We start from the raw sequence: 59,301 nt of genomic DNA, 5'->3' as shown, positions 1-59,301 counted from the left end.
CCTAGTGTGAAACTCAATGTGTGATTTTTGCAATCTGAAGGAGTCAAAACCATTGTTACTGAGGAGGACGCGGATAAAGGAGGAATTACTCCAGCACTTGTTTAACCTGATTAACCTCTCTGTTTATTTGAGACCTTTCAGCACAGAGTGGATCAGATTATTATCATTTATTGTTACATTTGTTATATCCATCCATTCAAGTTTCTAAAGCGGTAAAGTTCTTAATGACTGAATTAATTTATTTTATTTCACCAGGATAATCCAATCATTCGCAATACTGCTTTCCAGAGAGTCCACAATACGATATATAAAAACAAAAAATAAAACAATGAAACTGATGATATTTGCAGTTGAGCAAGGTGATTGGTTTACTGGTGTCCAGATAGGTCAGTTGAAAAGGCCAATAATCATTGGCTACAATAAGAAATATTTGGCTGTTTCAGGAGGTTAGAAATAAAAACATCACTGGGAACGTATTGTGATACTGTCGGTATCTATGTGTGGCTCTTCCAAAAAGTTGGCATGGTTTGTTAACTTGTGTTTGTTAAAGGTTCATCTATCCTGACTAAATTAATTCCCCTCTAGTTAAGTTAAATCAAGTCCGAGTCCTAATGTGATAACAGCAGTTTTTCATGAAACCTTTGAGGTCTGACTTACTAGGCTTTTGATCCTTTCCACTGAGAGATTATCTACAAGAAAACCCCTCAGAAACTATATTTTGCTGGCAGGAGGGGTGATGCAGTCCTTGACTGAAGAAATTTATTTTGCCTAGTACATCTTATTCACAGGTGTGTGTAAATAATTCATTCTTGGACAGCTTCATGCCAAATAGTGTGTGCAAAGTAGTGCATAGCTATAGGCACATTTTCCATACTGTAGGTTTAACAGAATGTCAGCACAAACCAAAACAATTATGCTCCTTATCTTAGTATGTGAACAGTCTTGGTCATACTAAACGGTATATTTAGAGGTTCCAGACCAGTCTGCTTACTTTCACCTTATTTTCACCTCATGAAACCAATGCTCAATTTACTGTTTTACTGTAAACATCATTACTGTAAAGGTACTGTAAACAGGTAATTGCGTTACTTAAAAAATACAATAAAACAGTATGGTTGCTGATTTGTCAAATGCCAGCAAAGTGTGTATTTGTCTAACCTCGATGAGCAACATTAGAATTGAATTGAACAGTGTTGTCCTTCTCTTAATTTTAGGTAAATAAGCTGCCTCTAGTTGTTTTAGGGTAGTATGACTGTCTCCTTTGCCGACAGTGAATACCAAATGCTGCCTTATTTAAAATAACCAACTTGCCTTTCTGGAACTTTATAACAAGGGAAAGCCAGCAGTGTGCCATGAGTATAGCTCACCCAGATTTTATCCTGTCACCCAAAAATACCAGGGGCTGAAACATTGTACAGAAACAACCAAACTGAATGGATGAAGAGAAAGTACAGCTATTACTGCCAACACAGATCAAATCATTCATCAGGACAGTTAAACTGCAAACGAACCTTTATGTAATCTAAAATATTATGCCTAAAAACTAAAGAGACTCCATATGAAGTCATTTGTTCACTAGTGTTGTCTTTTCTACATGTAATAAAACAGAAATGCTAAAGTACCAGTATTTCCAAGTGTTTTTACTACTTTTAAGTGGTAAAACTATCAACATGAAATATAGATATAGAGGTATGATAGCCGAATCTCATTTATCTCAATTGGTTAGGTGCAGTAATTGCACACAAAATGTTCTATCTATCAATATGAAAGCAAGTTATAAACAATAAGCAACATTGTGTCTGCTGTGGAATCCTTCAGGTTTCTGTGCTCCACCATCTCCCAAAGTGGACTTCCAACAAAGACACAATCCAGTCTTTTCTCTGCTCGTCCATCATCAGGAAACGGGCAGGTATCACTGCACACCCATCACATCCTGGACACAACGTGTTTGAACCGGTAGGTGCTGCATAACACTCTACACCAAAACAACGAGGCACAAAAACAGTTTCTCCCTGCTGACCGTCACTCTGATAAAGCGTTCACATCGGTCTATATTAGTGCCAGGAAAATCCCAGTGCAGTAACCTAACAACTTCAAGCATCCACTTCACCAGTTAATTACATATATCATAGTTTAAATAGTCACTGTGATATCATCACAATCAATACAAATATAAGCATCTCCGTATACACTGTATATACCACCTACCTCATGTGTGTAGAGCAACCTGTTACATTAATCATTCCATGTTTAATCCATCACCACGAAATCTGTTTCATTATTAATGCAGAAGTAACTCTACAAGTCAACAGCAATGATTACTTACAGTGTATAGTCTTAACATATTTGCAACACCTTTTTTGCATTTGTGTATTCACCTTGATAACATATTTAATATGTAGAACCTATTCAGCATATTGTGTGTATAACATGAATCTTTGCAGCAACAAAGTGTGCATTTGTAAACTGCAAAATACCCCTGGCATACTGATAACAAGATGGATGATGAAAAACTCTTAACAAATACAGTTAGCTATGTGCCTTATGTGGCCTTGTACCTCTAAAGCACTTTCATTGCTCTGCAAATTTCTGTTTGCCTTTCAATATAATCCCATCTGTGGAGACATTCACTGAGAGAGCAGAGACGGGAACAAACATAACACTTCTCTCTATCTGTGACCTCCCAGCTCTTCATCCTCCCTCTGAATGCAATGCAACAATGGAGAAGAGCAAGGGAGAGGGAGGAAGATTGCCTCAGTATTCAGGTATCTACTGATGGTACACAGGCTCAAGGATAGCAGATTCAATTCAGAGAACAAAAGTGTGAGAAAGGCTACAAACCCACTTACAAGATATTTCTCACAGGAAGTAAGGCTTTTAAGAAATAAAGGATTCAGCCCATTTATTAAGAAAATAGTGATTAGAAAATATAATTTTATGAAAATGCAAAATGACGGTTTTACTTTCACTTATTACACAATCAGCAAACTTAATGTTAACATTTACTCTTAATATAAAGTATTTTTGAAGATGTGTTATACATGCATATTTTATTAGAACTTGTTATTGAAATAATAACAAGTTATTGAAATGTATTGAATTTAGACTTGTTTGGTTAATGTTTTTCCATTTGTTTTGCAAAATTACAAATTGATACATTGGTACATTTGTTGACGATTGATCAAATATGCATTCTTGTGTTTTTTTTCTGTCTTCCTCTGCAGACTATTTCACACCAAACAGAGAGACCTCGAGCAATGTTGAAAATCTTCAGCCTGTGAATGCATATAGTTCAAAACACCTGCCAGGAGAGGCTCTACATCAGTGAATCAGACCTGTTTTTTATTTTGTTTTATTACTCCTCAAGCCAAGTGGTGCAGAGAATCTGATGCCTGGTACTACCACATACATTTGAAGCTTCAAGATGCACATCCAGATTGCTAAAGCTCACTGAGCTCATCATTAGTTAATCAAAATCGACAGTCATGTTTGGAACTTTAAAAGCAGTTATCCATTTACAATATTGGCTCCTTATTTATCACTGTAGAAAAAAAAAAAATTACACATTTGCACTGAAGTTGATTTGAACTCCATTCCACTTTTCTAAGGTCCCTACACCAATGATTTACAGTTAAGAATTATATTTTGGCAGCTCCACTAAGAGTGCAAATTCCCTGTCCCAATCTTGTGTTCTTCCGTTCAGTCTGAATAGGAAGAATTTGCATAAGTCTTGCCAGTAAACAGCTAGCCACAGTTTATTTTCCTTTGCCTTGTCCAGTTTATCATTGATCACACAACAGCTGCTGTATGGTATTTGCAGTTTCGCAGATCTCAACCGAACTCTGCTTCAAAACCAGGGCAGTGTGAAATAAAAGTGTAAAATATTTATAAATATATACACTTGAAGACAACAAAAGGAATTTTAGACCAGACACTTTAGGGATCTTCTCTCGGCTTGTTTCATTGCAGCTATTCCCCCTCACTGTGCTACTGGGTTTGGATGGGGCTGTGTGTGTGTGTGTGTGTGTGTGTGTGTGTGTGTGTGTGTGTGTGTGTGTGTGTGTGTGTGTGTGTGTTTAAGTGGGGGAGAAACACATGTAGTTCTTCTGAATAAATAGAGCATCTGAGACTTGGTTTCAGTTCTCAGGGACTCTTTAGGATTAGGATCAGGCTTTTCAATCATGCATTGAAGGATGGTTCAATCATTCGTCAGTTAAAGATGCTTTCAAGTTGCATCATGGGAAGGATCCTATGTTTTTTAAACTTGACGCATTCAAAGGATATAACTCAGGATATCATTTGCCTCTACTGCTTCAATTTTGACCATTCTTTTTTAAGGTGTCCCTTGCTAGTCCCCCATGTTTATGACGATGTGTGTAATGCTATATACATTGACTAACCCTTCAAGCTGGCTAGAGCCAAGAGGCCAGGAACTACCATGGGGATTTTCTACTACCTTCCAACACACTTGTTTATACATAGTTGACTGAGGGTGTTTACTTATTCCCATACCATCCTAAACACATTAACAGTTTCCCCAAACACCATTTGTTTTCTGCATTGAAATCAAATCCTGAACATAAGCAGGTAAGATTGTCACAAAAAATAAATCTATCTAAAAAATAAAGAAAAACAAATCAAAAATAATTAAAATCATAAAAAAGGCAGATTCATGGTAATAACAGAGGAAAATATTGCTTGGTTGCTACTGTGCAGTTTTTCACTATAACCTTTTTCACCCAAAGCCGATGCCAATCTTTCTTTTTTCTTTTCAATTTTTGATTTCAATGCCAGTGTACTTGTTTATTGCCAAATTTTATTTTAAATGTCAACAGATTAATTCAATCCCAGAGGCTGCATTTATAAGTTAATTATGAAATCCCGATGACGAGTTACAGGAAAGACCTGTTAAAAGACTTACTTTAAAGACTTTATTTCATTGCAGAAGCCTCAACTGTTTCGGTTGCCTTTAGGCTGAGGTATAAAATGTGTCTTTAACATTTGTGGGTTCATGTGCAGCTCATAATTTCTATGTATTGACTAACCTTTTCTTTTCCACTGCTCGCCTCTCTACAAATACTACAATACTAAATGATCTGAAATAAGGGATTTATTTTATTTCTTTGAAGTCCTGATGGTATTGAAAGAGCAGGTAGTTTAAATTTAAACACATAACATCCTGTGTTTGCTTTTGCATTACTTAAAAAAAAGCAAATCTCAAATGCAATGGTGGTTAAAGCAAAACATATCCATAGTTTTGGGCTTTCTGTTCGGTATCTAGCTACAGATATCACCTCATTTTCAAATCCACAACCTCAACCTGAATAAAACTAGAGCTTGTCATCATAACTGCCACCTTTTTAGTTCCTGAAGGCAAGGGATCTTTTTTATTTTATTTTTTAGATCCGTAAATTATTCATAGAGAGTATAACAAATGCTAGATACACAGATTAAACAGAAGCATGTAGTTTTCACTCCGGTTGAGCTGACATAATTTAGACCATTAACAGTGTGTTTTTCCTCTCATCCACCTGACTGAAAACAGGGGCTTTACTGCCTGCGTCATTTGCTTTGATTATACGCTTTCATAAAGGACTTCTCTTGCTGAAGTGATCTGCACTTTCTTTTTCAGGAAATAAAATCAGTTACGAATATATTTTAGGTGACTTTCTTTTAGGTCGAACTGTCTTGTTTGGTTTTATACTTTCAGGACAAGGCTTGGAAAAACAAGTCTAGGGAGACTTTCATTTTTTTGACACCTTTACTTGACAAGTACTGCATGAATAATCGACCATTTGTCTGCGCAAAAACACTATTTACAGTGAAACCTGGAGCAAAGAAACATCAGTTCAAGCTTGGCAGGAAGGAGAGAAAATGCAGCAATGACAAAAATCAAGTAAACCAGAACCAAAGTTAATCCCCCCTGGTGGAAAGCTTATTGGTCAACATAAATTATTTTTTGTTAAAAAGCAATGCATTGTCAGTCTGAAAGCTCAAAATCAGTGCATACATTCTAAAATTCCATGGATTATTTAATTTGCTGTGAAGATTATTGTAATTACATGCAAGAAAACAAGAGAACACGCACAGTGTGGACAGCATGTTAAGTTGATTGAGTTGAAATGAATGAATGAGTTTGTTCATGTTAATATATTGTAGATGTACTGTTGTTGTAACATATTTGTGTTGGGCTGTCTGCCATAGTGCAGCAGACATCACTGCAGCAGCCTTGGAAGCAGGCATAAAAAGGAGGCATTGGTTGCCCTCTAGTGATAATGACAGGTACTGGATGTGTTTCTCCTCATTGATATCCGAACAGCACGGACAGCTTGCTTGTCAGAGAATGGATGGCTCTAAATCTGAGAACATTGAGTTATTGTGCATCCCGTACAATGATTTCACATGGACACGTCTTTTTGTATTAAATCTACATTATATAGCCTATATGAAGAGATATAATCTATATCATATCCCCATATAGCTGGAAAATTGTGTAAAAAATAAATAAATGTTGACCGTTGAGCGCATGTCAGCATTTATAGACCCTGTGTTAAACAGTCTAATGCAATGAGACATATATTTCCATAACAGCACATATTCTCACATCCTATTCTACAAGTCTGAGAACAAATGCACATTTTACATTCATTTTGTCACACTTGTACTTCAGATGTTTAAAACAAAAGCATTTAGTTCCATCTTTATGCTGTCTCCATTTTGCTATAAATAAAACGTGGTAACAAGGATGGGAAACTTCCAACTCGGTTTTGTCTCAGCTCCAGTAAGAGTTTATAGTACCTACAGTGTCTTTTAAATCAGTAGCCAAACCTTCCACGTGCTCAGGTTTGTAGAAAAGATAAACAATTTATGTGACGCATGATTGGATCCAGGTTACCTTGACACTTTTCTTGTATGCTGTCCAACTTTATTACGGATGCGTTCCTATCAGAGTCTTAGGACTTTGCACCCTCAGCTGCCAGCAGGACTGTCTGTGTCAAAGTCTGAGGCCTCAGCCTCATCTGCAGATCCAGTCATGGAGGGGTAGGGCCGTGGCTGGTCTAAGTTGACATAGTTAACCTTCAGATTTATGTAGTGCTCTCCTTCCAGACAGGACAGGATGTGTTGCACTTCAGTAACCACGCTGTTGAAAGTAGGTCTGCACTCAGGCTCCGGGGCCCAACATGTCAGCATGATAGAGAAGCTGTGGAATGAATAAATGTGTCCATTAGTGAATGAGCAAGTACGTCAGTAAATATGTAAGCATGTAGGTGAACTATTGAATGCCATTTTGAGCTTAAACATACATTTAACTGAGATAATGATACGATACTGCAAACATTGTGTTTTGTCATTATTGCATATGATGTTTATATGAGTGCAGGTATTTTTCTTACAGAGTATCAGGGCAAAACTGTGGCTGAGGAAGCCGACGTCCCTTCAGCAAGTAGTGTGTGATGTCATAGGGGTCCACATTTGGGTATGGGCTGGCACCTCTGGTCAACAGCTCCCACAATAAGATGCCATATGACCACTGGGAAACAGAAATACAATATATTGTAGCTACGTGATAGTTGTAACAAGCATATTTCAGTAGACTGGATAAAGAACACTCACCACATCAGACTTGGTGGTGAACTTTTGTGTTTGCAAGCTTTCGATGGCCATCCACTTCACTGGCAGCTTTACCCGTTTGTGATCTTGAATGCTGTAGTACTCCTTGTCATAGATGTCCCTAGCCATGCCGAAGTCAGCCACCTTTACTGTGAAGGTTTCATCGAGCCTGAAGAAAGAAGGCACCTTAAGAAAACATCTTCTCTCTAACACTCCCTGTTAAGATGAAACATCTCTAGACTTGAGGTGTGCTCACAAGGAGCCAGGTGAACTTTAATTTAAACCCTTTTTGACAATCAGTGTTGATGAGCAGGCATGTCTCCTCGGAGATTTGCTAAGCACAGGCAGGATGCAGAAATAGTGGACCGCGAGAGGGTTCTCTCCATGAAAGCAAAAATGTGTTTTTCCTAAAATGTTGTACTATTCCTTTAATATGTATGGACAAATAAGAAGGTTGACAAAAACAGAAACGCTACACTACCAGTTTCCTAAATACGTATCATCCCTAGATGCATTCAGATGGACAGGGCAGTCTATTTTTTATATATATCAAATGTAAAATATACTGTCATACTTTTCATTTGGTGGGATCATCAGAGCAATTTCTTTCTTTATCCATTTGATTCAAAGTACTTTGAAAATAAATATTTAATGTTAAAGAAAAATACAAGAAAATACAAGATGCAAGAGTAATCTGATATATTTATACGTTTTTTTTTATAACTTTGTGAAGTAATTTTTTTCAAGATAAACAAATGTCTCTGTGCTGTAGTCGACCATAGATCAGTACAAACCGACACTAGTATTTCCTGCATACATTTTATCCATTAGGATATTTCAAAACCTAAATACACCTTCATAATACATCAGCTACTGGTGTGACAAAGCTTCTCCACTGACATGTCACCGGCCTGTAATCAGTGTATGATTCACACTCACATGCAGTTACGTGCAGCCAGGTCTCTGTGGACAAATTTTTTCTGGGCTAAATACTCCATCCCCTTGGCAACCTGAAGCCCAAAACCTATCAGGTCTTTCACTGTTGGGTTCTGTGGAGGACAAGGAAAATTCAAATAGACAAATGCCCATTTTCTGAAGTATTGAAAATATATAAGAACCTATCGGTTCAGAAAGCATCATTGCGTTAGTTACCCTTTTCTCAGAGCGGATGAAATGACGCACATCTCCATGCTTCATAAACGGTAGAACCACCAGAGGGAGCCCTTCTTTAGGCAGCATGATGCCCAGCAGAGACAGTATGTTGGGGTGGTGGAAACCTTTCATGATGATGCCCTCTCTGAGGAACTGGTCCACCTCCCCCAAATCTGTGATCCCTGTTCATACAACACAGACGGTTATACAGATTAATCCAACAGCCAGGAGCTCATACAAAGCTCATTTAATATATATATATATATATATATATATATATATATATATAAAAAAAAAAAAAGGTATTCTCATACTGTTCAGTGATTTGACGGCACAGTGGGTCTCTTGCTTATTGCTGTCTATCAGGTAACCATGATAAACTGTACCAAAGTGGCCTGCATAAGAAGAAAAAATACAGTTATTATGATTCATTTTTTTCCACAAATATTAGTAGGAAATAACAAAACAAACAAATAATATAAAAGACAAGATGCTTACCTTTGCCAATAATCTGGCTGTCCTCAATTCGGAGCATCTCAGCCGGGATCAGGACATCTTTGACCTCTTCAAGAAGTTCAGAGCTCAGACTGACCATTGAGATATTGTCCCGGGCTATTAAAGGAATGGCCAGATGATCATGGCTGGCAGCATACAACATACCTTGGAAGGCCATTCCTCCTGAACCTGATGTTTGACTGGACAGATCCACTGCAGCACAAAAGGGAAACACAGAAGGGAACCATGTCATGAAGATGTTGAACCCAACAGGCCATTGCATCTTTGGTTACTTTTCTTTCAGACAGTTTACATACTGTAGTCTGTCTGGAAAGTTAGAAGAGACCATGCAATACTCAGATGGAAACTGATGATGTTTAAAATGAAGCTTAGCGAAAGTTCATTCAGGAAGACTAGCTTTATACTCCTGTTCATTCATATATTCATTCACTCTGTCCACGTGAATACTCTATCAGGTGATTGAGGGGCGTTCACGTAAAAGATTAACCAACCAGTTTCGGCCACGGTTTCCTTTAGCCAATTACATCGTTGATGTCAAACTTTAAAAATACGCTCTCTGCTGCGGTCAGTTGTCATTTCAGCATATTGCAGACGTGACCCTCCTCCACCCCAGTCACCGCCAGTCGTCAGCACAGGCAGCATTAGGATTGCAGGAAGTGCCTTCATCATCATCATCACCACCACCAGTGTCTGGACAGGGGGGATTGTGCTTCGCTGATCTCAGCATTGGGCCCCTCTGTTATACGGCTTGGCCATGGAGTCCAATAGCCAAAGACTTTGTACTATTCATACTTATGCATATGTAATAAATTATTGTTAAGTTTTATTGAAGTCTCTCCTGATTGGAATATATTTAGCAGCTGCTGCTGCTGCTGATTAAAAGTTTCAGTAATATGGATTATGAATAAATTAATTTGGATGTCTAACCTCGTCTGTAGTCACCTGTTGGGGAGATATCACCACCGCCCATCCGGTTCCTTGAAAGCATTGTTGACAAACGATTCTCTATGTTGGCTAAAAGGATAAACATGATGAATTAAATTACTGCGCAATAAACTATGAGAACATACAGCAAAGTAAAACAAAAAGCAAAAGTCACAGCATGGTTAATAGTAAACAGACCATTAGCGCAGGATTAAAGTCTCATCAAGTGTTGTAGATTTCAGGATTTTCTAACCTCTCTTTTTCTTCCTCAAATGGATCATCACAAGTAATGCAAGGCCAGCACCTACTACCAATGCAGCAATAATGCCCAGCACAATGCCCGCAATCACAGTGCTGTTGTTCCTGTCATCGTTGACTACTCTACCCACACCGTGAACGTCCCCATTCACAGACACCTAGAGCAGTGGAACAAATGATAACTCTTGTTAAAAACATTAAAATGAGTATAAAGTTATTCAGGTTAACGTTGATGATTTAAAAGCAGACCCTCTCACCTCGACAGGCAATCCCTCACTAGGAATAACCAGGCCTTTAGGTATCCTGCAGGTCAGCTCATTTAACAGAACCTTGGCTTTGCAGTTTGCACCCCCAATGGTCATTGTGATCTTCATACATGAACTCACTGTATTCAGTTTGCTATGCTGTTACATTTGTGAAAAAAGAGAAAAATGCACGGATATTAACAATTAGGTTGTGAAAGTATTTGTTTGAATTGAATAAGACTAAACTTTTTCTATAAATAGATGTGGGAAAAAAGGAATTGTAGGGTGTGTACATAACATACATGCAGTGAAACTTCTGTTTCCCCTGGTTTTAGAGGTAATTCATTGTCATCATTTTCAAATGGAATGATTTTGGCATCAGGGTGGTAGTCAAAACGTCTCGTCCAGAGGTCACTTATCCCATCCATGTCAATCGAAATATTTCCCGTATCCGTCTTTTCTTCTGGCATTTCCTCTGGAAAAGCAGGGGCCCAGCATTCCAAATATGTGGAATTACTTGTGCCGTTGCAGACCTTAGGTGAAATAAGCACATGATGTATTGTCATTGTTTGAAATCACAACTCCTTTGTAACAGTTTGTATATATATATATATATATATATATATACAGTTTCCTTTAAAACTGAAAGAATGTGTATGACTGGCCACTCATTGCTGAAATAATTGAATGACCTGGGTTGAACGCAACTGAAATGAAAGTAGTTAAATTGAATAATGTACTGTGTCTATACAGACTTACAGAAGGATAAAATCAAAGTGTTCACTTACTCGTTCAAGAGATTGCACGCTGGGATTTGATTTTTTAGACTTGTACTTAACAACAGTTCTGTGGGCAGAGTCAAGATTCTGACCTTCTATCACCAGCTTGGAGCCGCTGCATAACAGTACAAATTAGTAATATGTTATTATGTGCAAACACTGTCTTATTGAGTTTAGGCAATGAACAGCATTCTTTTAGAGTGAAATCACTTGATTTAATAAGAGATGAGCAGACTGGGATCATCGTCCTAACCTTTGGAAACTGCAATAAGGATGTACAGCGGTTATAGCTGGATTTTTCTTGTAGGAGAATATCTTGATGGTCGTCACGTGAAAGTTGTCAATGACGATTTTCACAGTAACCTCGCCAACACCTGCTGCAGCTGCTGTGAGGCAAACAATGGAAGAATTCCCACTTCCTTCATCAACACTGAAAAGAAAATATATATCAGGAACCAAATGTGTACAATACCGTTCATTTAAAAGGTTTATCTGACACAGTACAATGAACGTGTTGTAGACCATTAGTAATGTGTTAGCAAAAGATGAATTATTCTGTGTTGCTCACCTTGTGATGACGCACTGTTTGTCACCAATGTAGACAGCTCTCTGTGTCCCAGAATTGAGATACCTGCCTGTCAGTGTTACCGTCGTTCCTCCAAACACGGGTCCATAGTCAGGCCTGATTTCTGTTATGCTAGGCTCCTGGTTTGACAGAGGTGAAATATTTTATCACTTAACAATGTAACATTATACAGATAATTTACACAAATAAAGAACTCATTTTAAAACTGTTTCAATTGCATAAACGTTAACATTCTCACCACAAAAGAAAAGCCAGTTATCTGTGCTGTGCCTTCAATGGAGTAGCGGCTCGCCACTACCCCCTCCTTTACTTCCAGAGTGATGTTGAGGTCCTGGTTTGGTGTGTTTTCCTGAATCTTGCATACTAGACTGTATTAAAGGAAACAAGGAATGACTTGTCTATGAATTCAACAAATGAAATTATTCCAGCTGCTTTTCAGACAGAAATAAACAGCGGCAAATGTGAACCTTAGACACAAACATTTCCACAGTATTCCAAACAATTTTGTTAGATTTCGTTTTGCAAAAATGTCATCTTTCTGTAAGGAATAGCCAGCCACATCACACACTTGGAAAACATTTAGAATACAATTTTCTTTTTATTATTATTTTGAAAATAGATCCACAACGCCTCTCGTTTTGGATGCATTTTTATAATTTTAACTAATAAATATCACTCTTCCCTAGTTTACTTGTTGGCTTGTGGCTAGCAGTACTCAATAATTCCTGATAAATGAACTGTGTCCGGCATTGTGTGCATGTATGCTGCTCACCGGTCACTACTGCTGTTTTCAGGCAGCACGCTACACAAGGTCCCAGAGCCCACTGTGATGATGTGGGTTTTGCTGCTGATGGTGGGACCCCGAGGAGACTGAAACGCCCAGCCACACAGTGTCACTTCTGCCTCAGCACCAGCAGGGGCCATTTTAGGGAAAAACTGCAGAGAAAAGGGTTTTCATCCGGAGCAATCAGCATCTCAGTAAAATCAATACTATCAGTGTGATCAGTGTAACTTTATGACACACAGGGCCTCATGCAGGAAACAATATAAAAAATAAAAAAAATCCTCTTATTTTCATTTATATCCATCATTTATTCTTTTTTCGTTAGTACCCTTACATATCTGGGATTTAATAACTTTTCCTTATTTTTTTACTCTCTTATGTTGGAAAACGTTTTACGAGTGGTCAGCCCGCTTAACAAGATAAGATAATAAACATCTTGTTTTCACATTCCACAAATTGTTTGTCCAGTGCAAGGAAACATAAGTTTTACATTTGAGGAACATAATAAAACATGTCATATTAAATTTAGATTATTATATGTTTCAGAGTAATTGTTGTCATTATTATAAATATTGGATTACTAAAATTATTGGCTGAATAAATACTAATGATCCAATTAAAACCATAAAAGCCTCTTTTCAGCCTTTAAATGGTTTGCATAATGCTCTTTCCTTTTTGGTGGCATCTCTCCCATTCTTGGGCATACGAGTATCTGCACACGGCACAACATCTGCCCTTATATAGTGTTAACGGGGAGTTACCGAGGCTAATAATGAACAATCGGCTACACACCTCCAATCTATGATCAGGTGTGAGTCAAGAGTTGACGTGTCATATTTTTCTTTTAACAGAAAATTTCATAAGAGAAAATTTCATAAGAGAAAATTAACAGGATGTTCCTGCATGAGGTCCATGGTGTTTTAAACGTCATGCAGTAGTTAATCAGATACACCTAGCGGCAGATCTACCTCTGTTATGACAGGTGCACATGAGTTTTTGTTCCAATGAGAGGCACACTCATGCTGCCTCAAGCAGATTCCTGAACACCAGCCACAGTTCATGAAACTTGGAGCCGTCAAACACATGGAGCACGTCATAAAATGTGCACACCCCGGTCCTGCAGAGGGCACCCTGAACATCTTGATGAAGGAGAGAAGAAGATGAGGGAAGATTAAGCCAGATGTAACAGAGAAAAACATTCAAAAGGTAGGTGGGAAAACATGGATCTTCTCCTGCAAGTCAACCCACTATTCTGCAGAGAATAATATCGGATTTATACTCTTAATAACAGTTGAGCTTTTCGAACTGAATGTGTTGGGTGTACTTTATCTACGTAACTTTAAGATATATCTGTGATCTATTGTATGGGGTGTGTCACTATTGTAACAAATTGGTTATGGCAGCTCTCACCCCTGAACCCACTATCCAATAGATTTGCAATCCTGTTCATCCACTGACAAATGGACATATTCTAGGTTGATTATAAGATAAGATAAGGTAAAATAAGATAATCCTTTATTAGTCCCACAGCAGGGAAATTTGCAGGATTACAGCAGCATTATGTGTGTTTGCCTTGTGTCTTTGACCTTTTTGACTTTGATAAAGACACAGTAGGGTCGAAATGTTGGTCTGTTTTCACTATTAAAGGTTGCGACAAGCAGTACATGCAGTAAATATTACAAAATGTACCTTATTTCCCACTACGAAGAGAAGTGAATCGTCTGAGTACACATCTGCTGTCCTGGACACTTGGCTTTCTCCAAGAGAATAGTTGGCAAAAACAATACGGCTGTACACAGAAAGAATCACCTAAACCACACAAAACATAGATGTAGTGTCACATACACATGGTTCTGGTTGACAGACAGTAAAAAATACAAAAGTTTAGTTAAGAAATTTTATGAGATATATATATATATCTCATAAAATTTGTGACTACTGAAGACAACACTTGATATAAAACATTCAAACTGCAGAGGCACACCACACAACAACTATTTTATGCTGCTACCTGCAGTATTCGACCATCTGAGGTACCAAAGTGGCCCAGCGTGTGATTCCCAATAGTGGTGACCAACACAGCAGTGAAAAGGACGTTTTCCATCTTCCTGTTGAAAAGGTCTAGTCTGTGGTACGGCTTTGACACCAGAGTGGCTTTGGCACTGCATTGGTCGTTACCTTCAGAGCTCTGTGCAAGCAGGAGAAGCACATACAGGGTAAGGGTGTTACTTTTTATTCAGCAATAAGAAATCACATACATAGACACATCTAAAGTATCTGCCTCTGTTAGCATCAGTCATCCTCTAAACAGGAACATGCACCTTCTTGTGAAAGAAAGACAGACAATCTCAATTTATCCTTTTGGGAAGGAAGTGCTGTATAGCCTCATCTCCAGTCATAAAGTTACAAGCTGTAAGAGGAACAAGGTCGTAAAACAGCAGTGACTCCAGCTCCATATGTTGACTTGGTGACTGATCCTCAGCGCAGATTGTTACTTACTGAAACTGGACTTTTGATACTTTAACACACATAAAACAGTTGTTGACTGATGTGTGTGTTTATGGTTGGCAGACAGTGAGTTACTTTGGTTAATAAAGAGTCATACTCCAAAAAAGAGAGGAAATGTTAAACTAATGATAAACATTCCACTACAAGGCAAATTATCTAACCTGCCCCAGCATGCCCATGTTTGCTTCCCACTAGTTGAATGCTCTATATTCACGTCATTTGATCTTTTCAGTCACTTAGTATTTCAGCATTTGAAGCTTGAATACATATGGTATCCAAGTCATTTTTCCAAGTATCCAAGTTATTTTTTTTGTACATGCAGCTTTAAGAACGCTTTATGAGAGTTTTATTAATCGACTAAGTGAAAGATTCTCTCCCCCCTACCCCTCACTTCATCAATATTACAACCATTTCCTACTCAAATAACATCTGTAAAAGCCAGGCACAGTCTAACACTGTCCCTCCCCTTGAAATTCCACCTTTTTATCAGCAGGATTTATAACGTGTGTTTCTTGGCACACATTCCTGTAGGTGTACGAATGGCTGCCAGAGCTCAAAGGACACAGTTTGAACTCCACAAAAGGGAAAAGACCACGCCTTTATCATTTTGTCGAGCAACACAGCCAAATGCTCTATTTCATAGAGGGTGTTTGGAGAGTGAACCCTGCATTTTATTTTAGGTCTATATTTAAACCACCAAGTCGTCTTTATCTCCCAACAATTTTTTTTCCTCTAGTAGCTCATCAATGAATTGATCTGGGCAGTAAAATTGTAGCAATAGGAAGAATCCACCTGAGTTTATCATTGAGCCTCTAATCTTAAATAAAACGGTTTTCATACCAAAGCTCTTTACTGTATACAGTTGACACCCATTTACAGAGAAATACTGAAACTTAACAGAGCAGAGAAACGGTGTTGCAAAGTGCAGGTCACACTTCTGACTCATCTACCCCTCCCAGTTCTCTCATGAGGCCTGCTCTATCACACACCTTCATCAGAGTTGCCACAGCCCACAGGCATACACTACTCCGGTAGTCAAGATTTACTTTACAATATCCCTTATCGCTCAAGAGGACGATATAAAACCGCTTGATGATAAACTACATTGTTCCGATCACAGGTGACTTAATTACACTGTGTTTGTCTGGATGGAGGACCTTTGCACTGTTTCTCTGCTCTGACAACAGTCTGGCATTAAAAAAAAAAAAAAAAAAAAAAAAAAAAAAAAGAGTTACTCACTTCATGTGGGCAGCTCTCGCACGGCTGGAAGTGACAGAGACCTCTGGACAGCTGCTCTGTACCTGACTTGCAGCAGACCTCCACACCTTCATCTATCGCATTGTTTACTTTAGTCAAAGGGAAGGCACACAGGGCTGAGTTTCTTTGAGGTTCACCTTGCGCATTCACCTCTGCAAACACCCCATACAGAATGTCTTCTGCCTCATTCACACTCAGCTGTCCTGCTAAGTCCTTCCCCGCTCGCCCAAAGTGGGCCGCCTGTAGCCCGTTATACACAATGTAATTGTTATCCTCTATCCGTCTCCTCCTGCGCTTTGGGTTGAAGTGGCACTCCAGGACCACCTCTCTGTACATCCACACCTCTGGAATTAGTATCGGCAGTCGTCCCAGACGAGTCTGAAAAGCTGAGTTGCTCTTGGATGGGTCTTCTCTCTGCAGGGACAGGAAGTAAACATAGTCCTTGGTGGAGAAGCTGTAGATGTAATCGATGCTGTAAGAGTCCCGTAGACTGGGGAGCACTGTCAGGCCATTCGTGATCATATGAAAGCCATCTTCAGTTGAAAGTGGCCTCACCACTGATATTGACTTCCTTGGATACCTCTGTGCCACTTCGCCATTGACAGAGGCGGTGACAAAGAATAACGTTGTGGCTGCCTGTTCAACGAGGGTGACTTTGGTGCCGAGGGGGCTGGCCAGACAGTCTGGACAGCTGGTTGGAGAGTTTCTCTCCTTTTTGTATAAACACATCGGGTTAGGCTTTTGAGAGCCAGTGTCAATGAAGTGACAGATCCCATGTTGTGTACTCCCACAAATGTACAAGTAGGGAGTGGGAATTACAGAGAGATCCAAAAGCATAACCTCATTGTCTGTATCCACGGCATCCTCAGGATCTATTTCTATGTCACACACCAAACATGTTTCACAGGCAGGACTGCCAACAGGTCCAGTTTTCACCTGCCAGATTTTTTCCATATCATAGTTGATTGCCTCTATTGCATTCTGAGATGCAACATACACATTTGACCGACTCTCCTCCCTGTTCAAAGCTATGTTCTGTATAGGTTTGTCTGTCTGGAAGTGGGGGAGGGAGTATTTTACAGTGAAATCCACCATCTTGGGTGTAGTAGAAGCACATGTGTGCTGCCCTGAGGCCGTTTGTATCCATATGCATACTGTCAGCAAGGCAACCCAAGTGACCATCTCCACGTCACAGCCCACCGTGGTTGAGTATCACCTATAAGATACTTTCCTCAAAGAGAACATTCTGGAGAACCAGCAGGAGCTCTGTTAGGGAAAGCACAGAAGGAATGTTGAGATTTAACAGACAGAGAGCAGTAACATTTGAATCTCACATTCAACAGAAATGCACTGCTTTAGAAGTGGAGGTGGCTACTGTAAACATTTTAGCTTGTTTAAACTGAGAAATGCAGCATGGGGAACTTAGGAAAGAGGAAAAAGTATCAGCTGCTGAGCCCCGTGATTCAGTAGTTGCTGCTTTGATCTGACAAATAAGACTTGTGATGAACAGATATGTTTTACTTATTGGCTACTTTTTGGGTTATAAAACTGATACAGTAATAAATAACAAGTTGCTAAAGTCAAGACACAATCTACTGTGGGCAAGACATGACTTGCTGCAACATGTGGAGCAACTATGGAAATGTCCCGGCCTCCTGAGCCATTTACAGAATAAACAAAGTAAAAGCTTATCCTAAATTAGTCAAAAAAAGAAATAAATGCCTGAATTCATGGGTACTGATTTATGCAAAGACTAACGTCAGCTGAGCATTAAAGTCAAGATGACTAAATAGGATAATTTGAATTAATAATAACTGCTAAAATCACATCTCTACTATCACAAATGGCTACTCTAGACATATTCCATAACAAAAGTAGGTTATTTAAAAAAAAGAAATCATCTTACCTCGCTTTTACAGGGTAGTGAATGTCTTGATTTGTCCAACAGTCTCAAAATGTGAATTCTTTGAGAAATAAATATCCTGTGTTAGTGAAGGTCCATTCACTGACCTGCAACAGCTTCTCACCTGACAGTACCGGAGTCCCACTGGCACCGAGTTTACTCTGAAAATGAACTACATCTAGGCTTTGGAAAAAAACTACAATCTACAGATTAAAAAAAAGGATCTTAAACTTCAAAATAATAGCGCACCAGGACGAAGTCCTCCTGGTGGGACTGTGTGGGTTAATGATTAGATAATAATGCTTTTAGAAAGAATTTGAGGCATCATCTCTAATAACATTGTTTATTTGATTTAGAATGTATTACTGATGCGATTGTATTCATTTATTATAAGATAATTGTTTTCTTAAGAGGGGAAGTTCACGTCACTATGTGAAATAGTCCGAAGGGGAGGAAAAAGTAAAATTAAGAGTAATAATGGAGTGGAATTCAAAATAAATTGTATGCATTACAAATGAAAAGATGATTTGTTGATATAACAAACACGATTTGTTGATTTTACAAGCCTATGATGATATTACATATCTTTAGAATTATTTACGCTGTAACAATATTTGTGATGCAACAATTAAACACACAGATCATTAAATCAGACCTTACAGTTCACAGAATGACATTCAAGTCCAAGTAACTTTTAATGAAAAACTGAACAACTGAATTTAAACATCCTTGAATTTAAGCAGACTTGTGAGCTTAGTGTCCCATTTATTCAGATTGTCGATATACTTCGTTATTGCATGAGCTAAGTTGGATGATTCTTTTCTATTTTATTTTTTTTGCCAACAAAATTGTATTTTTTATATTCTACAAGGGATTTAGCCTACAAGTATTGGTTCCAAACAGGATACCTGTTCTGGAGTAAGATTTCCGATTTATTTTGAAAGTTGTAGACCGGACATGCTATTGTCATTCTGACGCGCTTGACTCTAAAGTGGGTGCTGTTCTGTGAAGCCGCGCCCGCAACAAGGAAGTTTGAAATAGTTGCGAAATAAAACCACTTCAAGAATATGCTCATCTTTTCCTCATACCATATAGCCGACTGCTTTTCCACTCAAGCGTCATTGTGTCAAATTTTGTGGAAAAACTTTCTCAACATTTAAATAGCAATCTGATCTCGGTTACGCCTGTAGGGTTTTTGCCAAGAAAAGCATTGCTTTCAGATGATGGAATAATGTTACTCTTAAAGTATAGGCAACTCCAGCCAGGAAGTTATGAGAGGAATGTCTCCCCTCTCCAGTCAGACCACCTCATATCATGTCAGCAATGTGACCTTTAACAAATAAAAAAAACATTGACAGAAAGGAGAAATGAAGTATACTGTCACATGAAAAATGAGGCTATTCATCATCAGAACATGTACAAATAGAAATGTACTCATTTGAATAATAAAGCTTTATAGATCCAAAAGTTAAACATCTACCACTGAATCCAAAGTTCAATATTCACAGACTGTTTGAAAAGTCTGCGTTGCCATATTCACTGCCCCAATTGGCTAGAGAAAAGTGCAGAAGGAAAATGTTGCATGACGCAGAGAAAACTGTCAAAAACAACAGTGTTAAGGACATCACAGCCAGTCCTTGAGTATGTCTCTCTCCCTGTGTAACTTGCTGAAAACCTGGCTCGTACCACAGGGAGCAAACAAACAGTGCAATGGGCCACGCAGCTTGGATTTAGATTTAGTCCGTACAAGGAATACTTAGTTTTAAGCACGAGTATCTCCAGAGATACATTAATGTCTTAATGTGATTCAATTCCCAAAAGAGGGTTTAAAAGAGTGAACTGCCATTAATAGTTATTTCCCACAAGTTTAGCACAGCAGGCTGGTTTTTAAATTGTCTGTTTTATGATACAGTAATTTCAGGCATCTTGTGAATTTTGACTCTGATTTCAGGTTCCTTTTGAGATCTTGAAGTTGTCTGTTCCTCATTCACACACCACAATGAGATTACACTGGTCGACCATAATTACTGCCTCTGTTTGATACGTAATGATGAATCATTTCCTTTTACTCCTTTGCATGCTGAACTTTCTTCGTGGGGTTTGTTTTTGTGACTCCTCACCATTGAGATTGTTAAAATGAATGACAAACACATTAAACAGTAGGGTGTTTAATTGTTGTGTCAACACCGAATTGTTAAAGATCCCTCCTCAGACGTGCGTTTATAAAAAAAATTGCTTTGATGAATAAGCAGGGTATTGTATCGGTCATGTTTTGCACACAAAAAATGATCAGTTAAGTTTATTACATCTTCTCCTTCTACCTCTTTAAAAAATCCAGAATCACTTCAAATTAAAATAATGTTCATTTCACGGTTTAAATGCTGAAGACAATATGTCTCCTACTTCACTGAAAAGTCCCTCCTCAGTGAGAGTATTCCACAATGCGTGTCTAAGTTGAATATGGACAATATTGGCTTCCAACGTTGTGATCCTGCTCCTACGCACACGTCTTGAACTCAGATTTAAGGTGAGCACAGAGAAACTTTCCCCCTTCAGCAGATAAATGTGAAAACAGCCTCCTAGAGTCAAACTCTGCATATACACCACTCTATACAGTAAAGGTTAAACATTCAAGGCACAATTATAAGCAGAATACAAGTTATTATACAAAACCAAATCTTAAAAATGTCTAAAAAGCATTTCCAAAACTTGGGCTTTGACAGCTACCTGACAATAGATAGATAGATAGATAGATAGATAGATAGATAGATAGATAGATAGATAGATAGATAGATAGATAGATAGATAGATAGATATAGATAACCCTCATGGGTTTACAAGACACCAACAGTACAGCTGCAGTGGATCCACATCTCATCAGGTCACATTTGATTACAAAATGACATGTTGCTTCACCGCTCCATCTTAAACAAAACATTCTGCCTTCTCAGGCCTGGCAAATATAATCTGCTACAAAGAAGGCTCTTTTCCTAAAACACAACTCGAGTTTTTCATAATCATCCAGCCAAAATAAATCAACATAACTGGAAGTCATTTTTACTGAAGAGGACATCCCTTATGTCCTCGTAGACAGGACAGTAAAACAAAACAGAAAGTTTCCACAATGAGCAAATAAATAAACTCACTAACTGCATCAACAGTTTGGTGGTTGTAACTCAATAAACCGTCCCGAGTCGCCCTCTGGTGGCCAGGTTGGAAACCATTTATTGGCACGACACCAAGCTCCAAGAATCTTGTGAAACGAAAGTGAAATATATTTCTTGTAAATGATAAACTGCTGACTTGTCACGCTCAGTTTCATTCTGTTTCCACTTTTGATCTGGGTTGTCGTCGTGTCATTCCAGCTGATCCCTCACTTCAGACCGGTCATCCCTCACATCGGAGAGTGCAACATGTCAGAAATCGGTGAAATCGATGAAGGGTTCTACTCCAGACAGCTGTAAGTACCACCGACTCATACGAATCAATCAGTTATCAACTATTGATTGATTAAGGCCCAGAGGTTCACTTCTTCTTGCACCTGCACAGGTATGTTCTGGGTCACGAGGCGATGAAACGGATGGGCACCACCAACGTCCTCATTGCAGGCATGCGTGGTCTTGGGGTAGAAATAGCCAAAAATGTGATCCTGTCCGGAGTGAAGTCTGTCACCGTCCAGGATGAAGGCCGGGCGGAGTGGAGCGACCTGTCCTCTCAGGTACCAACCCCAGATAAAGCCTCCGTTTAACTGCGATTTAAGTGAACGAGTTCCTGTTAGGGCACTTATCCTGCCAATTGCCAAACCTGCCAGTAGTTGTCCTGTGATCTTTTCTTTTTTTTTTTTTTTTTTTTACTATCGCTTTTTCTATTTAAATCCTAACATTGTTACATGTCTTAATCTTCAACTTTTAAAAATGTTTCTTCAGCAGTAATACAATACAAATGCAACATTTCGCCCATCACAAAGGTTAATACTACTTACACTTTCACTATTAAGCACATTTACTCCCCTCTCAATCCAATGCTCTAAATGTTTCCATAAAATGATTATATATATAGCTGATGAGGCTTTGACTATAGTTTAATATAAAACGTGCCATCAAACCTCTTGATCTTGGCAAAGGCTATTGACAAAACATTGAAAAGGTGCTCATGATAATCCTAAAAGGTTAAAAAATGATACCTGAGCAAACTCACTTTGCAGATGAAGACTGTGTGATACAGCCAAGTTGAGTTGAGATTGTTTTGTCAACCTGTAATTTAATTTTCCCACCAGTTTTTCCTGAAGGAGTCCCATCTTGGTCAGAATCGAGCCACATGTTCCCTACAACAGCTGTCTGCTTTAAACCCACATGTGAGTGTGTCGGCCCACACTGGACCCCTGAATGAGGACCTGCTTCTGCAGTTTCAGGTACTTAATATCAGGTGCATAAAGACTAGACTAGGTGCATATTAGACCTGATTGGGATTCTTAAAATTACATCTACTTCTTCTCCCCTCATTGAAAAGGTTATGACTATGCAAATATTTACCATTTCAAAAGTTTAACTGCTGGACACAAGCTGTCTCCATATTTACAAACATTACAACAGGAAATAAAAATGGGGCTCATTTAGAATATTTATCTTGTCAAGTTGAAAAGGTATGTTATTTGTATATTTGACCCCCAAATTAACTAGTTGTGATGTCCCAAAATCCTGCTTGTACTTACACGTCTTAAACTCTGATTTAAGGTGAGCACAGACAAAAACAACAACAGTAACAACAAGAGAAACACTTTCTGAGTGGAGGGTGAATTGTTATTTTTCAGGTGGTGCTCCTCACTGACTCCTCACTGGATGATCAGAAGCGATTTGATGAGCTCTGCCATTCGCGTGGGATCAAGTTCATTGTAGCAGACACCAAAGGTCTCTGTGGGTAAGTGGGAAACATAAACCGTCAAAAAATAAAGATTGAATGTACTTGATAATGCGAGGAAAGAAAGAAGCAAACACCCTGTGGTTACTTTTCAGTCAGCTGTTCTGTGACTTTGGGGAGGAGTTTGAGTTTGAGGATGGGGAGAAGCCGGCATCAGCGATGATACAAAGTGTCTCTCAGGTAATACCCTACATTTGCTTTATGATACTGGCATATTGAAAGCATTTCTAACTTATCAAGCCATCCATTTTAAAACCTGTTTATCTGGCTAAGAGTTGTGTTGGGTAACATTCACTCCTGCAGGCATTTTTGAGTCTTTGGACTGTGAAATGAAATCCAAATATGCACAGGAAGAACATAAATAACTCCACATAGAAGGCAACATTGACCTGTCTGGTTCAAATGTGAATAATTCCCAATCCAAATGTATTTTACAGGTTTTTTCAAAGTGTCAAAAATAAGCTAACTTTAAGTTATACGAATATATCTTTCAAATTTGAAAGTTATCGACATTACTTTATTTTAGGCGAATCCTGGAGTGGTGATCTGCACAGACGACCAGCAGCATAAATTTTTGGATGGTTCTAAAGTTTTCTTCTCTGAAGTCCAAGGCATGACAGAGCTCAACACCATCGGCCCTGTGGAGATCAAAGACCGTGGTTAGTGTCACTTTGTTTCTGTACTGTTTCTTTCCTCAGCTGCTGACACCTAAAACACAAAGTGTAGGCATGAGCCACACTCCACACACCCACAGTGCACTCATCCATTGTTAACAATAGTCATGATGAGAATTCATCTTTGTCTGAATATCTTTTCTATTTTTCACCTGTATAACCAGGCAAATACTCCTTCAGCATTGGTGATACTTCAGCATTTTCTAAATATGAACGGGGTGGAGTAGTGACTGAGGTTAAACAGTCCTGGAAACTAAAATTTGTAAGTCTCCACAGTTTGTTTGAACTTTTTTCATTTTTTGCTTTTGTAAAAGTGTACTGTTAAAAAAATTACACAACATAAATTGCAGAAACCACTGGGTAAAGCTCTATTGGACCATCAGCTGCTGAAAATGAATGACTATGGAAAAGAACAGAGGCACCACACCCTACACTTGGCCTTCCAAGCCCTCCACGGCTTTGTCAAGAAAGAACAGCGACTCCCTCGTCCTCGGTCTCAGGTTGGTGAAGGTTACTCGATATTACAATCAGTAGTCATTCATTTGACAAAACAAGTTATATGATTGGTAAAACATATATAAAAACATTTACGCGATAAATTGGTGCAGTTTGATCAGTAAAGCAGTTTACTTGATTGTTTCCACTCACTTCTTCACATGATTATTCTCATACAGTCAGATGCAGATGCCCTGCTTGCCATAGTGGGAGAGCTGAATACAGTCGCACAGCTGGAACAGCTGGACGAAGCTGCTGTGAGAACCCTGTCCTACACAGCCCAGGGTAACTTGGCTCCTATCAATGCTTTCATTGGAGGTCTTGCAGCTCAAGAAGTTATTAAGGTGAGGTCAAAGGTCGATGCTTGTGACATTAGTTTCATCCCTCAGTTTCTGATGGAGTATAACCTTTTGATTGTTACATTTTGTAAATTAATTATACATAACTTAGCATTGACTGATGGTGGTTTGCTGTGTTTTGATCTGTTCATTCTATAACATTCCTGCAGGCATGTAGTGGGAAATTTACGCCTCTTCAGCAGTGGCTATATTTTGATGCACTGGAGTGCCTCCCTGAAGAGGAGGACCAACTGACAGAGTGCTCCCTTTCAGCAGTATGTTAAGAGATCTCTCTATTTGAATAAAGCACAAATACCAATCAGGAACATCCAGACCAACTTTGGTATTAAATTCAACGTTTTTTGTTTGTCCTCTTTGACAGAAAGGCACGAGATACGATGGACAGACTGCCGTATTTGGGCCAGCGTTTCAGGAGAAGCTTGAGAGGCTGAAGTATTTCTTGGTGAGGGCAGGTTTGGTATTTTTATCCAGTAGGGGGCACACTCTTCGTAGGAATGCAGGAGCTCCATCTGTGCTTAACCTTTGATCTTGTGTGGTGTTAATGATGGCACATGCAGGAAATAGCTGTGATACAGCCAGCATTTCCTGCCAGGCTCAGTGTTGACCCCTTGGTGGTGCAGGGGCCGTTTAATAGTGTGAAGCCTTTTCTCTGTTTCCTTAAAGGTGTTACTTTTATTGCTTTTTACTGGTTGTATGTGTGTACTTTTTTAGAGAGAGTGCATGCATGTGTTTATTTTATCACCGTAAAAACTGCATGCAAAGTATCAGGAAGTGAGACAAGTAATGTGCAGCAATAGATGAATATGTTTCTGCTATGTTGTAAAGCCAGATGATTTTTTTTTTTAATATCTAAAACCTAGCTTTAATTTGATGACATTCACTTGTATTATACCAGCTGATGTTTACATATAGTCTGACACAGTCTCTCCTGTCATTTTTCAAGGTTGGAGCTGGTGCCATCGGATGTGAGCTTTTGAAGAACTTTGCCCTCATGGGGCTCGGTGCCGGAGAAGAAGGCCACATCACTGTAACAGACATGGACTTCATAGAAAGATCCAACTTGAACCGACAGTTCCTGTTCAGGTCTCAGGATATTGGGGTGAGAAAAAGCACAACATCACACTCTGTGATGAAGAATCTCACATACCATGAAAGCTCACTGGTTCTTGTTTGACCTGGTTAAGTGGAAGGGTCAGAGGGCTCACTAATGGGACAGGTAGGGGGGTTAAGGTATTGTGACAGTCTAAATTAGCTTGTGTCAGATTACACATCCATATTCCATCATTTGTGGCAGTTTTATTTTGCACTGTACTTTAGGAGTACATCAAATAGTTGATCACACGTGTCTGAGTAAGCAACTTCCACTGTCTAAACAACTTATGCAACACAGTGTGTTGACAAGAAATCCTCAGCTGCTCTGAAATTCTGGAGATAAAATGTGCTGATTCTGTTATATAATAGAAGAATACAGAGAGTCTTGACATGAAGAAAATACAGTATGAATGACCAAATGTCTTCTTTAGGTGTAATATTTTGCATGTTTGTTGGAAAAGTTTCATACAAGGACCCTTCTGTTGTTATCACTGTTGTCTGTGTCTGATGTTACCTACATTGCTCACATACATTATCTCACAGACACCGCCCCATTTAATCACTTCTCCATAAACAGAAACCAAAATCGGACATTGCAGCCAAAGCAGTGCGCGAGATGAACCCACAGATGAACATCTCCGCTCACGGGAATTGTCTGGACCCTGACAGTGAAGGAGTGTATGATTACGACTTCTTCAAGGGTCTTGATGGAGTGGCTGCAGCCCTTGATAATGTGAAAGCCAGTGAGACCACTTAATCTATCTTCGTAACTTTTATTATATTAAGTTCTCATTACCACAGTGATTATACTGGAGGTTTAAGGCCTACAGTACATATTTGACTACAAATGCCTATAAAAGAACATTCTGAATCCCTCTTCTGCTGCCAAGGGGTCTATCTTGATGGACGCTGCGTTCAACACCAGAAACCATTGCTGGAGGGAGGAACTTTAGGATGTCAGGGTCATAGTCTGGTGGTGGTTCCTCACTTGACAACGTCTTATGGCCCGGACACATCAAAGCCTAATGATGCCTTCCCACTGTGCACTCTCAAGAACTTCCCTCACCGCATTGAGCACACCCTGCAGGTACTGATGTAATTAAGCTTTATGTTGGAGTTACACTGATTGATTTCCAAAGTTTTGCTTCACAACCTACACTTAATGACAGAAAATATAAAACATGTAAAATGTTCAGTTTAAGTAAAGACCACTACTTAGTTATTGTTGATGGAGAAAATCCTATAGTACTATATAGTAATATATATATATATATATATATATATATATATGTATATATATATATATATATATATATGTGGAAAGATGTTTCTAATAATTGAATCCACCTCATTAACATATACAGTGGGGTGAAACATTAAAGACATATATTTATTTAATGCAATGCAATACACTACTACAATTGTAACTATAGTAGCCATGCTATCGGTTTTGTGAGGACATAACTAGACAAGGTTGTGATTTAAGGGAAAATGCTAAACTCGGCAAGCTAACCTGGTTATTATGACAATGGTAACATGCTGTTGTTTAGAGGGTTTGCCACCCTATTGTTCACCTTTTAAGTAAAGCATGTTAGCATGCTAACATTTGCTAATTGACACAAAGCACAAAATATAGCTGGAGGTGTAGAATGTCATTTGTTTTGCAGGTATTTGGTCAAAGTATTTGACAAATAGAAAATGCAACCAGATGATGGCGCTAAAGTTAAAGCTAAGTTTTCACAAAAGTCATCAGATCTAATTCTTAATATATGTTTGTACTAAATTGAATTGCAGTCCAACCACTTGTTGAGAAGTTTCACCTAAAAAACAAATGTGTCAACCTCATGCTGGTGCTAGAGAAAAAGTCAGGCGATCACCAAAGTCAGTAGGATTCATGATCCGGGCACTATTATTTTATGTACCAGATTTCATGGGAATCCATTTGATAGTTGTTGAGATATTACAGTATGAAATAAAGTGATGGACCCATCGAAGACTGAATGGTGTTGCAGAGCATAATGTTAAAAAATGACCCAGTTTGAATCTGTACCTCGCTTAAACTCATAACGCCACAACAATTACAAATGTATTGCAGGACTTTTGTATTTTATTAAGTATTTAAGGATTTTGTGTGTTTTTCTTCTGGTCAGTCAGTGTATTCTTAGATTTTCTTTTCTCTAATTTTGCATTTCAATTATTTTAGTGGGGCAGAGACCAGTTTGAAGGACTGTTCAAACAAACACCTGAAAATGTGAATCTCTTCCTGAGGTAAGATATGATGCCATCGTCATGTGATTTACCTTTTTCCACAACAAGTGTTGCCTCTGACAAACGTGTGAAATTACATTTTTCTATCTGCTGCCAGTCTGCTACCACTTAATGACCACTTCTTGCTCATTTAACAATGCTTTTCTGGTCTTCTACAAAGCATTCCAGGAAACCTACAAATGCTAATGAAGTACTTCAAGCTCATTATTTTGTTTTATAAACAGGGAAACATGTGGTTGGCTTTAAGCAGTAAACCTCTAGTAAAAACTACATTAACGGTCTTTCATGCCAAATGTGTACTATGCAATGTAACCTTTCCAGCAGCACTAACACTATTTGCTCCAAATAATTAGAGGTTTTCTGGTTTAGAAACATCTGCTGAATGGAAAAAGAGAGAAATTAATGCAGAAGACGGTTTTACATCATGTCAAAGGTTTTCATCAGTGATTGAAAAAAACAAAACATTGGCCTAATTATAATGTAACGCACATCAGTGGCAGCTTTGGGCTTCGGAGCCCTCCTAATCCACCCATGTTTTGAGATGTCTCTCTCTGTTTGTTTTGGTGAGATTTGATTTAATCCCCCCTCATTGTAAAGCACTTGCACACTTTCCCGTGTCTTTAAACAGATTGGAAAAAAATCCTGACTAGAGCAGACATGGTCCACACAGCCATTAAAGTTTCTCACCTTACACTGATGTGTAGAAATAAGAACATGTATTATGTGTTTCTTCAGAGGCCTCTTTGTAGTGCAGTCATGGAAAACCTTACTGAACATTTTTCATGAGGCAGGTCAGATACGTGTTGCAGATAAAAAAAACCTGGTTAATGAGGTTATGGAAAAGAACCATCCCAATTTGTTTTGTTAACTTCCAATCCATGCAGCTCAATGCAGAACTGTTACGCTAAATGTTCATGTTTAGACCTGTTAGGTGTAACTGCACGCATAGGAGGCAGATTCCTTTTGTTTACGCAGTACAAGGATGTGTACGGTGAGCTGGCACGTGATAATTGCGTGTGGTATGGAGTTGCACTGACAAGAACCCAACAAACTTACTAACCACTTCCTTTCCTTTCTATTAATCCTCACCCAAGCGTCAAAAGAATCCCCTCTGAGTCACTAACAAGACTGCACCCTAAGATCTGTTTAGTCATTCTTCCTAGAACCAAAAACTTTTCCAGTAGGAAAATGTTTCGCTTCCCAGGTCAAATGTTCTTCCCACAGTTCAACTCCTGCAAAATAAAACAAGTCATGCCAGTAAAATAGATGTCAAAGCTTTTTTTCTGGAATTAAGGCCCTGATAATGTATAATACAACCAGAAATGTAGACAATACTTGTCTTTTCTTTTCCCACATTATTACCTTTTCTATACTGTATGTATCTTATTTGATCAAAATGAGTTGCTGCACTCTTTCCTGTAGAGATGAAAGGTTTGTGGAGCGGACTCTTGACCATGGAGATGCTGAGGCCCTTGAGATTCTCGGGGGTCTGTGGAGCAGCCTTGAGGACATGGAAGGTGGAGGACAACGTCCAAAGAGCTGGGAAGACTGTGTGAGCTGGGCACGATGCAAGTGGGAGACTCTCTATAACAACGATATCCGCCAGCTTCTGCACTGTTTCCCTCCTGGAGAGGTAAAATCACACCAGAGGAAATATAACTCCATAAAGCCAAGTATCTGTGTAAGCTGTGATTTATTTTCATGGACACAGAGCGGCACTGTTGTGTTTTAAGTGTCTTCCTTTCATATCAATCAATGAAGCACTGCAATGAGGCATGCCACAACAGAAGTGCCAATCAGTTTTTCAGTTTTCACATTTCACTTCATGGTGTAATGCAGTAGATTTCCCGCGGCTCAGAGACCCCTATGAGCCTTGTCTGAAACCCGAACCACGGAAAGCCATCACTGATAACTATCTCCGAGCGGCTCTGAGGGTTTGTAATCTGGTGAAGCATGCAGACAGAGTGATGTCACATGTTGCCGTCACACCTGGGGGGCCACGGATCAGTATCAAACCAAACAGAAATTCACTAACCCCAGTCCCAGTCCCAGTCCCAGTTCAGCAACTGGCCGTTTCTTGCCTCATTAGATATCCCTGCAGGGTTATATATTCCATTCTTGTCTACTAAATTATTTATAGTAGAGCACTACATTCGCTGTATTTCCCTTGAGAAAAACACAACTTTTGGTATTATGGCTTTTGCTGATAAATGAACCATCATGTGTTACAATTTGCATTTTAGCCTAAACATTTTTGTCTAACCCTATAATCTCAACACACGACAGAGAAACACTTTGGCAGTTATGGTAATCATCTTGTGCTTCTCTTTTTTTCTTCCATAGCTCACTTGTTGTAGTAACCTATATGAGAGTTATGGTTTCATTGTCTTTTTGGAAAGTCACTCTCGACCACAAACTTTCTGAGGAACTATATTAAAGCAGCTAACGTCAGTTAACGTTCGCAAACCAACCTGACAAATATGGGAACACAAGTATGATAGATGGCAACACATTCAATACAACAGCTACTTTGTTTGGGTGTGGACCTCTATATAGAAGTGAGCGTGGTCCTGCATGTGTGTTTAAACCTTCACACATAGAACAATGGTTGGATTTGAACCAAAGACATTATGGGAGCATCTTTTAATCTTACAAAGATCAGAGTGTCCATGCAAGGCTCAAGTCTGTGTACAAGAAATAAAGATAGAGTGAGAGACTGGCCAGAATAAGATATGGATTGTAGCTAAAATGACATCAGAGATTAAAGGCCTTATATTGTATGTTTGTTTTCTGTTCCATAAAATTGTAAATTTTGATTTTTATAATGGTTAGACAAAAGAAGTACATTTTATTCATTAATTAAATGAATACACTTTAAGAAATGACATGCAAGTACTAGTTTCAGGTTTCTTTTTGCATTTTATGGAATACAGCTAATTATTATTCAATTGTGAAAAAATAATTAATAGAAGTCGATTCAGTAATAACTCACAAATTCACCAATGACTTATTAATAAAGGAACGGGACCTTGAGGTTGTAATCTTTAGAATTAGTCTTCCTGGGCCATGAGAGCACCCTAAAAAGTCTAAAACTAAGTGGTAACAACCTTTTCATTCATGGTTGATGCCCTTAAGCCGTCTGAATCTTGATTTTGTAAAGAAGAATGCTGTTCACGCCTTTTGGCTGCTATAGAATGTTCCCCTGCAGTGATAACTGGCACCAGCAGTAGGACACTCTCTCTTTCCCAGCATATGGACCATTTGGAAACATCAAAGCTCTCAGTGCCTTTGTTCCTTTATCAGACATACAAATTGTGTTGTCAACACACGACTGATAACAATATTAGTCTGGCCGTTCTACAGGCAGGTTGTAACCCTCCTGCTGTGTCAGAAAACTAAAGCACTAAGTGATGTTTTATCATGTAATACATTGATACGGTAGTATGTTTGTGATGAAAGTATGCAGCGTAACAATTATTCAAAAAGATGAGTCCTTTGGAATCAAAAAATGTCACCCTTTTTTAATGGGGGACAAATATCTTCTTGTGGCTGTCACCTTTGTATTTTGAAGAACTACGGAGAGCTTTGTAAAATAATATACTGTATGTAAACGTATATATAACTATGGATTTTCTTCCCTATAGGTGACTGCTACTGGTCTACCCTTCTGGGCTGGAGCCAAGAGATGCCCTCACCCGCTGACCTTTGACCCCAACAGTGTGAGTAGCGTCTGGTCCATATCCTCCTGCAGTAATAGAATTGAACACTAAAACAGTGGCCAGGAATGACTGAAAAATGCAGCAGTATTTAGTGATGACCGCTTGCATTCCTCCGTTATCTGGTCTGATAGTGACTCTTCCCCACTCTGGCCGTATACTGGATTCTTATCTGAGCTGTGAATGCCAATTAACCTGCGTATGGACAATGAAATGCAGTTAATAATCTGCTCTCCACACACATTCACGTCCTTGATAGCTAAGCTGATCTCTACATACTCTCACATAAAGTTACAAAAGAGGTAATATGCTGATATTAAGCTTGAAAAACTGTAATTTGGAGGGCTGTAATGATGCACTGATAGCAGTAACAAATTGACAATTTGCAACTTCTCATTGTCTAACAAGTAAAATTTGCTTTCCTCCCTCCGTCATTTGACCTCACCTTTCAACCATTTCTGCACCGTCAGCATTTTATTCCATCTCCTGTCATCTTACTTTTATCTCCTTCACAATTTATTTTTGCCCCTCCACCTGTGTGACATGTTTTGACAATGCTACAACTACAAATGCCAGCGTCAGTGCCGTTTTTCATTTATCTAGAAAGCGAACAGTGTAATACGGTGAGATGTCAAAATTGCACCTGTGTTAAATAACTGCAACATCTTTGTTTGAATCTATTTGTTTTGCTTTGGGTGTGTTATCTGTGCAATTTTTTTTTATCAAAAAGTAATCCTGCGGTAGATATTGTTTATATTACAAGCTCTTCTATTCTATAATTCTTAGCTGGTTTTATTCATGGGTTGTACTTTTCAGTATGCAGCATTAGCAAAACCTGCAAATCTAATTATGAGTGAATTAAAAAGAGTTTTAGTGAATAGTAAAATAAATGAGTAAAATATCTGTAAAATGTAAAGTGCTGCAGTGACTTAAGCAGCAGTGACTGCAACAAGATACAATGAACGTGTGCGTGTGTGTGTTGAGAGAGAGAGAGAGAGAGAGAGAGAAAGTGACCTATTGTTTCAGCTACCTGTTCTGTTCAGGGAAGTAATTTGGACTGATTGCACTACCTCAATATACCTTTTACACAATTTCCCTTATACAGTTTCACCCTACAGTCAGGTCTGCTGAGTCAGCTTTAATTAACCAATTTCATCTTACCTATAGCTTTTTCTTTGCTATAAAAAAAAAAAGCAAAGCTATATTTTCAAGAAATGCACAATGAAATGGAAGTGTTTTAGTATATTAAGTATCTAAATGGACATTGTGTTTTCTGGTAAAACATGACAATAGTTTCATAGCAGTTTAAGATTTTATTCTGTGTTTTAGACTACCCATATGGAGTATGTTGTGGCAGCAGCTAATCTGTACGGGCAGATCTTCGGAATCAGTGGAACACGAGACTGTGCTTCTATCAGAGAAACCTTAGAACAAGTCCACGTACCATCTTTCACTCCTAAGTCCTCCGTGAAGATTCATCTCACGGACAAGGAGATGAAGGAGGAGAAACAAGAGGACAGAGACGACGCCGGTGAGTTATTTTAACTCTCTGATATGTTTTGTTATTACCTCACCTTACCCCTGAATTTATTTCTTCACTCTCTCTGTGTCCTTGCACCAGAGAAAGCCCGACTTGAGGATTTGAAAGGGAAGTTGGCTTCATCATCTCTGAAAAGCTCAAGCATGCAGATGTATCCCACCGACTTTGAGAAGGTAGGGCATAAGTGCAGTGACACCTCTGCTGCACACTCTGCAGAAGCCACAGACAGATTGGCGGCTGAGTGTTAGCAGGGAGCTCCACTCAAATCTATGGGTGCTTTCAGGATATGTCTTTTTTTCCCCCTCTTCCTTGGGTCCTCAGTGACCCGAATCTGCACTATTCCTCAAAACATTCATGAAACAGAGCTTGCTTGTGCTCTTTGTTCGCTGTTATAACTCCTTGGGGCTAAGATATATACTCAGAAGTTCAAATCCTAGATGAAAAGAACACGTGGAACAAATTCATATTTATATAGAGACAGAGCACAAAACACCACAGGGGAAAACCATTTATAGATCCCTATTAACTTTATATTGTGTGAAAGTGCCTTTTTTTGACTCTCATCTGATAACAAACAATAGAAAGAATCCTAAAAGCTGCTGTTTTGTGGGATGCACTACAAGTAGGGTAGATAAAACAGAACTGGGTGCTAAATGTAACCCTTTGACATGCTCACATTTATTTTTTGAACTAGCTACAGGCCTTTTTTTTTTTAGCATTTCAGACCTTGATTGCATATTGGTCAATTGGTTAAGTTTCCACAATATGACGTGTTGCACTCTGTCCCTATGGGCCTGTGTGAGAGCCTCATTAGAACACATTTGGTTAAATGCATTACATTTAACAACTCGGCACAGAGACTACTGTCCGCAACCGTGTCAACTGTGTCTTTGAAGTAGCATCCTGAACCCTGAAGGTACATTTCCCTCTATGTCACTGTCACAGTCTCACCTCACTCCCTTTCACACCACCTCTCAACAAATAATCATTCACTGTCTGGACATTAAATCAGGTTTAGCGCTCGGTTGACATCTTGCCGTGTCTGTGGGATCCAAGTGTAAAGGGCCCTCTTTGGAGGAAGTTATCTTGGAGCGCAGATTAGACATACTTTTCCCCTATAAATGATCTTAACCAGTAGTTTCAGCTAAGTAAGCAGAGAAAAAAAAAATGACTCTGAAGCAACCCAGTCATTGTCACGAGGGTAGCAATTTATTCTGTTCACATTTCAGCAGAGACACCTAACCCCAAGTTGCTCCCCGGGCGCTTCTTAGCAGCCCACTGCTCCTCCGGGATGGCTTAAAATGCAGAGAATTGTAAATTTCCCCGCTGTGGGACTAATAAAGGATTGATTATTATGAGGAGAAGTCTGTCCTCTGCATCTGACCTTTTCTATTTACCTGTTCACCTATTGACCCTCGTTGGTTTCCTTGGAAACCTTTGAAAAGGGATGGAAAAATTTAAATTCCCACCTCCTATGCAAGCTTTTTCTTTATCTCCATGGAGGCTGGGAGTTTGGAGTTGAAAGGTTTGTCACAGCGACAAAACCTTCACTTCAGGCCCGACGCCTCAACACAGAGCTATTAGAAGGCCAGAAAGGGTCTAGTTGCTGTAGCTGCAGAGGTGAGTGTTAGAGGAATTTAGAGAGGCTTTGGAAAATGACTCTCAGCCTGAGAGAGCTTCTGGTAAAGCATTCAGTGACTCAGGAGAAGCAGGAATGGAGGTGTATGAGGTAATTCAGGTACATATCAAATGTCCTCTTGTATAAGAAAGAGATCCCCAAACTACCTTGCTCCCCCTTCTCTTTTATTTCCATCCCTTCATGCCCAGGTCATGCTGTAGATAGATGGAATGTGTGTAGGAGGCTTTCAGATGCATCAGGTTGCCAGCTAGGAGCTTCCTCACAACCCCTAAAGCCATCCCTGAGTGACAGTGCCCTTCTTCTTAGTCTTTGTAGAGCCGCAGAAGCAGAGGCATGACCTCACTGGCCATGTCCATCACAACAGAAATCTGATTTCCCCTGCATTCTGTTGGGGTGACCAAGTCATGTATTAGAGTGATGTAAGTGACACAACAACAAAGCCTTCAAAGCTCAAAGCAGCCAAACTGAGCATCTCACCACTGGGGACGTCACTTGGCATGGACATGGATAAACACATAGATATGTTTTGCTCTCTTCTGAGCTTTGGAGTGTGTTATATGAATGGCTAATATACTTTCATTTTTACATCCCACCTAACACAGGATGACGACAGTAACTTCCACATGGACTACATTGTTGCTGCTTCTAACCTGAGAGCGGAGAACTATGACATTCCTACAGCTAATCGGCACAAGGTCAGCATTTTCACCGAGTGCATCATCTAATCAAATATCTGTGAAGGGTTAAAAGATATAGAGGTAAATAAGAGGGAAGGAGCCCAAGGTAGAGGCGGTATAGATTAGAAAAACCATGACAAAAAACACTCCCCCTCCCTTGGGGTCATGTTTTTAGTCGGTGCTGCACACACCTGCCCTAAAACCACAGAAACAGCCTCCTCACCTATTGTTCCTGGAGCAGAACTAATCACAGCACTTTACCTGTCGCCTGGGAGGTGACACCTGAGCCAGGCCTTGTACCAGCCGCTGCTGCAGACACACACAGGCCAAGACAGATGGAGGATTGGGGGATGGGTACTGCTGAGTGAGGGGGGACAATAGAGGGTCACCCGTGTGTAATCATACAGAGATTTCCACATGCTGCATCTTGTTTTACTTTTACTCACCATTTTACCCTGTGCATGGTATATCTACACTGTAAAACATACACAAGGGTCAATTGTATTTGTTAGTGTCGATATCATAATAATAATAAGGATATTGCTCCTGTATTGATATATGGCATGAAAAATCCTATACAAGATAATCAAATGAATGTGTAATGCAATGAAATGGGCTGTGCTGTTATGCATTACATACAACAAAACTCTTCACATTTAATGCGAAAAATAATATAAATATAAGCACAAAATTTAACTTTTACAGTACAATAGTATTTGCAGCAAAGTATATTTGGACTATTTAAAGTAAAAGTACTGTATGCAGCAGAATGCCCCACCAGTGTTACATTATGAATTAAAGGATGCATTGAATACTGACACATTATTGTGTGTAAGCAGCATTTATGTTACAGCTGGTTGAAGCTATTTTTTACTACTTTGTTTAGTAGCTTTATCTATAACAATGCATCATATTTTATAAGATGACCATTTGTTTTGTATATAAAACCTTGAAAGTCAAAGTAACTACAGTTGTGAAACAAAAGCAATGCAGTAAAAAGGACAATGTTTGTCTCTGAAATGTGATCAGTGGTGCAAAGTCGCTACGTACATTCACTCATGTACTGTAGGCCTACTTTTTTAGCTAAAATGATTTCATTTTTTTGCTGCTTTAAACTACCCTTCCATTGTAGTGCGATATTGTTGAAAAAAACACATAGCAAAAAAGTCACAAAATTCATCTGACATAATAATTACCCTGCTGTAAACAATATTATAAGACATATGATGTCTCCTGTCTCCTTCACAGAGTAAGGGCATAGCCGGGAGGATCATCCCGGCCATAGCTACCACCACAGCCGCAGTGGCAGGCCTGATGTGTCTGGAGCTGTATAAACTGGTGCAGGGTCACCGGAACATCAAGCATTACCGCTCAGCTTATATGTACCTGCCTGTCACTTACATTCTGTTTTCCCTACCGACCCAGGCCAAGAACTTTGAGGTGAGTAACAGCTCTTTACACCCACATACATTTTTAGTTACAGTGTGCGATTGTGGTGGGTTCAGGGACAAGATTTACAAAGCAGTCAGTCACATATAGGAACTGAGTAGGACACTTTATACAGCCTCACAGACTCTTACTGTATGAACATTTATAATTTAAGCCTGTCTACTTTAGGGATAAATCACTTTGGTCCTTTTTGGATCTGCGTCCTTCCTTACTGGCTGGAGCGCATTAAGTCATGAATGTGTGCTCTCAGAGTAAGAGACCACTGCTAACTGTCAGTCTCCTGCATATGAGCCAGGTCTTTAGCTAGCTCCTAATCCTCAGGGCATTTCAGTGCAGGTAAGACTAAAACACGCCCATGTCTGCTTCTCTGTTTGCACAAATTAAGTCAATTTAAGGGGTCTGTAAGTCAAAGCAAAAGTGACAGAAGCTTATTCTCAGAGCTCTTTCAGGATCAAATCCACCCCAACGTTTTAGGTTATACCCCATTTGCGAGTACATACTAAGTTCTCTATGCTGTATCAGAAAAGCTTTAAAACACAAACACAAAATGGCTACTACCCAGATTCAAAAGCCAAGCGACTCTTAGGGTCACATTTTAGGGTCAAGTCTGAGAGGATATCCAGTCAAATGATTTTGCTGCCCCCTTACAGGCCCAAGTGCTTTACCCTGAATATCACCCCTCTGGAGGGAATCAGATATTGGAGCCGCCCTCGCCAGTTTTCTCACTCCGAGCATTGAACCTCTGACAGACAGGGGTCATTGGGGGTCAGCGAGTGGGGTAGCTGTGTCCTGTGGGACGTGAGGGTGCAGTGGCAGGGAGCTCTGAGACAGTGTAGGTCTGGTTTCAGCTTTGGTTACAGGCAAAAATGCTACAGCTGCATTAAAGGCTGTTGTGATGACAGAGGCAGCTGTGACTTTCTGTGCAGTTCTGAAGTTCCAGGCGTGCCTTCCTCCTTACTTACAAAGACCCTGCTGTTCTCACAGTTGTTGTCTTTAAATTTTGGTCAGTGAAAGTGTTTGCACATACTTCTAAAACTTGCTGGCCGAAACACAACACATTGCTGAAGCAGCCTGGAACGCTGGATGCACTCAGTAAATGATTGCAGTCAAACGGACAGAGAACCTGACATCATCCTAGCCAGAGGTTATATACTCAAGTGTTGAATCATTTAGAAAGAGGGATGGGCAGACATTAGATTTTCCAGGCCCAGGCCTTTTCAGTGGGCAGGTAGTGTTGCAGCATCAGCTCTAAGCTCACGTCCATTCAGCAGAGTAGAGACAGGACACCACCAGAGGAAAAAGGCTCGACTGAGGTTCGAGAGCGGCGTTTTGATTGTTGGGGATAAATCTGGCACTAGTTAATGAGGAACACACATGTGCTGTTACACACTTGCTCACAGAGAGAGGGAGGGAGAGAGAAAGATGGTTGGCTGCCAAACCATAAGTCATCTGTGTGGGAGACGCTCTTAAGTGTGCCAAAAAAGTCATTTTAGGGTTTAGTCTTCATAATTAGTTGATTTGTCTGTGATACTTTCTACTATCGTCTGTGATACTTTTCTAGAAACTATTTTACCTTTTTTCGATATAGTGTGTAATCCACATAGGTATCTGCACTTTCATTCTGAAAACACATACCAACAAAAGTTAGGTATCAAATGGCATCCTTACTTGCAATTGATATGAACACTCAAATTGTATGTTGTTAACACATTAAATATGTTGATTATCAGTTCCAAAGTAGAGCCTGACCCGAAAATGCCTGGCCAATGTTATCGATTGATATAAGCTTATCGTAGATATCATTATCTGTATATATGTTGGCCAATATGTTACAAAAAATTGCAGTGTGAAAATACTAAAATATAGTCCTGTAGAAACAGTGCTGTCATTACAATATCACATAACTACCTGTGATTCTTCGTAACATTTTTGTGCCCTGCAATGTACGATGTAAATTAAACTATGGATGGAAACAAATATTATTCAAAATAATTAGTCCACAATAATAAAAGCAGAAACGAAAGCTACCTTGCTATTAATATGCTCTTATCTCTCTAATCTGTCTTAGATTAGAGGTTTTATTAGGCAGTCTTTGAAGCCAGCTCAGACGTGCAGCTGTTAAATATCACTGATCTGACATGCAGCATCAAGAGCTCAGCTTACTTTTTGCAATGACTTAGACCTCTCCCCTCGTGAGATCAATCATATCAAGTAACATCACTCACATCTCACTGGTAGTACTGGTGGCCTACCCCGTGTTCACCCAAGGTGGTGTGTATTTAAATCACCACATCACAGCATTGTCCGATGTGTGGCAGTCATCGGAATGTAAACTGCATTGTCACAACTGTAGAGGAAAAAATATGTTTGAGTCGGTTGTTGAGATTGAAGGCTTTGGAAGAGGTGTTTTAGATGTGGCTGTGTACCACTCTGTCCACAGAACAACAGTTTAACTCACAGACTCTTTAACTAAAATAGATTACTGCTACTTCTCCCACCATGCTAACCAATTTCCAGAAACTGTTGCTTTAAAGCAGCTGTTTCCCAAAATAGGAAGTTCCCCTGGCCTTCCCCCGCTGCTGTTATGGAGGCAGAAATATGTAAACAAACGAGAGGCTGTCCTTGTCTTCTCAACACTGCGATTCTCTAGTATCGTTTTCCTCCTTGTGTTTATGTTTGTCAGTTGGGGGGCCAAGGCACAGGCCATTGCACTGAAGGAGTAGCAAGTCTGGCAAGCTCAAAGAGATGGATATCTGTAAAATGGCCAGAAATGTTTGTGCGAAATCTGACATTAGACATTATCATATAATCATGAGAAGCTTGATGCTACTTGGGTCAGCTGTTGCTGCCATAGTTTTTAAGCTGCAGACTTTAAGTCAATATATTATTTTAACTGTTGGCACCTTATTGGTTATTGTGTTGAGAAGATTTACAAAAACTCTAACAAATGAAACTTTCCAACTCATATTAATTAACTGCAAAATACAGTATGACAGACATTCTCACTGGAATTAGACTCTACTGTCCAATGGCATCTAAAGTTTAATTAAATTTGAACTATATTATATACTAATATTTTTATATTCAGCATGAATATGAAATGATTGTATTGAATGTGACAGGTTGCTTTATATATATGAGGTAGGTGGATGTGGGGATAAACCAACAGAAAATTATCACCCAACTCAACATTTCCCATCAGCTTCAAACAGCGTTTTAGTGTCTTTCAGGTTATTCTTTTGATTGAACTACCTGTTCTTTCCTTTGTAAATGCAGTTGTTTTCAGTGATGTTAAATCGATTGATAAACTGGCTATATGCACCAAACAGTAGATAGACACAGTTAGTGACTAGCTGGTGAGCATAGTGGAGTATTTAGCAGCTACTGTAGGGAGGCAGATATTTATTTCAGGAGTTGATGAAGACCACACCAGCGCTCTAAAGAGATACGTATTGTGCAACTCTCTGTTGTACAATACAGTACGTAGTTGATGCTATGTAGCTGCAGGATCATAGTTAGGGCAGACAGTGCTTGTTATTGCAAGAAACAAAACCTCAAAAGACACTAAAATATATTTCAAGTACAGCAAAGATTAATGAGTCCTGCAGCTGTAACTGAGCTGCAGCCTCAGTAAAACATATGAAGTGAAACATCACCCTAGGCCAGGAGAGAGGAGGACGTGTTTCGGCTGGGTATTAAATAGCTCCATCCTCACCCCCTCCAGCAGCTTGCCCAACTCTCTGTACCAGTGTATGCTGTCTTTACTTGTCTGCTCGGCTGCCTGCTGGTTGTGTGCCATGGAAATACTCCCTCTTCCATGTCTGTGCACACATCATCCACACCCTAGCCTTAACTTCGTGCCCTTTCACACTCCCATGGTGCCCTCTTCCCCGGCTTGCCCTTTCGTTCTCTAATTGAATTAGCAGCGTTGGAGGCAAGGCTCCTGATGTCAAGGAAGCCACTCAAAGGTCGATGCTGCACACACTGGTTCTTTGTTAATTGCCTGCAGAAATGACAGCTATTTCCTGCCTTCACAGGAAGCAGTGTATTGAAAACAGATTTCCCTGTGAGCGTTTACGTGATCTTGCTGCATGGTCTGTAGAGCACCAGGAGGAGGCAAGGATTCATCTGCTCCATTCCCTGTTTCTTATACATTTTCTTTCACAACTTGCTCAGCAACAAAATCAGAAAGAAACAAGGATTTTTACACTTTTGCTGGGTATCAAGGGTGGTGGTTTTGTTATTTTACATGTAAAGAGCAAAACCTGCAGCTACTTGATTTGTGATTTGAGCACTTATATAATTGGAGGTCTCACATCTGCCACACACATAACAGGGAAGGGCTTAAAGCGAGAAAGAGAACAACAAAGGGTGAGATTTAGGCTACCTCACATGTGGTTAAATCTGTGTTGGCCTCCTCAGACTGTGCCAGTAAAGAAACAGGGTGAACATGATCCAAGGCCCTCAGTACTCCTCTGGGAGCTCCCGCATGGACCTGCATTGTGCAGTTTGTAACTCAAGACCTAGACATGAATAGTGCTCACGGGATAATGAGTAATCTGTGATCAACATAGACGACTTGTGCCTTCTGTTGTCCTCCAGGTGTTTTTGTTGTCGGTGTTATTGTGTAGTTGGCCTTATGTTTTTAAGTCATGCTGCATTGTTCCATCACTGCTGTTCTTTAGTTCCCCACAGATCATTAGCTTCCCATTTGTATCATCAAAAACAATATTATGTCTGTTCACTGGTTGTTTAGTTATGTAGCATCTGACAAAGACAGACGTCATCTAAGGACATTTAGATTAAAGTCCGCTTAAAGATAGCTATCCAGGTAATTTATTTAGTAGCATATGTCATACGGCTCATAAACTCAGCATGCATGCTTCCCATTAGGCAAATTAAAAAAAACAGAGGCATATAGTTAGCAGCTCTTTCAAATCATCCTAAACCATCTCCTCATGTCATACAAGCCAGAGGCTGGAGTCTTAAATGAGAAACACAATAAAAGGATAGATTTTTGGTTTGACAGACTTCCCTTCAACCAGCTGAATCAGGGTTAAAACCTCTGTGTCAATACTGAGGCCATATTCAGCTCTCTGAAGTGTCCTTGAGCAAGGCACTTAATCTCTTCCTACTCCGTTGCCCCTGATCTCTCCCCTTCCTGCAGGAGCCAATACATATTGGAATAAAGTATTCACGATTTATCAAAGAGCATTTATTACTAATTTGTTACCTCCTTTTTGCCCGAACATTGATTGTCAAATCCTAACTAACCACAGGGTTTGCATGGGGGTCTAGAAGCCTTATCAAAAAGAAAAAGAAAATAAATAAAGTGTGACGTACGTTGAATGTTTGCACGTCCAGAGCTTTAAATATTGACATTGTGTTGGCTGTGATACCAAGTTAATTTAGTTCTTCTCTGATGTTGAACACGTGTCTCAAGATTCAGTGGAATGTTAAAAAAAACTGAAAGCAGATGTAGCAGGAAGGAGCTTATTTGTCTATTTTCTTTCTAATTTGAATAATAAAGGATCCACTTTTTTTCCACCTTTAAATTGTACAAGAAACTTACTTTAAAACAGCAATAAGGTTGGGTCTATCATTGGTCCCAGTATTTTCCATGTTTCTCACAACTTTTTTCTGAAGGCCTGGTGGACTCAGTGGAAGCATGTGGACGTTATTAGTGGTCTCTGTCCTCCTGCTTCATTATTCTCTCATTAAAGCACCAATGCTGGTGGGAGATTGGCTACAGGTTTCTCATTAGACATCATTTGACAATACATTTATGTTTCTGGGCTGTTCCTGATGTCATGAGTTAACAAATTTACACATTAACTCTGAATTCTAAAGGCATTCTGTCATGTCTTTCTTCTTTTTACCCCCTTCCTTTCTCTTCCAACACACACAGGAACCATTACCTCATACATATACATAAAACCCCCCAGCTTGGATCACTGTATGTAAGGATAATGTCACATATGGCTAATTGTGTCTTCTGCTCTGGGAGGCCCTGCAGGAGAGTCTGTCTGCTTGCTGTCTGCCTGCAGACTGTATGTTCTGCCTTATGTATGCAGAACACATGAGGCATTGACTAACTACATACACATGTACAGGTTCTGTGATGACATAGAAATCAAGTGACTTTTTAATGGTCTTACAAGGCACATGAATCTGCTCATAGAGGAAATGGAAAAGTTTTTGTACATTCATAGACTTGGGCTTTTGGGTTATTCATAGCTCTTAATGAGGGATGGATTTTGTGCGAGTGTTATGCTTAATGAGAAAATGATTGGTTTGCCTTAATTTCCTATGTAATGAATGAGACAGCAACTTGGACCAAATGGCAACACCCTGTTTGGCCAAGCTGAATAACTTAAGCAGTGAAGGCTCAGTCATGTGTTTGCCCGCCAGTTGAAATCAAAATTATGTTCCATGTTAACAGTCAAGTGAGGCCATGCATTGGGCTTATGCTACTGATAAGTGATGACAATTCATACTGAGGGGAAAATGAATGCCTGCATAGAATTTTGTGGCAACACATCCAGTCTCAAAACCATAAAAGTCAAGCTGCTGGTGGCACTAGAGGAAATCACAAAGTCATTAGAATTTATCCTCTCTTTTTCAAAAGTGTGCAAAAGCACAGTAAATATTGGGATAAACCTGGGATTCATGCCTTAAAGTAAGCAATGTTTCCTCTGCTGGATCCGGGCAGATGCAGCTTTAATTGGCTGCATTAAGTGTTCATTGCCTCATGAGCAGTATGTAAGTCTCATGTATCTTATTTGTTCTTGTCCAAAATCAGATAACCTTACAGCTATTTAACTGCTGACAAGAATTGGACATCATATTGACCCACAGATATCAATAACTTGCTCCAGTGACCAATACATGGAAGAGTTACATCATTGACTACTGCATTACACCATGTAACCAAAGAATGTGACATTTGATTGCTAAACCATTTAATCAATGGTGCAAGCTGGGATGTTTGGGAACACACTGATCACAGTGTATGTTCAGAGCGGCGAATTGATCCTTGTGAAGGACACATTTGCGGACGTGTGTCCCAATTCCATATTACATACTAATATACAGTAAGTGTTATAGTAATCATAGAAGTCATAGTGTACTTGTATAAAATAAATCGTTTTTACATGGAATAATCAAATAGCGGTCAATTGAAGTCCATTTACGCAAGCTTTAAATTGACAAGACCTCTGTTTAATCATTGCATCATTCCATCTTAAAATATGTCCAACCCTCTTACACAGAAATTTGCATACATTACAACTTATGTTGCGTCATCTGTGGTCTTGTGTTGGGACTATCATCAGATCACATTGAGCATTTGGACTCACTGCTTTATAACTGTGACTTTGTAAATCAGACATTTGCCATTTGAGTGTCTCTGCAGGCTCCAGCATGTCAATGGCCCATTTGTAAGAGGAGCATTTTATTGACTCAGTCCTTCTGCCCTAGGTCATTTTCAGTCAGGCGGAGTGCTCTTATCTTCTCATTTGAAAGACAATCACATTGAGATTCTGTTTGCCGTTTTACACGTCAATGGAAGCCTTTCAAAGCTAACGGGCTGCTTTCAGGCTGTGTGTCAAACTCAGCACTCTCCTGAGAAGTGTCTCCTCCTTCACCCTGCACCAGTATAGTCAGTCTGCAAAACATACAGTTCACGATCGTAAATACAAAGTTATTCTAATACAGATTTTATGCTTTTAGTTCGACATATTGTTTTAATTTATTTCAATGTATTTGGGAGGCGTGTAAGGCCGATATCCTGTCAATTCTCTGGGGAGTTAAAGACAAATAATTGCAGTGAGCTGGTGGGAACAGTTGGAGGTCTCAGCCATCTGCTTCTTCATTGCAGTCCTGAGAGAGAGGTGATCAATAGTGACCAGGTAGCAGATGACACTCCCGACTCAGACAAAGGCCCACTTTACATGAGAGTACTGTTGTCTTGGTTTGCTCACTCTACATGAAAATGTTTTTCGTCAGACAGATGTAACCCTTTACATGCTCATCCATGCAATGATTCTGATTTCATTCACAACACAGCCATACTGACATTTTCACAGAAATTTTGTTCAGTACTAAGGTGGGAAATTGAGGGTACAGATTTTCCCTGAGTATCGAATCCTGCTCCCATTCACACATAACCCCATGCAGGAAATGTTCCTGAACATTTCAGGGATAGACAGCAGGTGTGAAAGGCACTGCAGTTATCTACTGGGAACTATTAGTGAAAGAGGCTTTTAGTAGCAACATTGAGTGGAGCATCAACTCTCTGGTTTCATATGCAACCATTTCTTAAACATAGTTAAATGGAATTCTACTGTTTCAGTTAGAAGAAAGGACATTTTATTCAGTTTCTTACTGGGATTTAATTCGATGGGATTTTACATTTTGACTGCTTTGTCAGTTTCAACATCTCATAAAATAAAAGTACCTACATGATGCATCACTTCATGCTTATTCACAATAATTCTGTTTCACTAGTGCGTTACTAACAACGCACTACTAACACACATACACACACAATCACATTCAGACAGATATACATACATTTATGTGGTGATATCATTGGCAGTATCACTGTGCATCATCCTTGGCTCTGTGCTGTAGGTGTGACGTAATGGAAGATGCATTGACACTGGATTACTTTCAACCTAGCAAAAAAAACTGCTTCACTATATCTGAAATAACCTTGATGCATTCCTGCTTGTACTGTAATACACAGCACGTACAATTGCCAGCAGCATCAGTACAATATGTTCAGTGAACACTTCATATGAAGTGAAATACGGCTTGACTTGAGGCTCAGTTAGGAACTAATCTAGGATATGATGTCTTGTTGAAGTTACCTAGATTGTCTACAAAGGGGAAGCTGAAGGAGCTTAAGATGAAAATATGATCTAAAAAAGACCACACAGATCCTCTCTTAATGCCTCACTTTGAAGCCCTCCCAAAGAAAAGCCTTGCCTTTGAAATAACAGGCCTGTAGCCACAACGGGTTGTAAAAACGTTTCCACTGTTGGGATTCTGTCCAGATAGTGAAGCTGAGGCAGGAGCGTGCCTGTTTCTTGTGGCAGACTGCAGGGAGGAGGACTTATCGAGGTTGGCTGGCTGATCCCAGCTTCCTGTCGCCAAAAATGCTCCATTGTCTTAAAGGGCAAGATTTAGAACTCACATTATGAAAACACTCCTTATGCAGTGACCTGTGCAAAATGACCAGCGTGATTTGTGTTCCCTGAAGGGGATCGCAATCCGACTTGGATTCATTTTACCTCCTTATCAGGTTCACTTGGCTGAACTTCCTCTGGCTGCATGACATTCCCATGCCCCCACGTATATCTGAGCGGCATCTATTTTTGGGTTCAGTCGCCCTTGGTATCATAAGTGACTTAATTGTGTATCAGGTCTTTAGGTTGTTGGTAAACTGTCTTCGTGAGATCTCTTAATTTGCCCAGAACACAAATCTTATAATGTTTAGTTCTAGCCTTCTTAATATTGAAAGTACCTTCAACTGACTCTAAAACGTGAATGTGAAATGTTAATTTAGGATTTGGCAAAATGCTACACCTTGATGACATCAATACATTTAACGAAGGCTGTAGCGTTAATTTAAACTACACGAAGATGCTGATTTGAATTTCTTACAACCCTTTGATACGTTGTTTTACTGGGGGAGCAGACTGTGACTGCGAGGCTTGGTCGACTTTTGTTTCAGGCCTTCTCAGAGATTCTAAGACTGTGCTGTGACTCATTGGAAATAACGCTTTGTGATCAAGCCAGATCCTTTTGACCCTTTGATCATGTAATTCTGTAAAGCTGAAGTTAAGGCTTTATTGAATGTTGGCCCACGTTAAACGGTTGAAATGTTATTTTTGACTTTAAGTTCTCTCGGCTAGATGCAATTGAATATAATTCTTGGTAGTGTTGCAAACAGAATAATAAAGTAGGTCTTTTTTTGGAGCATTTTGTAGTTTTTAGATATAACATAATCTAAAATGTGTAAGCATATTATAACCACCTTATTAAAATAGATAAAAATGAGGCCATTCTGTAATTGATGGCATCTCACTGTATAAAGACCAGAAGCAGAAATCTTCTTTATTCATACGCTGTTTCACACTTTTAGGACCAGGAAATTAAAGGGTGAAAGGATGTGTGTGTATTTTATATGCAGCTTATTTAATGATTAGATCTATTTTTTTCCTGGAAGCTGTTTCGGTCAACATTCAGATTTGTCAGGAAGAGCAGGGGAGCGTGACAGGCTTCCTGTCAACAAGAGGAAGTAGCCTGAGGTTTGGGCTGTTCACGTCAGATTTAGGGGAACTTATATGAGAATTTATAACAAGCATAATTATAATAATGCAGAAGCAACGTTTTAAAAAATACTAATATAAATCCTGTCAAAAAGTGTAAAGTCAAATATTGCAGTGTTAAACATCTGATGAGTTGCTGTTATAGTAAATAAAGATAATGGTGTTTTTAAAAATGTGACTGAAGTTGATACGACCACCATACTAAAGAGAGTTTACATTCAAACGATGTCTGTGATTGTCCGTAGCATCAGTGAAACTATGACGGGCAAAGTAGTGAAGTGAGAGGCAGTTAAAGATTTGAAATGTCATTGTGTTCCTTTATTGTTTTGGAAAAACCAACTGTGTCATGTTTTAGGGGGAAGTTCAAAGCCCCATTTATACTACAATATGTACAATATGTGGACAGCAGATGTGAGATTTGGCCGCCCTCCGACAATAGAGTATAAACTTAAATGAAAACCACTGTGGCTTTATTCCACTCAGGCCCGTGAGATGTCTTTCTTAACCTCATTCTCTGAAGTTCAACTCTATGTTGTTCAACCACCTAGAATCTCGACTGCCAGCTTTATGTCTAAAAAGACCTCTGTATTTGCACACACACAGTGAGATAGGACAGTCCTTGAACACAACACACTTGTAGCCAATATTTAATAAATATATAAGGCTTGGCTGAAGTTTAAAAACTTGTCAAGTAGCAGACTATTTGTGTCCTTCTGTTGCTGTGGTTTAGCTCCAACCATTTCTAACGTTTATTGCCATAACCACTAGAGACTCCTTTTTAATGCATTGACCTTGAGAACACTCAAAAAATTCAAAGCCTGCCATTTTCCAGATGCACCCTCCAACCTTTTATCGGGTTTGATTAGCAACCAAGTATTACTTGTGCGATTTGTCAATTGCCCGGTTGTCAGCATAACAGATCAGACAGTAATGCTACACTGTAACCACAACACAATTGTATTGATATTATGTAATATCACAACTTAGTTCTTACTTTTGATTGGTCTTTTTTATGACGGCAGTGTCTACCTTGAGCACTGTTGTTTTTTCAAAATATAAAAGTGGATAAAGATAGTACACAACAAGAGAATTGTATTTTTGAACTCCCAATAAAGCTGGTTTTGTGTTATTTTCCACACTGGTAAGTAGCTTCAATGTTGTTTTATGAGGAAAACAATAACTCTCCCCTTCACATTCCTTCTCTTTCCCCAGAGATAACTGTTTCTTTGGGCCATTTTATTTTTTTTTATGGTAAAGTTTCCGTGACAAAAAGATACTGTTGTTGTGCTAGTGGGAAACCACTTGTAATTGTTTCCAGCAGCCAGATTGGTTCCAGCGTTCTTTTTCTCCCCTACTATAGTGTTGAATAGTTGACGTCACTCTACACACGGACTGATGGGGTAGTTGATTGGCTTCAAGTCCCTGCCAGAGTTGTGCGACAGATATGAGAGAGAGGAACGGAAGGGGGAGAGTAAAAATAGCCTGCATGCCTGCTTGGCATTGTGTAAAATCTGCATCTACACACAAAGGCACTCGTAAAAAACTCCCTGAGCGAAAAAAAAGTCCTTTTTAAAGTCTGACAATAACTTTGCATTTGCAAGATAATTTTAAATAATGTACTTTTGTTCTACAAGTGCATTTCATTTGAGCCTTAAGTTTTGTTTTGCCATGGAAAGTTTGAGGTTGTACTGATAATGCACTCTGCATGAACAAAAGCAGAAGCCAACATGTCCAGGGGTAAGAAGTGCATCTTGCAAACAAACCGTGCTTTGTCTGAAAATGGGACAAAGGACCTAGACGCCCTGTCAGACTTGAGAAGAAGTTTGCCTCGAGTTTGTCTCCATAACCCCAAACCCCATAAGTGGTGGGAGTTGTGAGGGCTAGTCGAAAAGTTCCCCTTGGCTGCTGGAGCAGAGATAATTGGACCCAGGTTTAGCCGGAGTTTTGGTATTCACATCTTGAGCCAAGTTTTGATCTTCACAACTTCTCTCACCAGACAGCGCCTGTGTCATCAGGGTCGTCTGACTACATGACACATTTTGACATATTTTCTGCATGTGAGGAATCCTGACTCATTTCAGGTCAGGTGATTTTTTTTTTTTTACCTTAGGTCCTACACATGTGGATTATGATGATTATTATCTGTCCAGTGACAAAAGAAACAGTAGCGTTAATGTTGGTCCGCGTACCTGATCTCATGAGACGTGAGGGGCGTGACTGCAGTGCTGCAGGGTGAGAGTGGAACCTGAGGCAGAAGAAAGGGATGCCTTGTTTGTAAAGTTCTCTAAATTAATGAATGTTTGTTAAGCTTCATTTAAACTCACAAGATTCTCTCATCACGCTTAATAAATCATACTGTCTCGATGTGTCAAATGCTTCTCAGCTATTACTGAAAAAAATCATCTTATAGTCTTCAGCTGAGTCATCCTTTAATGTAAAACAATTACAACGATTATTTACATTATCGCTTAATGTTTTGCATTTTATTTTTATAAATCTTTGTCTATAAAATATATTTTTTGATATCTCACTTTGATTAAATAATGTATTAATAGTAACGTACAAGTTTTCATTTAATCTATCAGATTAAAGAAATAAGTAAACAAGATCACAAATCAGATGTTTCATGCCAGCTTTCAGTACTTGGTTTGGATGCCCTTGTGACAAAAATAACATTGATGTTCGATGAACAACCCTATGATTTAAAACGGTCACAGATGTACTTTCTGCTTATTAACTTCATGATAATTGGAAACATTGGGTCAACATAGCGTACATACATCAGAAACAGAGGACAGAAGATAAAAGTTGCTATTATAGACAGACGTTCATTGCTAGTTTAAACAGCCAGATTTGAAGTGAGTCTCTTGAACACAGAAGACTACAAGACTGAAAATGGCCCCTCAAAGCTCAAACTTCAGCTACTAGAAGTGCAAGGCAAGGTGTCTGGAAAAATTCCATTGCTCTTATTTCTTAGCCAAGAGCTAAAAGTTTTATAAGCAGCATTCTTCCATTTTTTTCTGGAGTTGCATAAAATATCATCTGCCCCAAACTACACTGACATGGCTGCATGTCTTGTAGATGGAAACTTGAGAAAAGCAATAGGGTAACTTCATCATACATGAGGAACCCCCTTCTTGACCTCTTCGTGGCTTGTTCGGGTCGACACTGCAGCGCTCAGAGGGCTGCTGATTGTTCTCAGCTGCTTTATAACTCAGTGATGAAAAATGCAGTCCCTCTGCCTTTGAGTGTCCAAGACTCTTGCTATTGACCCCAACATTTACTGAACACCCCTCAAAGCAAGTAATACTTCATCTGTCAACTTTCTGTGTGTGTGTGTGTGTGTGTGTGTGTGTGTGTGTGTGTGTGTGTGTGTGTGTGTGTGTGTGTGTGTGTGTGTGTGTGTTTGTGTCTGTCTGTGTGTGTGTGTGTGTTTGTGTCTGTGTGTGTGTGTGTTGGTGTATGTAACGTGTCAATCGGCAGGTCGCAGGAAAGAAATACACCCTGTGGGATGACTTCCTTGTTGAGGGCCGACGCCGCGGTGAGCAGGAAATGACCTTGGGAGAACTGGTCCAGCACATCAAGGTATGGCCTCCTTATTCCTTTCAGCAAGGAAAAATAAACTCTCCTCACGCTCGGTGCTACTGAGTGCATATTTTGTGCATGTTATTTTATTATTTTTTATCCCTAAACCTGTTCACCTTCCTCCAGTACACACAATGGCCATTGTTTGAAATTATTAGCCACTTCACACCTTCAATTCACACCTTCGAGATTCTGTTCTACCATCCTGGAAGAACTGTTTTTGAACCATCAAATTTCTTCCAATGGCTGAATGTGTAACCTTTCCCCCAGTTCATATGTGTATTATTCATACATGCTCATCTGACATCAGATTTAGCATTTTTAAATGTTAGTTTTTAAGATTTGACTTTAAAGTGAGTTTTAGAGGTGCTGGTAGGTGAATTTTGTTACCTTTGGACAGAGCCAGGGAGTTGATTCCCCCTGTTTCAAGTTATTGTGTTAAGTAAGCCAGCTGCTCGTGGTAGCTTCATATTTAGTAGACGGACATGAGAGAGGTACCACCAGTCCTGTAATCTAACTCTCTGCAAGAAAGTGGATACATTTCCCAAAATGTAAAACGTTTCCTTAAAGGTCTCTACTTATGTTCATACAACTTAGATTTTGTGATTCATAAGGATTGTGCTTCGATGGGTATACTGAGATAATTTAAAAAAAACTGGATAAAATCTTGTGTGTGTAATAACTAAGATTCGGCCTTGCAAAGTGCCCTGCCCAAAGATGAAGATGTGAGGACTGTTCCAATTCTATCTTCTGTCTAAGTCAATTTGTTTGACAGGTGACACGAGTTTTCAAAACATTGAAAAATGTCAAGCTGTTACTTCCACCATCCCAAACTTTCTAATGTTTGTTCTTCAACTAAAAACATAAAAAAGCAAATAGTTGATCAGAAACTAGTTGATCAGGTAATGGCACGCCATAGTAACCCTGAATACAATGTACATTTATAGAAGAAACCTCATATTCCAATTGCAACCAGGATACTATTCAGAAAATAAGAGTACGAGTAACTACTCTCCTAATGTTCTTACATATTCTACAAGATTGTAGAACAGAAGCTTGTTTTTTTTATGCATGCATGGTCTTGCCCTGAACCGACTTTTAGTTTATTGATTCTGCAGCAGTTTGTTCTAGGAGGCAAAGGGAAAATAATTTGGCATGTGATCATATTTGCTCCAGGTTTTGTTTAACCTTTGACTGGTCGGTTTCCCCCTGGTTTGTTTGTGGAGACACTGAAGAGCTTCCTGAACTGCTGAAGTAGTTTGAGGCCACAGGTCATCATCAGAAGCTTTAGCACTGTGGACTGCTGTCTTTGTGGAAATTACCTCTTTTTTACACTTTAATGCATTGTTATGTTTCGTTATATTGTGCTGTGCATTTAATTGAATCATTTCTTTGTGCAGGATAAATACAGATTGACCATCTCTGGTCTCTACTATGGAAATGCTATCCTATACAGGGGGCAAGAAGAGAGGCTCAAGCAGAGGTATGTCAGATTTCCATATGCATTGCTACACATTGCACACAACACTGCCACATAAACAATCACAATAAGCAGCCTCCCTTTGTTTGTTTAGAGGCTAATGGCAGGATGAGGTGTTTCCTCTGAGCCTGTGAGCAGAGAGCCTGTTGACACACACACACACATGCATCACTGAACACTGACGAGTGAGACCGATCCTCTTCGGGTTTCAGTCTGTTTGATGAGGACAAGAGTTTAAGAGTTAAATTAGTACAATTTGTTTTTTAATCTGCATGTGAGAAGCCACGCTGTTTGGACCTGTTCAGCGTTGCGGCACATTTTAAGCCCTGGGGTGTTTGAAATCAATCAGGTGCCTTGTGCTGTGAACTCTCCACATCGAGAACTGTATCACAGCAGAATATGAACCCTCAGGGATGTTTTGATTCCAGGAGGACGAGGGAAACTGTAATAAATCAGGTTTAAAATAGAAGTTTTAAAGGCAATGATGGGTAAATTGAAATCTTTGACTGTTATTGTGCTTTGCTTAATTCTTGCTCTGAGGTCTTCATGTTCATCTTGAAATGGACTGTGTGTGTGTGTGTGTGTCCATGTCCGTTTGTGAGGCTCAAGTCTCTGGGGAGCTGGTGTTGGTGTTGTGGTTAGATTGAGCTGCAGTGGGAGAGGGGTAGAGTGCTGGCCGTGTGGACAGAAGGCTGCTCATGACAAATGCCCTCTCCAGTAGTCACTTCCTGTGCAGTCGCCCTGCTACGACCTTCCTGTGTTGGGCCTGTGAGGGGGGAGCTTAGAACATAAAAAGTCCAATGCCATTCAAAAGCATTTAATTGTATAGTCGCCATTATTTTATGTTTTCGTTAATGTCAAAAAACTCCCACGAAAATACTAAAGACAGCAGTGTGTTCTCAATACTTTCCTGACTTCCCTAAACATGTCTGTGTCCCAAAGCCCAATCCTTCCCACTGAAGATGTAAATCCTTAAAAACAGGTCAACAAATGAAGTAGTTTCTAAAAACACTTTGGCACTGTAGTCTTCCAAAAACTTTACCTGAACAGCATTGAATAGTAAAATGTATTCTTGTCGGGGACTATTCTCTGATTAATACACCTTTTGTGTGCCTCTGAGTATTTCCAGCAGCAGAATGGTGTATGTGCGACAGACCACAATTATGGCGGTCTATCTCACAGAGGATTACGCTTTATAAAGCTCTGGATACATAAATACTTGATAGTAGGATGAATTCATTGCTTCTGGTCTTTTCATGGGATTTGTTGATAATAAGAAAAGGCTAATCTCCTTACAGAAGACACCACTTTGTATGGCCCTTGTTGATGATGACAATACACTTTTCAAAAGCTTAAGTAATGCAAATGTGTTTTAGAATTTCCAAATTATTTTCATTCATAATCTCCTTCAAATCAAAGCTAACCTATCCTGTATATTTTTTGCAGGCTTTCTGACGTGGTGGGGATGGTGACCAAGACAGAAATTCCTCTACACAAGAAGATGCTGGAGTTGATGCCCTCGTTTGCTGAAGATGAGGACTGTGAGATAGTCCCAGCGATTAGATACCTGCTCTTGTGATGCCCCCAATACAGAGTTTCCACAGAGTTTCCATTGAAAGGGCATCACATGGAACAGTTTCAATGTGACAAAGCAAACTTAACACTCCTGTGAAATCATATCAGTTAAAAACATCCTCATGTTGTTGCTTTAGCTGTTGTTTACAAAGATTAATATCTGAATGATTTGTTCCAGCTATCTATCTATTTCTTCCGCAAATGTTTTTGAATTATTGCACTGGCATACTGTGATCATTTGTTTATTATTTATCATCATGTAAAGTGAACAATCACAATGCACAAAGATTATTATCCGATTTCTCTCTTTTTTTTTTTTACTTAACAGCAAAAGCATAAACTTTGCAAACTCTTATTTCCTTACTGTTTTTACCAAAAGAACTTCCATTTGCCAACTTTTGGTTCTCATTTACAAGTAAAATGTATCTTTTTCGAGATGTCAGACTTAGAGGTTGCGAAGATGCCGGCCAAAGCACATTGATTAGATGATCTGGAGCTGTTGGGGCAGCACAGGCTTGGTTTCAAGGTTTAATTCAGGGCAGGCTAAGCGCAATGTTGAAGGGGAGCATTCAGAACGGGCCGTTGGCACAGTAGGTACAGTGCTTTGACGGTTCGGTGGTGCTCTAGCCATCTGGACACAGCTGTGTTGTTTAAATCAAACTCCAAACATACACGCATCCCCCCACCTCCCAGAAGAATCCCAGAGCAGAAGCTGGTCTCATCTGCTTTTCCAGTTGGCTGTTTTTTACATTAATACTACAACTACTTATAAGGGTGATTCATTCACTGTGTACTTGGGTCTGTTTTTAAGGATGCTGTTTGTGATTCATGAAATAATTCAATAAATATGTGTCTATGAGGAATCATTATATCTGTGTACTTCACTGACAGACTTCAGTTCCCTTACTATTTTAAATGGGTAACAAACATACTTTACCATGAGCACACTGCACCCAACCTCCCATTTGAACCAGGAAGGGGTCCTGTTGAATGTATTTGGTTTACAAAGCTTTAGAGATTCAATTGTGTGGGTTTTTATTGAGCATGTTGATAGTTTTATTTTCTTAGAGAAATGAAGGACAACCACTGCTATACCTTGCTTGATCTTAAATAAGGAGCTGGAAGTATCATACAGTTAAAACCGATGGAACAGATATCCGCACACTTAGATCTATGCAGAGTACACTTTATTTTAGCTTTTGGTCGAAAGGACCTGTTCTCATGAAGGTCCTTTAGATTTTCTTAAAGAAAAAATGATTCAACACCCAACTACTAACTGTGAGCTTAAAAGTCATCAAACAATATTGCCTTGATGAGAACAGCAGACACCTTTCACCCCTATAATCACACGGCACATGAAGAATTGAGAAGATGCTTAAAATGTATCAAACTGATGGCTGATGGATGAAAGATAGCTACAATAATAATATTTCAACAGTTAGCACTGCTCAAGCTCAGAAACAAATCACTTCCATTAAATGCCAAAAAACTTTTATTCCAGATGTATCAACATTGTGGACAAAATCCAATTATGAAAATAGAACAATTTTATTCTAATTTGTCTTTATGATCAGTCCGGAGATACATCATCAGTTAAATGTATCCAATAATGTCATTGCATATGATGGGTTGTCGGCTGCCTGTCTTCATCAGAGCAGTGAACTGGTAGAAGTCAGTGTCCGGTTGATGTAGGCCTGTGTGGGACTGGTGAAAGAAGGGTTTGAGACCCTGGAGTCCCACTGGACAGGACATCCGTTTGGAAACCTCTGCAGCCCTGCTGAGCCTTGTGGAGTCTGCAGGCCTCGGCCTTACCTCCACACTTTTAGACATTCCTGCCAGTCTCCGCCGCATATTGATCAAAATGTCTTTGGCAAGGCGGCGGCCCGCAATGGGCTTTGGTTCTGCTGGCTCAGGACACTCTGGTAGGTCCATCCAGTTCTTTATTAGGTCAGCAAAGCTGTTGTCCCCAAGAACCAGAGGCTGTCTGTTCCTGCTGCGGCTCAGCAGCGATGTCGTCCAGTCCTCTGGGTTACTGGCCTCAAACGAGGTCCAGCGCTCCAGGCAAGCGTCTGAGGTCGATTTGGGCCGGATTCTGCCAGAAGGTCCTCTGTTTGTGCGGAGGCAGGCAGAAGAGGAGACTCGCACATTCCTGGTCCTCCTTAGCACCACACCTTCATCTTGCCAAGAAGCCTCAGAGTAACCCGAGTCAAAGTCCAGACTCTTTTCACTGCTTGGGGAGCCTTGTTCCAACCGTTCATGCTGCTGGTGCTCTTCCTCTTCTTCCAGCGGGCTGGCCAGGCAGCAGGCAGAGTCGTACGTGCTGGCTTCACTGGCGTCAGAAACACGTAGACGATTGAGTCGCTCTTGTTGTGCCCTCTGTTTGCAGAGCCGTGTCACAGCGAAGGACCGAGCACATGGTTCACTCAGTGGCCTCGGCCTGCTTATCTGCTTCAGGTCCTGCAAGGATCTCACCATGCACTGCATTTGGTCCCGGAGGCAGTCAGCAGAATCTCCTAAACACAGCTAAGAAAAAGACACAAAGACTCAGTGGTGCAGGCAGAATTTATATAAAGTCAACTCTTCTACCCAAAAAAAGCTTTGGTCGACTTTTACAGGAGGCGAGATAGCAGTTAGGCTGGCTTCCAAAATATCCCATCATGCCCTGGCCGGTCTAGCTAAAACACAGTTGCCTCTGTTATTTCCATAACTGGGCCAATAAGATTTTTACCAGCTGAGCTCACTCTGCTCTATGACCATATAACAAGTGAAGCATTCCTGACAAACCTCAGAGCAGCTTTATGGAGACCATCCCATGCAGTATGAGCCCAGAAAATGAAAAAGTCGTGGCTCGGAGAACAGGATGCACATTCTACACTAGGAAAAACTCTCCCTGCCTCCTAAACCGGGAGGGGAAGTTTGAACAAAGTAGAGCTGAATCGTGGCGGAGTGCCGAGGCACATATCTTACGTGGATTCCCCCTAAATCCCAGCATGTTGACAGGACTGTATTATTAAGTAGGATATGACGGCAACATTTTGGAATTACACAGTGATTATGTTTCAATTGTCAATCAAATCAATGTCCAGCCTTCAGATGAACTGAAATCAATGAAGTCCAGTTGATGGAACATTGCTTTATACTGTTCCAACCAACCCAGTGGCAGGGAGCAGACTCCTAACAATCCTCTAAAAATGAGTAGCTTAACTTGTTTGTTGTCATACAAGTTCTTATAATATTTGGTTTGTTGAACCACCCTGTCCTGTCAGTGTTTGGCTTGGAGATGTAGGGACACCACAATGCCATGATGTTATCACAGCTGTGGGTGCTGGACCATTTGGCCCCTGGGGGAGACTAATCTGACACACAGAGACATCCTCAGTGTGACTCTGTGGTAAGTCTGCACCTTTTAAATTGCCCTGTTCTCCTTGGCTGCCTTCACACAACGAGGAAAAGTGATTCACCAAGCTGTAAGCATTTGGCAAGGACAGTTTGGTTTGAATAAACTGTGAATTCTCGCTTTCCAAAAATAACAGTCACTAAAGGGAAAACTTTAAGAATGAGTACAAAATGTTCACAGCTTGTGCAAAAACACTTGTGCTAGGGGTCCTGAGCAACGACTTTTGCAATCTCTTAATCAAGTCACTACATGCATCTACAAAACTGTCCAAATATAGTACGTGGATAAAACTTACCATTGCTTGTGAGAAAATATCTGCAGTGAAGTTCAGAATCCTGTCAATTGTTTCTGCAACAAAAACAAAACAACAATGCATAAGATAAAAAGTGGGCTTTTTTTTATTTTTTTTTTTTTTTTTTTACAATTATTACACTTTGACATTTAGTAATGTATTAGTAGGCTAATAACACTCACCTTTGCATTTGATTCGGAGTTAAAGCCAGCACAATCCACAGCTGCATACATCTACAGTGAGTAAGAGAGGGTCTCCGCTCTGTGCAGTCCCTCATCTGAACCAGATGAAGGTCTGTCAGCGGACTTTGGCGATGCTGAGCTTTTCGCTGCAGCAAATCAGCGCCGGGCAACACACAATCAGCCAATAGCAAGTCGCCTGAAACTAGATACCGCCCTGTGTAATTACAGCGGTTCCTATTGTAACTTTGTCGGGTTGTATTACACTGTGGAGACTCTACATCTGGAGTTGGATAAAAAATAAAAAATTTCATTAACAATTAGTAGAACATTTTAAAACGTTTTTCAATCAACCATGTATACATACAGTACCAGTCAAACGTTTATACACACCTTCTCATTCAATGGTTTTTCTTTATTTTTATTTTTTTTCTACATTGTAGATTAATATTGAAGACATCCAAACTATGAAGGAACACATATGGAATTATGTGGTAAACAAACAAATGCTCAACAAACCAGAATATGTTTTTATAGTTTAGATTCTTCAAAGTGGTTGAATGAGAAGGCGTGTCCAAACTTTTGACTGGTACTGTATACTATGAAGTATTCCTAACCAGTGAAATGAATGGCATTCAATACTTTATTTCTATGACACACGCGTCATTTTAGTTTCACAAGGCTGTGAAGGCCAACGTTAATGCAGAGAATAAAACGCCACCTTTGTAAAACATAAATAAAGAAGTCTTGGCTGAGAAGTCTCTGTATGCATTTGCGGATTTATTTAGGTCTACATATTGCCACCTAGTGGATTTTTGTAGACAGGACCTCTGAGTTTATTATTCTCCCTAAAGACTTTTAATAATGCATATATCCATTTACTATTCTTCTCTGAAAATTGTGTTTAGAAATACAAACATGTGTTGGGCTAGCAGTTCGTAACCACGCATCCTCATCTCATCTGTTGTTAACAATTTATTTCAACTATATTTTATTATATGTTTATGGAATACTATACAATGACATCTTTTTTTATCATATTTTTATGGCATATTATACTGTGACATATGTTCATAAAATCTTTATTGCATATTTTATTATGACAAC

General features: G+C 39.6%; 3 protein-coding genes across 6 annotated transcripts; 1 reads left to right on the top strand and 2 right to left on the bottom strand.

Annotated features, from left to right (window-relative positions):
* Window positions 1–4,909: 4,909 nt before the first annotated feature.
* Window positions 4,910–18,638, bottom strand: LOC129106472 (macrophage-stimulating protein receptor-like). Of its 2 annotated transcripts, none has more exons than XM_054617883.1 (21): window positions 18,527–18,638; window positions 16,603–17,886; window positions 14,867–15,043; window positions 14,545–14,664; window positions 13,824–13,994; window positions 12,844–13,007; window positions 12,310–12,439; window positions 12,054–12,190; window positions 11,739–11,915; window positions 11,495–11,600; window positions 11,009–11,239; window positions 10,719–10,865; window positions 10,457–10,619; window positions 10,222–10,293; window positions 9,262–9,471; window positions 9,078–9,158; window positions 8,764–8,945; window positions 8,551–8,660; window positions 7,615–7,780; window positions 7,395–7,531; window positions 4,910–7,201 (listed from the first exon to the last, which is right to left on the bottom strand). In XM_054617883.1, exons 2-21 carry the CDS (start codon window positions 17,800–17,802, stop codon window positions 6,970–6,972), a joined length of 4,113 nt encoding a protein of 1,370 aa, XP_054473858.1. In that variant the 5' UTR covers window positions 17,803–17,886; window positions 18,527–18,638; the 3' UTR covers window positions 4,910–6,969. The 2 variants fall into 2 exon arrangements, with proteins under 2 accessions (XP_054473858.1, XP_054473857.1); XM_054617882.1 differs by having other exon boundaries at window positions 4,911–7,201; window positions 10,207–10,293.
* Window positions 13,986–55,183, top strand: uba7 (ubiquitin-like modifier activating enzyme 7). 2 transcript variants are annotated; one of them, XM_054617884.1, is made up of 25 exons: window positions 13,986–14,061; window positions 21,889–21,983; window positions 22,073–22,241; window positions 22,800–22,934; window positions 23,334–23,440; window positions 23,536–23,620; window positions 23,967–24,099; window positions 24,279–24,376; window positions 24,465–24,614; window positions 24,789–24,953; window positions 25,118–25,222; window positions 25,330–25,410; window positions 25,912–26,067; window positions 26,638–26,803; window positions 26,951–27,147; window positions 28,264–28,328; window positions 29,751–29,961; window positions 31,973–32,047; window positions 33,374–33,575; window positions 33,666–33,757; window positions 35,826–35,918; window positions 37,149–37,340; window positions 51,170–51,271; window positions 52,672–52,754; window positions 54,198–55,183. In XM_054617884.1, exons 2-25 carry the CDS (start codon window positions 21,937–21,939, stop codon window positions 54,328–54,330), a joined length of 3,042 nt encoding a protein of 1,013 aa, XP_054473859.1. In that variant the 5' UTR covers window positions 13,986–14,061; window positions 21,889–21,936; the 3' UTR covers window positions 54,331–55,183. The 2 variants fall into 2 exon arrangements, with proteins under 2 accessions (XP_054473859.1, XP_054473860.1); XM_054617885.1 differs by lacking the exon at window positions 13,986–14,061 and having other exon boundaries at window positions 21,805–21,983.
* Window positions 55,184–55,422: 239 nt separating this feature from the next.
* Window positions 55,423–58,285, bottom strand: inka1b (inka box actin regulator 1b). 2 transcript variants are annotated; one of them, XM_054617511.1, is made up of 3 exons: window positions 58,198–58,285; window positions 58,019–58,071; window positions 55,423–56,849 (listed from the first exon to the last, which is right to left on the bottom strand). In XM_054617511.1, exons 2-3 carry the CDS (start codon window positions 58,019–58,021, stop codon window positions 55,920–55,922), a joined length of 933 nt encoding a protein of 310 aa, XP_054473486.1. In that variant the 5' UTR covers window positions 58,022–58,071; window positions 58,198–58,285; the 3' UTR covers window positions 55,423–55,919. The 2 variants fall into 2 exon arrangements, with proteins under 2 accessions (XP_054473486.1, XP_054473487.1); XM_054617512.1 differs by lacking the exons at window positions 58,019–58,071; window positions 58,198–58,285 and adding an exon at window positions 57,111–57,361.
* Between the last annotated feature and the right edge of the window lie 1,016 nt (window positions 58,286–59,301).

This window comes from Anoplopoma fimbria, chromosome 17, assembly GCF_027596085.1.
Source record: "Anoplopoma fimbria isolate UVic2021 breed Golden Eagle Sablefish chromosome 17, Afim_UVic_2022, whole genome shotgun sequence".
NCBI lineage: Eukaryota > Metazoa > Chordata > Actinopteri > Perciformes > Anoplopomatidae > Anoplopoma > Anoplopoma fimbria.
The sequence above is the reverse complement of the archived record's forward strand: the minus strand, read 5'-3'. Positions and strand labels throughout refer to the sequence as shown.

What these genes read in the sequence shown, in the direction of transcription:
- LOC129106472 (XM_054617882.1), bottom strand. Translation starts at nt 17,802, where the DNA reads ATGGTCACTTGGGTTGCCTTGCTGACAGTATGCATATGGATACAAACG. An exon ending in TAACTGGCTTTTCTTTTGTG is followed by an intron (nt 12,191 to 12,309) that starts GTGAGAATGTTA and finishes CTGTCAAACCAG; the next exon opens with GAGCCTAGCATAACAGAAAT. An exon ending in TGCCGTCAAATCACTGAACA is followed by an intron (nt 8,946 to 9,077) that starts GTATGAGAATAC and finishes TTGTATGAACAG; the next exon opens with GGATCACAGATTTGGGGGAG.
- uba7 (XM_054617884.1), top strand. Translation starts at nt 21,937, where the DNA reads ATGTCAGAAATCGGTGAAATCGATGAAGGGTTCTACTCCAGACAGCT. An exon ending in TGATACAAAGTGTCTCTCAG is followed by an intron (nt 23,621 to 23,966) that starts GTAATACCCTAC and finishes ACTTTATTTTAG; the next exon opens with GCGAATCCTGGAGTGGTGAT. An exon ending in ACTGTTTCCCTCCTGGAGAG is followed by an intron (nt 29,962 to 31,972) that starts GTAAAATCACAC and finishes TCTTCCCTATAG; the next exon opens with GTGACTGCTACTGGTCTACC.